Below are 72,089 nucleotides of genomic sequence, written 5' to 3'. Positions count from 1 at the left end.
TTTTTGGCAAGTGGTCTTGTGAAAATCCCCAAACTCCTGTCAAAAATTGAAAATATGAAAATTATTTTCTAATGCATCAATTCTTCTCCCAAGAAAACAGAAATATTAAAAAAAAAAGCTGAAACTGAGCCTGCCTCAATATTTTCCATGATTTTACTGAACTGATAGAAAGTAGAGATTTTATTACACTGTAAGACCATGGCAGATGGAGAAAGTGTAATTTAGGGAGATTAAATGAGCTGGATGTTATATGCCTCTGGTGTTTAAGGCATTGAAAAATATCAAAATAATTGGAAAATGATGCATTGTAGATGCCAGGCTATTTTTCAGCTGAACAGCTAATAATCACTCCTCACAATGTTCCAGATGTGTGTTTCCTCTAATAATGGGGAACTAAAAATAACACGTCTAATTCTTCCTCTAAATGATGATGGGCAGGCCCACTGCCACCAGGCATTCTGCAGGAGGGAGGGTGCAGCCTAGCTCCCAAAGTAAAACAAATGCACAGGTTCTTCACATTATTCACATGCAATCTTAATTACCTCCAAACTCCCTTCAAACTTTTCTAAGTCAGGCTCACGATTGAGCTCCTGGGCAATTGTCTTCCAGCTTTTGCAGACCCGCTACGTGGACTACAACTGGACATGCAGCTAGGATGAATATTTATTGGTTCTGTGCTGCTGTTTGATTCAGGGTTTCAGGATTCTTGGGTTAGGCTTTTTCCAGTGCCTTCTTTCTCACCCACTTATGTAGGGCTAATTGTGGAAAGCTGCCATCTACTTAGGTGCTGCATTGGAAATGCCTCTCTTCAAATGATGGACTTTAGGGGTTTTTTTTTGCACATGTGGAAATTATCCCTGCCTTGCTCCAGCCTAAGCCCTGCATGAATGATACAGTGAAAATGGCAGATTGGTCTTTTCCAAAACTTCCTATCTCCAGCAGACTCTTTCTCATCCAGGGCAGTGAGGGGATTTCTATTTTGGATTTCTCATCCCATGGTGAGGCATAGGATAGGAGTCGGCTTGGATCCTAGTTGCAGTTCTATGAACTCACTGGGCCAGTGGCCAGGTTCTAACAATTAGGATTTCCACCTATAAAATGAAACACTAATATTCTGACCTACCTTCCTTCCTTCCTTCCCTCTTTCCTTCCTTCCTTCTTTCCTTCCTTCCTTCCCTCCTCTTCATCCTCCTCCTCCTCCTCTTCCTCTTCTTCCTCCTCCTCTCCTCCTCTCATCCTCTTTCTTCTTCTTCTCTCTCCCCTTTTTTCCCTTTTTATTTTTATAGATGGGGTCTTGAGGTCAGGCTAGCCTCAAATAAGCTATGTAGTCCAGGCTGACCTCAAACTCATGATCCTACTGCCTCAGCCTTCCAAATGTTAGGATTACAGGTGTAACTTTCCAAGTTATTGAAAAGAGAAAACAAGAGACTGTGGAAAAACATTTCACAAGCTAAGAAGCTCCTATAGGTTTAAGCCAACATTTGCCCCCAGTTGATTGTGAAGTCGTACCAAGAAGACAGAAGCCAAACCCAGCATCATATTTGACTCCCCAGAAACACAGGGTAAGTATTTCATAATTGTGACTTTGTCCATAGCTACATATTTCTCTAATCTGCTGCCCATTCCATGGTGACTAACAAGAATGCATTCCATGTGACATGGGACTGTAACACAAATTTTCCTTTCTCTCCTATGGCCCCTCTCCAATTTACTTGGTGGGATAAATTTACCATGCATCTACATGATTAGCTTTTCTTACCATGGTAAGAAAAGTACAGTGAAGAATTAACTTTATCCAAAGGGAGGTCTATTCTTTGCCCTAGCTCCTCAGAGATATTGGCTAAAGTCTTAGAATCTCTGAATAAGTGGAGAGTCCTTATGTTTCAAATGGCCTCTTGGACCACACCAATAATTTATGCTGTTGAGATGACTTAAGGCAAGGCCTGACTGAGCCAGAAAGGCCAGCCTTGTGCTTAAAGATTTAAGGTATTGAGCTAAGTGATATCAGCCCAAGATCCACATAGGGAAGGTAGCTAGAAAGTGGGTTGAATCACATGACCCTGGTCCATTCAGTTATTCTTACAAAATGAAGCCCTATGACAAGCAATTGATACTGAGGCTCAAGTGAGCTTCCTGGCTAGCCATAGCCTGTGTGTGTTGTCACACATCATACCTGTGAGAGGGTAACACTACCCAGGGCTCCAGGGTGGAGACAACTGGCACTTCATGTTAGTACACTTCTGTAGCTCTTTTCATTAGCAGCTTCTAATTTGTATCATCTAGAAAGAATAAAATTGTACTCACAGGATTAGCACCTTTCCAGGTTGTGTGTATTGTCCAGGGAAATGTCAAAACTAATGGTGTTTTGTAGAAGACCCCACATCTGCAGTTGGTGTTAGGAATGTCTTCTGAGGATAATTCTCTCAATTGTGGTTGAGGTATTCCTGCCTCTTTGCACCTATTCATAGCCAGTTTGGTCAATGATCACAGTCTCACTGTCCAAGATATGAGTGAGAGCTATTTTCTTGATTTAACTGAAAGTCAACCTCATCCCATAGCTTGGGTTTACCTCTGGCCGAAACTTTATATTGGGGACATTTCTTGATTCTTCTTTTCTCTTTTCCACATTTGTTGAATACAGCAGGGACTTAAGGGTAGATAAGAAACAAGGAGAGGTCTACTTTATACTGTGAATTTGTAAAAGAACTTCATGTTCTCTGATCCCAGCACATGTCGATGTCACAGCTGTGATCTCTTCTAAAGATCTCTGACAGGCTGAGCTCAGCTCCTTCAGTTTCCATGACCAAGTTGAACACATCCTGTTCTAGCACCACCACCTCCAATTTCACAACTATAGAAACCTCTATCTCATTCTGCTTCTGCTGTGGCTACATTCACGCGAACCTCTCTCTCAAACCCATGTCTTTCCTCAAAGTCCAGAAGTAACCCATTTCTCAAAGAGAGTAGTCTATAACTGGGACTCATGACTGATGTCCACATCAATTTTTGAGAGTACATCATGCTGTTTAAACTCATAGATGACCAATACCGTCAACAGTAACTTGCCAGTGATGTGACGTGAATACCTTTTCCTTCCAAGTGCATAGATCTCTTGAGTAATATTAAGCAATATAAAATCGTATGTCATGTTTTTAATAGCTACTTCTTTTCTTCTGGATTTTATCATTTCCTTATTATTTAACTTTTCACTTCCAGCATTTGCCTTCTTCATGTCTCAGGATTTCCCCACCCCTCCAAAGATTTGTAAAGCTTGTCTAGACATCGCCCATGATGAGTGTTGGGTCTTTGGTACTGGAATTCAAGATGTAATTTACAGTAGTGATGTTGAAAGTACAGTTCTGTAAGGAAGATGCCACTTAAATGGATGTGGGTACAGAGAGAACCAGCACCAGCCAGGGTGTGACTCCACAACTTGTGCTAAGAAGAAGCACCTTTGTGTTTCCATTAGCCAAATACCAGTGTCTTTCAGCACATTCTTAGGCTGTCAGTCTTGCTCAATGGATGCCTGTGTGCAACTGTGAGGGGTAGGCTCAGTGCCATCATACATATTTTCCACTGGAACCCTAACCAACAGAAGAGTGAAGTGAAAAAGGTTGTGTGATGGGAGGTGTGTGCCTACCAATGCCAACCATGCTTTCCCCCACATCCACCTGGAGTGGTACACCCGTGGAAAATGCCTACCATGTACAGGGACATACATGAATTCCAGGACAAGCAGGACATTCAGAGATAGAACTGGAAAGGAAAAGAAACCCTCTCCTCAGAGAGGAAGCAGGAAGGATATGCATTATACAGGTAGTATAAAAGACACCTGTGCCTTTTGTTAGTGGATCAGATTTCATCAAAAAAGCAATAGATTGTTTAACTCCAAACTTGCAATAAAATATCAAAGACACAAGCTCACATTTTCACATGATTTCAGAACAAAGAAATAAGAGGAACAGTGTTAGGACAACTGGGATGTCAGGCATCCTAAGGGAATAAAGTAAGAATAAAAAGAATGACCCAAACATTGTATGCACATATGAACAAAATAAAAATTAAAAAAAAGAAAAAAAAAGAAGTCAGCTTCACAAAACACCTACATTTCAAAAACACTTACTGCTTTGGAAAATACATTTTCCCAGTGAATAAAAAGATTGTCTCTAATCTCAGCCTCTGTAGTATGAAAATAGAAAATACTCAATCTAAAATAAAGTGAAAACATTTCATGTAAACAAAGGTCCCAGGCCAACAATTAAAGCCAGAGATATTTAAGTCTTTCCTAAAAGACAAAGAATGTCTTATTGTGTCTATGGATAGCATCTCAGCATCTCTGAGGGAGACGACAATTTCCCTGGTGGGTGTTAAAGCTCTCAGCTCATTATTCCCCATCTAGGTGGTAACAACATCCCACTGGTCTCCAGCTGGAGAGAGTTAATATTAAATTCTTCTCTGCCCTTTCCCATATATTTTTTTTTCTAAACAACAAACAATATCCCTACAACCCATAAATTATAAAAATTTAGGAGGAAAGCTTCAGTATGTTCTAATAACCTCCATACAAAAACATTTTAAATGCAATATTTACACTTTGCAAATAAACTTCTAAATAAAAAGTGCTTTTCGTTTCTGAGTCACATTCAAACTTTCTGTGTTCCTTCTATTTTTGAGTCCAATTACACAAAACATCTTATATACACACTGAGAACTGGGAAGAAATCCAGTGCCCAAAAACTCTGCTCTTCTTACTTTCCATTAGAAAAAGAACTGGACGAGGCCATTGGAGAAAGATTTTGTCTCGTGGTTGTGGAAGGATTTGTGAAAATGGACAAACTTTGGCCTCACATTCTGCCAGCTCTGAAGTGTGGGAGCCCCTACTTCACAGAGTCAGCTTTACAGACTCCACATCTGAGTCCATTTACACAGGTGGCCTGTGGCTTTGGAAAAAGAACAAGGCTGCTTAGGGAGTTACTAAGAAATAAAAACTGAAAAATTCAAAGCCCAGGTTACCAAGATCTCTCTTTTGACCCTGACACTTGCCAAATGACGACTGTGATGTTGGCACATTTAGAAAGTATGTATGTGGCTAGCTGGGGGGCCTGTGAGTCTTGGCCAGCTCACCCACTAGTCTTTCCAACTGAACTGTCTGCAGATGCCTTCAGAGAGCAAAGCAGAGGCCCTGTTTCTTTTGTGTTTTTCTCCTAATTGTTCATGGCATCAGTCCCTTTCCCTCTCAGGTAACATAAACCCATATACATTCCTGCCCCAATATGCATGCTTGCAACACATGAAGACACAAGCATACACACATGAACACACATGAACACACACCCTTGCATAAATTCACGCACAGACATGTAAATATAACATACACACACAAACAGTACCATACACACACATAAACATCCACATATAAACACAGGCAAATGCATACATATATATGTGTGTACATATATACACACACAAATATATGTGATCACATGTACACATAAGCACATACTGAAATGCATCCACATATGTAAGCACACGTAGCACATATATACTCATACAAACACCTACATACATGTGCACATACATCCAAGCCATTAACAAAGATAACTCAAAACAAGAACAAAAATAACCATCTGTGTTAGTTCCTTTTTTGAAAAATACCTGAGAGAAACAGTTCAAGACAGGAAAGATTGATTTTGGCTGAGTTTCAGACCATGGTCACTTGGCTCCACTGAGTCTGGGCCTGTGGTGAAGCAAAACATCATGGAAGAAGGGTGCAGAGGAGTAGAGCTGCTCACTACATGACAGACTGGAAGCACAGAGAGAGTCAGACAAGAAGGAACTAGGGACCCTTCAAAGACACACCATCAGTGACCTACTTCCTCCAGCTAGGCCCCTCCTCTTAATTCTCTAGCCAGTAAGAACTCATCAGGATTTAACCCATAGCTGATTCATCCTGATGACCAGTGTGGTTTGCCCCTTTCAGTGATTGAGTCCACCACCTTGGGACCAAGCCTTTGCTGCTTGATGAGCCTTTTTGGGGACACTTCACACACAACCTGCTTTATACACAAGCCACCAAGATTTCAAACAACCTCTTGAGAGGCCAATGTATAGCAGGGTTGGAATCCCTGCAGAAAGCCCCCAAGAAAGTAATGTGCAAATCCATAAGAGTGAAGCTAATGAGGCAGTGGAGATCCCAAGAAGATGGAGATGCCAAGAATGTGGAATGTCAGTCAAGGAAAGCAGCCCACAGCCCAAGAGCAGAGACACCATATGGGCTGTAAATAGTAAGGGTACAGGAATGGGGCTCCCCAAGCCCTTTGGAGCTCATATCATACCATCTCAAGGTCCAGATGCCAGACGTAGGGTTTTAATGTTTGTCCTCTTGGAATGTGGTATTGCTTTAGTCAAATCCTTCCTTGCTATTCTCCTACACCTCCCTTTGGAATGGGAATATGTACCCTGTCCACAATTGTATGTTGGGGTATGTAACTTCTTTTTTGATTTTACAGGGCTCACAGTAAGGGTTTGCTTTGAGTCTCAGAGGAGACTTTGAACTTGGACTTTTGAAAAACTACTACATCCATTGATACTTTGGGGACTATGGGAGATGGACTAAATGCATTTCATATTGTGAAATGGACATGAGCTTTGGGGTGATAGGAACAGAATGTTACAGCTCAAATCTAAGAAGTCCCACAAAGGCTCATGTGTTAAGGGACTGTTTGCTAGCTGACAGGCTTTTTGGAAGTGATTGACTCCTCCAAAGTGTATTAATCTCTAGTTGCATTCATAACAAAATGGTTAGGGCCTATTTGGGAGAAGTAGCTTGTTGTAGGTGTACACTGGAAAGTGCCCAGGTGTGAGCAGCTCTGTCCCACCATGTCCTCTTCATCATGTCTTGCCTCACCTCAGGCCTAGAAGTACTGGAACCAGTTGATCTTGGACTGAAACCTTTGAAAGCATGAGCCAAAACAAATTCTTTCTCCCTGAGTCGTCTCTCTTAGGTACTTTGTCACAGTGCTGAAGCAACCTAACACAACATCAAGTAGACGTGGGATGTTCATTTGAGACCTGGTTTGGCCACTGAACTAGGATGTGAGAAGTGTTTGACCTCCTCCTGTTGTTAGCACACTGGGACATCTATTTGCAAGCAACTTTCCCTGGATGCTAGACATAAACAAGCTTCTTGAAAGTGAAATTTCCAAGTGATTTTAAGACCTTTTGAGCTCATAATTATCTTTTCAGATTTGCTTCCAATAATCCAATTCTTTGGATATTACTAAATCATGGAGATGTCAAGGAGCTGGATAACTAGGAGTGCAAAACCAGCCTATCAGCCTCAGAATCCAACACTCCAGTTTGATCCTGTTTGCTAAAACATGGGGAAAGAGAGTGTGCATGTAACCCAGCAGAGAACCCTAGAGAAATGCATGAAACCTGGCCTGGGAAACAGCACACACAGTACAATGAGACATTCTTTTCCATCCAAATGTTTGAATGTGACCACTGGCCTCTTCTAATATGTCCTAAGCTTGGGGAGAGCAAAGTGGTTCTGTCCCAATTGCGATGTGCTTGTGGATGGCTAAAATTGCTAAGAATTAGGTGTGCCTGAAATAATCAAATTGAAGAACATTTCAGTGTTTCTTTTCATGTTTAAGTAGATAACACCCCGTGGTGAGAAGATAAATTGATGCTGGAAAATGAACTTGTTTTCTTTCTGAAGTTATTCCAGGAGAAGAACATTCACCAGGAATGAAGAAAGAGATTAGAGTGTGCCCATGACACCATCAGCCATCCAAAACATGGACCTGACTTTCAAGCCAGGGCTCCTCCTCTTGTTCTCTCTAAGGCCCCTTCACCTTTAGTGTAAACACTTCAGAGTTAGAAAACCGTGCCTTTAAAACCTACGCAGCATGCTTTTACTTTAAAGTGTTCTTTTTTCCAGTATGTCGTTAGTGCTTCAATGGTGATTTGCAAAAAGTACACTGTAGAGTCAGTATTTTAGCAAAATTTCCCACTGTCCTTTAAATGGGCACTCTGTAAATAGAAAATATTTGTTGTCTGAGTCAGGCATGGTTTAATTATGGAGATGGTAGATTAGCTTAGAAGGCACGCTGCTGTGCTTACACAGAATGATGTGGAAAAGTGGAGCTATTGTAGGGAGAAGAAATGGCCCCAATGTTGCATCAAGATAGGATGTGGTAAACCCACGGACTTGGTTGACCCTGATGGGCCCAGCCCGCACTTCAGCTTTGAGTTCTTATTTTTTTTGATTTTTCTCATCTGCAATAAGATGTAACAGACAAAGCTCCCTTCTTGCCATTGGTCTGGACAATGAATTTTCTTTGGACATGACCCCAAAGGCACAGACAACAAAAGCAAGAATAGACAAATGGGACTGCATCAAACTTAAAAGCTTCTACACAGCAAAGGAAACAATCAACCGTATGGGGTTACAGCCTACAGAATGGGAGAAACCATTTGTAAACCACCCTGCACTCGACTCCCCACATCCTTCTCCGGACATTGGTGGTGTTTTCTGGGATAGCACTGCTTTCCAGATCACAATACACAATACACAAAGGGAAGACTTCCAAATCACCTAAGAATATCAAAACACAGGCTCTCAATTGTGGTAGTGGGGCACAGAGTGGCTTTCTCCATCTGCCTAGATTGTCTCCATGATTCCCATCTAGGGACTTACTTTGAATTGTTTGTAAAAATAAAAGCTGGGAGACAGATTTCCCCTTATCTGTATATACATGGTATTTTCTGAGATTTACAAGGTCCCGTTTATCCCTGCCTCCCAAAATTTCACATATCTTCTCTTTTTGCTTTCTTTCGGTTTAAATTATTTAAACTCTGGCTCTTTCACACACCTGCTACTTCTGCATCCCTGTGTTTGGACCTTTGAAACACAGTAGCTGGACCAAGTGACACTACACACTCTCAGATGTTTTTAATAGTGCTCTTTGTTTGTTTATGGGGTTTGAACTCAGGGCTTCTTGCTTGCTAGGCAGGTGCTCTACTGCTTGTGCCACAACTTTCTGCTTCGGCTATTTTGGAAATAGAGTCTCACTTTTTGCCTGGGGAGACATGGACCACAATCTTCCTGTTTCATGTTTCCTGCCATAGCTGAGATGACAGGTATTTACCACCATGCCCAGCTTTTTTCTGTTGAGATGGAGTCTTGCAAACTTTTCTGCCATGACTGGCCTAAACTGCAATCATCACGATCTCAGTCTCCCAACTAGCTAGGATTACAGTATGAGCCAATGTGGGGCTAGTGGCTCTGTCGTGTTAAATTATCCCAACTTCTGTACCTTCCAGCACTTAGTAAACTGAAGAGATCCTTAGGATTCCCCTACCCATTCCACCTTGGGAGATGGAAGAGATTTTGCATATGACAGATTTTGGGTGAAACAGCTTTTCTCAGGCCAATAAGTTTTATTTTTCATCTACTACACATTTACCTATTTAATTTAGGTAAATATCAATACACCCCTATAGAGAGTGGTATTTCAGGACCATTTTTTTAGTTTGGTTTTTTTTGGGGGGAGCACAATACTGTTATGCTTGTGGAAAACAAGGATGATTAAAACCCCTGACTTATAATAAGCACGAAACATTCACAGCACAAGAAACATTGATTAAATCTTGCTAAGCTGATGGGATCAGTGGCAAATCTGAGAAAATTTCAGAATCATGGCACAGGAACGTCGGCTTCTTGCTGCTTTTTTCACTTTTCGATGAGTGAGCTTTAGCACCAAGAAAAACAGGACTGCCTCAGAGAGACGAACTCTGGAAGACAGCTCTGCCATCCCCAGAGGCTCTCTTTGCAGAACCCTGTCTTCAGGGAAGTGGTATGGTTTCAGCTCTGGGGTAACCATCTCCCATGGTTAGCTTGATTCCTGCTTTACACCAAGCAACCTTGTCATGAGGATGCTGTGTTTTGTTCCCTTCTTTAATTAGGTTTCTCATTACTAGGACAATAGCCGTTGCCTCCCCACCCACAGGGCAAACCCTCACCCCAGTCTTGCAAACACTGTGATGTCTCCCTTTTCAGAGGGAACAGTTGGCCTGGCCAACTGTGTGTGACACATCCTGTAATTGAGTTTGAATGCTTCTGTTTCAGACATGAATTCCCAGGGCAAAAAAGTTAAGCAGGAAAATGGAGAAAATATCGGTAGTAGCTTTAAGAAGGAGCAGCCTTAATTTGAATAATTACATTTGACTTAGCAAGCTCTTATTTGTACAACCAGGGGCTGCCTCCTCCAGTAAACACCATAGAGAGCCTGGGAACTGTGTCCTGTTTAACAAAGGAACTTTGGTGACACAAGATAGCCATGTTTTTAAAGAATCATTTTACAGTAAACAACTTGGGTTCCCTGGCTCATTCTCCAGTTCAATTGAAAAAAAAAAAAGAAAAGGAAAAAGAGATCAAGTTTCAGCAGGCTCATTTGCCTATCACAATTATAGTAATACAGGACATCATGGATCCCAACTTGCATCTCTGGTATCTTGTTCTCTCTCAGCTCACACTAGAGTCCAATGCCGTCCGGAAGAACCTTTGTCTGCTAGTGTGATGAGCACATAGAGGAAATTGCCTGTGATGCTCTGATCCACAGACATTTGTAACAAGAGGACGGCTGTGCTCTATTTCGGGTGATTGAGTCATCAGCCACTAAAATCATGGTTCTGCCCTCCCAGATGGTTCCAGCAGGCTTTTCAAGGCTGTCCTTAAAATTCTATTTCTTGCAGAACAGCTCAACAGAGGCTATCATGGGCCATTCTAGACCAATGGCTGTTTCAGCAGTTAGTCAGTCTTCATAAATAAAAACCATATTAAGATCTCCTACTGGAATTCTCATTTTGTCTTAAGATCATTCCTTTGGTTAATTTGGTAACATTTCATTTTGTTAAAGTGATGCAAGAATTGTGTAAATTTTTTTTTCTCTTTCAACTTTGATTTATAAGGCCTGTGATTTTTTTTCCTAACAACTGCTTTTTCTCTTCTTTGAAAGAGCCATTTCCTTTTATGATGTGTTTTAAGAGTAAACATCGCTTTTCTCCCTTGGTGAGCACCCTGTGAATGATTTGTCTCTTCCTAAAGCACAATTGTCAATATTTTCTGGTCACCCAATAGATGTGTTTCTATACTGCTGGAGTGAAACATCATCTTTATTTATTTTTACTTTTGTTCAGGAAAATGGTAAGCCTCATCAGCAAGTGTTCCCTAGAAAGTCTTTTTGTGTTCACCAGTACTATTTTTAGATTTTAGAATGTGTACTAAAATGTGGTGTTTGAAGAATGCTTGCATACATATCACTCAAAGTAGTTTAAGAGATTTTTACCTTCAAAATGTTCCTTCATTAGCTCCCCTGAAGTGATAGTTACCAGAGAAGAAAGCAAAAGGAAACATGGCTTTCAATTTTCCCCAAATTCTACAAGCATCAAATAAAAACCATTTATTAAATGATACTGTTGTATTGTCCACATGTATCTTAAATAAACCTTTTTATCCAACTCTGATTCAAGAGCCTTCAAGATATCAATAAGGAAAACTGGGAGAGCTAGAGTTGATAAGTGAATTTAGGTTCTGCCTCTAAACACTGCAGTGAGGAGAAGAGGAGAAAACACACCCAGCATGGATGGCCAGGAAAGGACAGGACATGGCAAATTCCAGGAAATAACACTTATGTGGCAATGAAACAAATGTTGAAGAACATGCTTTTTTTTCTTTTTTGCTTCTTAGTCATATTTCCAAAAGAATTGCAGAGGCCAAAGAAACTACCTACAGGGCACAGGCAGAGGGGAACTGGATAAGTTGAATGAGATGCCAAGGTTTACAGTTCAAGGTGGTTCTCTCAGTACCTTGCAGCCTTCCCACCCTTTGCACATGTGTATCAAAGCAAACAAAGTGGCAGTATTCACTTATCTTTATATATATATATATATATATATATACTTTCAAGTCAAGGACAAGTGATGTCCTCTGTGCTTTACAAAAGAAGAAGAATAGAAAAAGCAGTCACCAGATCCTTTCTGTTTTCAAGTGGTTCTTCATGTACAGAGAAGTAGCATCATCCATGAGTCTCAGACTTAATGTATCAACATTGAGCTGGTTCCAGAAAGTGGGTAAAATTGCTGTGTTATAGGGTTTCCAGTATTTTCTTGTGGTTGTCCTAGAGGCACTTCTTGGCTTAGAAACCATCTATTTATCTCTTCAAGCCTCTCACATCTGCTTAGAAAGGAATCCCTTCAGACCTCCACTATTTAAGCTGTGTTAAGTTACCCCCTATTTTGACCAAGCTTACTACCCCAACTCTTTCAAAAACAGAAGGCATAAAGGTGATTACAAGCATAAGAAAGGCACTCACATCTGGTTTGGCAGTCTTTCCACGTAGTCTCTGAAGTCCTGTGAGTCTCCCAACCCTGTATCTCTGCAGATCCAATTGAGGTTGTCATCACTGTCAAGCAGAATGGTGTATGGGCCATCATCCTCTGGGAGGATGGTGGTGTAAGAAGTAAACTTGACTTTCTACCTCTTTGGGCCTGAAGGATTTATGGGTTCCTTTTTCATCTCCTTGTCATAGATGTAGTCAGAAGATCTGAGAAGCTGGCTATGGAAGTCTTCTAGGAACTGCCATTCGGCAGGAAGTTCTTCTAGAACTGCAGCCCCCTGTCTATCATGGTGGTGCACTCCTCCGAGGAGAGAGCAATGTCCCTGGATTCTCCAAAAGTTCCACCTCATCCTCAAGCGAGATCCAGTCATGGAAATGGGGGGTGTTGCCCTGCTCACAGCTGGCAAATGCCACACAGTTAACTAAGGAGACCAGAATGCACATACTGATCTCCAGGTGCAATAATCCCCTTGAGATCATTGTAAGGTCATCAGGGTTAATGAGTTCCAGTAACTTCCCTTGAAGTGGGGAAGCTTTTGAAGGCCTCTGAGTAGCTTCTTGTCCCTTTCTTCCATAGGAGACATGGGAGTGATGCTCTTCTTGGTCCTGTCCTCTTGGCCAGCAGGTGCACCATGTTGGAGTCATTCCTGCACTGCTCATTCCTGGTTTCCTGCATGCTGGATGGAATTTCTGAGGTGGTATTTATATTTCTGATTTATGACTTACTGGTCATCAGTACTGGGTCCAAATTTGACCTTCACTTTTGTTTTCTCTTAGTCTTCTGACCATGTTCATTAGACATCATTTGTAACATCATTAGGGGCCTTTGGTCTTCACCCTTTGCAGCCATGACAGGTCATTAGGACTGAAAGTTTGGCTGGACAGACAACACTATTCCATCCAATGATTAAACACTTACTGAAAACCCCTTAGGATCATAAATATCTAAAGGTGTCACTCTGAGCTACCGCTGAACAAAATCCAAGAACTGACTATTATGTCCTAACAAAAATGAAACCAAAGCATGATGTCTTAATCAGGTTTCATCATATTTATAAACATGTACACAAATGTGGTTTCTATATGTCTTCAAGATACAAACTGAGAAAAATAAACCTCTATGTTTTAAAATCTGGAACACAGTCTGTCCTCCAAAAAAATGGCATCAACAATGTGCTTGTGGCCCCCATGGTATGTAGAACAAATGAAACCTTTAATGAATGCAGCCATGTGTATATTAACTGATTGAATGTCATATAACAGAATTTGACTTTGATGTTTCTGAAATGAGTTTGAAAGATCACATGATGCAGCCGAATCAGTTTCAGGTGCAACTAATCAGGCTACCGCTCAAGATAATGTCACGTCAAGCATCCTTTATTAGGAAGACAGACTCAGCTTGAAGTATCACAGAAAAGCTGCATGATAGGGAACTGAGATGTTTGAAAGACACAGTGACCTTGGCATAAGTGAAGTCAATTTGCTACAAATTTAAAGCTGGAACAGAGGTTTAGATTTTCCACAATTAACATAAACCAGTAGAAATTGTGTGCCTATTAGCCACACTTGTTTGTAGAGCTGAAATAGAATTTTCTATTTACTAAGTATTGCTTGTTTTAGAAAAGTGAACCCCTGTGATCCTTTGGCCCCAGTCTCTTATCAGAGTATACCTAGCACATGTAAGCCTGCTGGAAAGCAAATGGCACATGGGCTTGTAGTCAATGTGTAAAAGCTTTAGTAGAGGAAAATGTAGCTAAGCCTCTCATGCTTTCTCCAGACACAGGGCAGCTGAGTCAGAAGCAGGAAGGAGCTCCAAGAGGTGACAGCCCTGCCTGAGTGCTCTAGTGACCTCCTTTGCACCATAACTAAGAGTGGAGCTGACCTCACAGACTAGGTACACAGGGCCTCTGGGAATCTCACCTGCTGTGGGTCTTGGAGAACATCCTGGGCAGCTGCTGTGGAGACGATGGCCCTTTTGTCTGCTCTGTGAGGTTGTAGGGCAAGATAAGCCAGTCACCAACTGCACACCCAGATCCACAATGGTGACCTAATCATTCAGGACAATCACTGTCTTCTCAGCCAGGATGGAGCCAGAGAAAGGTGAGGAAACTGAGAAGAGAATGAGGAAGGTCAGGACTCTGTCTGACAGAATCATTTTGAACTCCTGGTCTGATAGGGCCATCAACATTCTCTTCCAATACCCCTATAATTTAGTGTAGTATGGGAACTGTTTGTGCATCAGGCCATTGTTCAAACATCCTACACTTGCTATGCAATCCAAACCCTACAACATTAAATAATCAGATTTTAGTTAGAAAATAACAAGTATACAAAATTTCACTAATTTGCATTAATGATTTACCAAAAGTTGAGTATTGTATTTGGCAAGATTTCTCAACCTGAGCAAAATTAATATTTGGGGTTGATAGAGTTTTGTTATGCTTTGGTGGGAAGTAACCTTCACCTCTACCCACTGGATCCAGTATCAACACCTTCCCCCAAAGGTGACAACTAAAAATGTCTCCAGGTATTGCCAAGCCCTGGAACTAGTAATGGCTAAATCAGGAAAATAAGATTGATTTCAGTTGGTTTTCCTTGGGGTGTTGAGGATTAAACCCAGGGCTTCACACATCTATCACTTGAGCTACATCCCAGCCCTCAGTTAATGTTTTCACATAGAATCCACTTGTCAAAAGAACAGGAAATTTATCTCAATAATATCTCTAATTGCAAAAGACTTTCTGTGCTTACTTCATTAACAATTAGTTTCTGAATATGGGAAATCAAGATTGATTATTCCTGCATATTGTTTTATATTATTTTCTCACACACAAGTACACACATACATAGGATTGCTTCACACACTCTTATATATGGACCTGTACAAATAATGGGTCTGAACTTTGGAATAGTGTCATAGCTTCATGGTAGTTAAACCTAAATCCCCACTAGCAAGGGTCCTTCTGGTTGATGATGACTGAATCATGAGGTCCATGATATCCAGCCAGAGTCCAACATGTAGGTCAGCTGACCTAAGTCCAGTGACTCAGGATAAACTGGATGGGGATGAGCACCCAGATGTGCTGAAACTTCTTCCTCGTCATCGCTCTCCTTCTTTGGCCAGGAGTACAAACAAACCAAAGCAATGGAAATGTCCTCATTGGTGAGAATTTTCACATGGTCCAGTTTTCAGATTCTATGTGACTGTTTAGAGTGAAATGAAATGGGCTGGCTCCTGTAGCAGTCAGACATGACCGTCCACGGATTCACTTCTCAGTCTGTTCATTCACCTTGTGCCGGATGGTTTTTGTGGTGTGCTTGAATGTTGTTTCTACCCTATACCCAGAAAGCAAAGTTTTCAACCTGTGTTCACTCAAATGGAAAATCCAAGGATGAGATAGGCAGTTATAGGATTGGAAGTGGGAATCAGTGGTTCCCAAACGTTGTCACACATTACAGTGCACTGAGGAAGTTTTGAACATTCCTGTGACCAGTGGGAAACCATAGCAATTAAGCTAGAATGCCAGTGGCTGGAGCCAGGAATTGGTGTGTTTAAAGAGTCCCACTTGTGATTGGGATTGGACTTGTCCCCCTAAAAGGCTCAGGTGTTGAAGACTTGCTCCCTCCCACTGAGAGGTGATTGGATCATGAGGACAGTAAAATCACCAATGGGGTATTAAGATGTGGGGCCTGGTTAGAGGAAGTAGGTCTCTAGCAGGAGTGTCCTTAAAAGGTGTTTTGGGACCATAGTATCTATTTCTTTTCTGCTTAGGCTGCCATCAGGATTATTAGCTCTATCCTACAATGCCCTTCCGCCATGATGCTCTGTCTCACCACTGGTTCAGAAACAACAAAGCCGGCTGGTCATGGTCCAAAACCTCTGATTGTGAGCAAACTAAATCTCTTCTCCTTGAAAATTGTTTCTCTCAAGTATTTTTCACAAAGAAAAATAAAGAAACTAGCACAGAAAATTCACCCCACAGAAGTGGGGTTATTGCTTTGATGATGTGGTTCAGAAGACTTTGGAACAGGATCACAAGAAGAATTTGAAAATGTTGGAGATGAGGGTTGTAGAATCTCTAGAATGATCTAAGCATAGCTTAATGGACAAAAAAATAAAATAGAATACTTGCTATCTTGACCTCTACCAAAAATTGTGCCAAGCATTAAAACTGCACTATTTGAGCCCAGATCTTTTTTTTTCTTTTTTTTTTTAAATTTTATTATTCATATGTGCATACAAGGCTTGGGTCATTTCTCCCCCCTGCCCCCACCCCCCTCCCTTACCACCCACTCCGCCCCCTCCCTCTCCCCCCTCCCCCTCAATACCCGGCAGAAACTATTTTGCCCTTATTTCTAATTTTGTTGTAGAGAGAGTATAAGCAATAATAGAAAGGAACAAGGGTTTTTGCTGGTTGAGATAAGGATAGCTATACAGGGCATTGACTCACATTAATTTCCTGTGCGTGGGTGTTACCTTCTAGGTTAATTCTTTTTGATCTAACCTTTTCTCTAGGTCCTGGTCCCCTTTTCCTATTGGCCTCAGTTGCTTTTAAGGTATCTGCTTTAGTTTCTCTGCATTAAGGGAAACAAATGCTCTCTAGTTTTTTAGGTGTCTTACCTATCCTCACCCCTCCCTTGTGTGCTCTCGCTTTTATCATGTGCTCAAAGTCCAATCCCATTGTTGTGTTTGGAGCCCAGAACTTTTACCTTGAATTCTTTGTCTAGAGAATAGGCTTATAACAGAAGTCACATTTTTGGGTGACTTGTATGTCACCTTTTGGGTTATTATAAGAATTAAGTCAATTGATTAGCAAATGTTGTTTGGAGTGGTGTCTGGTAAGTCAGCAGCTCTCAGGAAAACATCAGCTACTCTTGTCATTTTTTACCTGCTCCAGATTGCCCCAGCACTCCCAGCCTGGATGATGTCTGCTTACGTCTGATCAAAAGCCAGGACCGTTCCTTTCCACCTTTTTAAATCTGATCAGATGCCAGGCAGGGAGATGAGGAGAGTGGTCATTACCCTCAACTCTGTCTTCCCCAATGATGTCATCCACTTAAGTGGCTGTTAAGCTTTATAAGACAGACATACTTTCCTCTCTAATTCACTTTCTGTTTACCCAACAGGATGGACACTTTAATCCCTCATTACAGCTTTTATTTTGCCTCAAAAATCAGGTATTCTGCTCCAGGCAGATATCAGTTCACTCATTAGGCCCCCATGCTGGGAATTCATTACCTCAAAAATGCTTAATTTCTTGAGCTGATAACTGTTTCTAAAGTCAAGGCAAACAACAATAACAGAAAAATATCACTTATTTCTGATGGTATTTGAGAAAGTTTCCTTCTTTTCTTCTGCGTGTATTTTTTCCCCTCTGGGTATTTATAGTCTGTCTCTTTATAGACTCTGCAGTGGAACTAGTAAAAGCTATTATAAAACAAGCTTTCTGTTGCTGTGACTGGCTTTGTGAAAATGCTACCAGCCAAGTTTCTGAATGCACACTGCTTTAATAGGGGCCACCATGTTTCTTGGTCAGATATTTGGATAAAGACAACATATTCCTAAAGCAGCAGTCTGGAGTCAGCCCTGAGCCAGGCAGTCTTCTTGAATGGCACCCTCCATCGTCTGGTGCTGCACTGGCAACTCCAGCTATGTAGAGCCCAAGTACCACCTCCCAATTTGTCAACAGAAATCCAGCCTTTCATTTGAAATCTTCTTGGAAAAAGTGTAAACAGTTGTGTTTTATTTTCAGAAAAAAACCATTTTAGACCAGGCTAAATATATTTAAGCCCAGTGGTGTTATCATTAGTTTATGCTCACCCCCACAAACATATAATTTATTATTTTCTAAAATAACCAACATTTTATTCAGAAAAATTAGTCATCTTCATTTGCCATATGCTACTTTCTTTCCAGGGATGGGTTTAAGAGGGAAAGGAGAGGGTGATGAGGGTAAGTAAGTATGATTGAAATACATCTTATATGTGTGTGTGCGCAATGTGTATGAAAAGATAAATAGAGTCCCACTTAAAACTGATTTTGAAAAAGGTAGAGGTGGGGGAGGATTAAGAAAGAGTAATAAAACATATACATAGACATGTTTGTAATAGTTAACTACACTACGGAACTTGGGGAAAGAGGGAAAGGAAAAGGGAATGATGGAGCCTCAGTAATATTGTAAAACATAACATCTGTGAAGGCAAAGGTGTAAGGTTGTGTATTGAAAACTGTTGAAAAATGGGTGGTGGGAGGTAAAGGGGTAAGGGAGAGCAATGTAAGGGATTGAATGGACCAAAGTAAAGTTACCCACAGGGGGAAATATTGTCTCCTTTGAATATCAGCTTAAATATTAATAGTGAAAGACAGGACTGTAAAATAGGTACAGTGAGGGGGGTACTTGTGGGAGGTCGGATGGTGAATGAAGGAAATTCAGGTGAGGGAATATGGTGGATGGACTTCATATACTTATTTGAAATAGAACAAAGAAACCTCTTGCAATTGCTTTAACTGAGGTGGAGAGGAGGCCGAGGGACAGAGACAGTGGGGTGATCTAACCAATGTACAGTATAAGTCTATCTGGAATTGTCACAATGGAGAACCCCTGTAAAATGAATATGTCCTAATTTGAAAAATAATTAAAAAAGAAAAAATAAAGGAAGAAACAATGATTTTTTTAAAAAAGAAAGAGTAATAGAGGGGGTGAATTTGATCAAAGTACATCATTGCTAGGTGTATATGACCATCATAATGAAGCCCCCTTCATATAGTTAGTTTACACTAATAAAAGTAAAATTCAAAAAATGAAAAAATGAGGATATGAGATGATTTGGTCCTCTATTAGTGGATGTTTCTGGAAAAGGGTTTCTTGCTGTGAAAAGAGACCATACCATGGTTCTTCTTATCCCTCTGGATGTGTCACATCACATAGGATTTCCTGGAACTTCTGCATCCCAAGGAACATGTTGACATGGGGAGGACACAGAGACAGGAAGAAGAAAATAATCTAAGGAGCTGATGACCTCATGGAATCACAGAGTTAACCAGCCCTGGAAGAGTCAATCAACTAGGGTTGAAGCAATGCAAATTTTCTATTTGATTAAGGATATTGAGTCAGGGTTTTCTGTTACTTGCAGCCCAAAGCATAAATAGATGGTTTGAGAGTCCAACTCAGACAGTGTTATTCACAGGCATTCATTCAGGACTTTCAAAGCCAAAATTGTACCCTGCCCAAATGAGTTACTCTTTATCTATAATTAATCACCATCATTTTGATAATATTGTTACCTGAACTAGCCATGCTTATTGACATGCTTATTGTTCATTTTTCTCTTCCAATAGATGCTTCTTTCCATAAGGACAGGAATCTCCCCAGTCCTGTCATTACTGTGGATCCCACAAGTAGCACAGTGCTGGATAGAGAACATTTGATCACTGTGAATTGATGTATTCAGTCCATCACCACAATTTCCTGTAATGCCATAATGTTCAGTTCTACAAGAATCATTATTAGTAAGGAAAGGAGAGGAAGGTATTTTGTCTTCATTTTTGAGAAGAATGAAGAAACTTTCTACAATGAAGGGAAGGCTATAGGGGATAAGGGATAAACCTAGACTTAACAAGGTTGCCCATAAAGTTGACGAATGTTGGATCCAAAGGACCAAGTGTGCCTTTTGGATGTGGAATTCAGACCCAGCTGTGTCACCTCAAACATTAAATGTGTGACAGGAGGGAGAAAAATGAGAAGAAAAGAGACACAAACTTGGAAAACTACCAGACAGAGCCTGCCATTGGGTTAAAGCATGCTTGCAGGGCTGTCTGATGCCCAAAAGGGACAAGGAGAATCAAACACTAGGCTTTCTAATGTTGTCAGAGTACAAGGCAATGTGAACTCGTACAGAAAAAAATGGATGGTTCATGCCTTTTTACTTTGTGAGCACATGTGACCTGGTCTGCAAAGCATTATCTTGAGAAAGTCATGCCAGCTACATTACCTTAGGGTGAGTGTGACTTTGGAGAAAAGTCTCTTCTACCCAAGGGTTCCATAATAAGCATGCATTGTTTTCTTTTCTGTTTAGAGGAGAATAAGGAATTTCACCTGCCCAACCACCCCCTCCACGTTTTCCCCAGTATTATCCTTTCCATCTTGTATGGCAGATGCTTGACCATGCATTGTAACCAATTCTCATCACCCTTGTCTTGATTTGAGATTGGGAATCTATGAAGGAAGAAAAGCTACTAAATAAGATGATATGTATTTCATACATGTACAAGACATGTAAAACTCTATGAAAATGTATCTATGCAAACTGCATTACAAAACAACCTTTAACGATCAATTTTCATCAAGATAAAATTTTTAATATTCATTACAGAGTTTTGCAAAATGATTGCTTAGAGTTTGATATTTCAGAAGCATGTACATACCAAAATGGTGGCCTTATTTTAAATTTAAGAAACCCCTAGAACTGGTGGAGTAGCTCAAGTGGTAGAGTGCCTGCCTAGCAAGCATGAGACTCTGAGTTCAAACCACAGTACCAACAAAAACAAATTCAAGAAATCACTCGAAATAAAAGCAGAGGTAATGATGCCTATATGGTGTCCTTGCTACATATTGGGTATGGTTATTAGAATTTAGTATGTACTACACCAGGCACTCAGAATCCATGGGTTCTGCATCTAGTGGTTCAACGAACTAACCATAGATTGAAAATATTTGAAAAAAATGGCGACTGCACTGAAGAAGTACAGAATTTTTCTTGCCTTAATTTCCTAAACAATATAGCATTATGGCTAGTTACATAGCATTTACAGCGTACTAGGTATTATGAGTGATCAAGAGATGATTTAAAGTGAACCAGAAGATGTATATGATTATATGCAATAATTATGCCATTTTTGTGGGAGATTTGAGTATCAACACAAGGTGTCCTGGTGTCACTCAGGGTGGGTGATGGCCTCAAGGAGGTCTCTAAGAGCCTCCATATTGTTTTCCATGATGGTTATACTAATTTACACTCCTGTCAGCAGTTTGGGGAGGATACGGGGAAAGGGTGTAAGAGGGTGAATATGGTGCAAATGCTGTGTACACATGTTATATAAATGGAAAATGAGACCTGTTGAAACCATTCCAGAATCAGGGGAGAGGGGACAAAGGAGAATGATGGAGGGGGTAAATTCAAGAATGATATATTTGAAATATTGTAAGAACTTTTGTAAATGCCATAATGTACCCCTAGCACAAAAATTGTGTGTGTGTGTGTGTGTGTGTGTGTGTGTATATATATATATATATATATATATACAGGAGATCTCCAAGAAGAGGGGACCCTTAGGTTCTTTGATCACAGAAAAATAATTTCATGGTAAGACACAGGGTAAGAGAGAAACATATTTATTCAGTAATAAAACATAGGAAAGGCACAGGTGTTCAGGAAGGAAGAAAATTGGTTTAGTAGAGGTGAACATGCTGGAAAGAGAAGAGAAGGGGTCCTGTGACACATTCCTTAGGATGAGTGGTCCCCTTTGTTTTAGGGACCTGGTACATCCCAATCATTCTTGTTGCTGCAGTGTTTTGACATTAGCAGTTCCTCCCAGTTATGGTACGTAACTTCAAGCCCATGTAACACAACCTTCTGCTTCTTGTGAATTTTAGTGTCCACTCTTATGACCAAAGGATGGAAGAGTACCAGAAAGTTTCCTTACAGGTGTGCATGCCTGATCCCTAGGGAACAGCAATAATCTGAAGCATGGAAGACGATGGATGGGGGGGGTCATTTTTTCTACACACATTATTCCTGAGTGGAGAGCATGAAGCTTAAAGAGAAGACCGTAGTGTTCATGCACTTCTAATCAGGTTGCACATTAATACGTTTCTTTCTGAATTCCTGTGTGTTGTTTCCCCTTAGTCTCTCCCACCTCTCTAGAGCTAATCCCCGCTGATACTGAGAAGACTGTATGTCTATTGAATCTTCACAATAATTTTACAAGGAAATACTTTTCCTCAACATTGAGACAAATGAGGTTCGACCAGACCAAGTGGCCAAGGACCCACTGTTCGTAAGGGACAAAACTAGGATTTGAACTCATGTCACCTGGATGCAAAGTCAAGGTTCTTTTAGTTTGTTTTTTTAACTGAAAAAGAAATATTTATGGGGTACGACATGATGTTTTGAGATATGTGTACATTATGGAATGACTAAGAGAAACAAATTATGTATTTTTTTGTGTGGCAATATGACTTATTTATACCCTCTTAAGAATTTTTCAAGAATGCAACACATTGACATTAACTGTAGTCACCATGACATACAAAAAAAAATCCCTTAAATACAATCTTCGCATCTAAATTAAACTTTGTATTCTTTGGCAAGCATCTTCCTAGGCATTTTCTCCTAGCATCTAGTTCTCCATTCTACTCTGCTTCTGTCACTTCTCTCTCTCGCTGTCTTTTCAATTTCACATATAAATAAAATCGGATGATATTTGTTTTTCTGTGTCTCACTTATTTCACTTAACATTATGTCTGCCGGGTTCACTGATATCGTCACAAATTCCTTCTTGCATTCTGTTGTGCCAGAATTTATTCAGAAACTGATGGGCACTCAGGTTGATTCCACGTTTGGGTGATGTGAATAATGTGACAATGAACATGGGCGATGATATCAGGGTCCCTCTTGATCTGATTTATTTTCCTTTGAGGTGGAGTAACAGGATCATATGGAATAGCATTTTAAAATTTTTTTGTGGGACATCCATGCTGTTTCTGTAACACTTGTACTAATTCTCAGTCCCACCAATAATGGTGCAAGGGGTTCCTTTGCTCCACACCCTTACCAACGTGTGTCTTTCATCTTTTTGTTAACAGCCCTTCTAACAGGTGTGAGGAAATATCGTTATGGATTTAATTTGCATTTCCTTAATGATCAGTAATGCTGAGCATCTTTTTGTATACCGCTTGGTCAGCTGAATGTCTCCTTTTGGAAAAGCAAATGTGTATTCTGGTCCTTTGTTTATTTGATAATACGGCTATTTGTTTTCTTGCTATTTTCAGTTCTTTATACATTAGAACAGTTATATATAGTTTAGGAATGTAGCACCCGGTGGAGAGAACTGAGAACACAAATTAAATAAAGATACATTCTTACTTTAAGAAGATCCAGCTTAGCAGAGGAGACGGATCTAAACAAATTAAACCATCCTAACAAATACATCAGGGCTCCATATGGGCCTATACATTTTTAAATAAGAAAAAAGCACATTTTCGTTCTCCAGGGTATGAAAAGGAACACAGACTTCTCTTTTTGTTAGATCACTTACTTTAGAAAACTTGTAATTGTGAGTTTTCTCTGCCCCTTTGAGAGGTATGTGAGTCTACTCAAAAGTTAAATAAACTTTTTGCCAGTTTTACAACTTAGCAATGTTTTACCAAAGACTCGGGAGCTATCTCTTCAATGTAAACATCAAGGAAGTAAGGATCCCCACCTTCCAGTTTCAGTGGGACTTCTGCAGGCACCTGGCTCCTGTCATTAAGACAGGAAGAAGACAATTTTGCTTTTAGATAAAGGAGGAGGAGGCTAAGCCAATTACCAACTGAATTTAGGATGAACTGTGTGTGACAAAGGGGCCACCAAGTTTTCACATCATTATTCTGAGAAAAATGTATGCAATAGGTTGTAACTACTTAGCTATGAAAAGGGGAAGATTTCTTTCAATCTCTGCAGTAGTCTTAACAGACTGCTTATGAGACACATCAGTGGATTTTAAAGGACATTTAATAATAAAAGTATTTTTTTCTCTTCTATTATTGTGGAAGATTTTCTTTTAGCTATAGTTACTCAGTAGTTTCTATGAAGTCCGAGAGATAAACACACTCACTGTCAACTGTCAACTGAAAACTCCAAAAGAGGCTGTGTTCACTTTAACTTGAGAAGCACAGAACATCTTCTCCCACCAAAGGGAGAAAAATACAATCTTCTCTCATCCAACCTCCAAAAAGAGCACAGAGCACTTTTAGATTCTGTTTAATGGCTATCTCTATGCAAAAATGAGGAAATGTTGATCCCCTCCCCCAAGGAAAAGCCCTCACTAAATACTTTCAATGTAACTTTAGTCTATCATTCTTGATAATGGTCTTCCAAAAACCTGTTTCTTATCAAAATTTCAGAACGTCCTAGGCCCCAGGACTCACAACATTTTACATGTGCTTATTTACATCTTCATTTGGGATTCTGGTAATAGAAAGATTTTTAGAGTGTCAACCCTCAGATCAAACACTAGGATAAGATCCAAGTGTTTCATATCCATCAAATGGTGAGTAGAAAGGATGGACTGGTGTCTGCCTGGAAGGGCCCAGCATGTGATGTCACCCACCTTCCTGCTCCAGCTCCCCCTACAGCTCAGCCTGCTGGGGAGAAGCCTGCTAAGCAGGTCTATGGGCACAGGTGCTGGAGTCACAAGCTCAGGTGTGGAGGAGGGTTTGCACATAAGCTAGTCATATCAAAGAAAAACATTTTGGCAGAATAAGCAGATTTTCAAGGTGGAAAATAAGAGGGAGGGCTTTAAAGTTTTTCAAACTTAGTTTTTCAAGTGGCAACTACTTTAGATAGCCCCATAAGAATAAAAAAAAATACTTGCAAGAATAAGAAAACTCTGTTTTATAAACTCCATGTATAAAGCTCCAAACACTGAGAGTTTATCTCCATAATTTCAGGGAAAAGATAAGAAGTGAATACAAATAGGTGACCACCTATTCCAAAACTAGAGAGTACACAAGAGGGACTTTGAAAAGCCTAAGCTGACAAGACTTGGCAGGTGCAAAATACAGTCTCTGTTGCCAAGAGAAGACTGGACAACTGAGCCCACACTGTCTGTAAATATTTCTCAAGAGACCCAGGCATTCAGAATCTATCCAACTCCAAGTGTTTTATGAAATGCTTAGCACATAAGTAATGCCTTTAGCATTATAAAAGGAGTTGCCATTGTGGAATTTTGACTTCTGATTACTTTTGTTAGTGCTGGATGAAATCCGTGTCTGTGCCAGACCTTTTCAGAACTGCCTAAAAGAATTCTATCTCCAAGTTCTGAGCCAATCAGTAGAAATAACTTTTAATTAAGTAATGTGGTTATACCAAATATACAATGTATCTATAATGGAGCTACAAACCCCTGTTCTCCACCACTAATATAAAATTTAAAACCTGCTTTTTCAGAAATGCACTTGGATCCACAAGACACCTAAACACAGGATAAAAGTCTACCACCCCTGCCTTCATTTTGTATCTGTTTCCATATTTTGGGTCAGACTCCTGCTCAACTCTGCATGTGGACATGTTAGTCACTAAAGGAGGGTGTGCCTAAAAGCCTGTGACACTTACCTATCTCATCTTCCTTCAAGGATAAAGACACAAAGAGAAAAGTAACAGGTATCTTAATGTCAGCTTTTATAACGTTTTATTCCAGCCTCTGAAAAGGTACCAGAAATTTTTCAATTATTGTCCTAAACCTGCAGTCATTTTGGATTCCAGGAACAGCAGAGCCTACAGAAAGACCCCACCAGTGTGAAATTATCCTCAAGGAAGATCAATCCTCTCATGGGAACTCAAGCAATAAGGATTTCTTACAAAACCGGAGACTGATCAAACAGACTACAGTGTGATAAAGACCAGTTAACTGTACAAACTCTTACCTCTGTCCCAATTCTTCCTCCATTTAAACCTAGAGCTCACGTCAACATGCTGAAGATGGGCTTAAATGCTTATATCTCATCTTCTCTGAATGGCCGTTTTGATTAAGAACCTTCCCAGGTTTGGGGCAAAATCTATCACTTTCCAATATTGATCACTAATAGGAAGATGATAATCATGATGCTGTTGGAAGAAAGTGAATCTTGGGACCCTATTTGCCCTGAGAGCTGCAATCCTATGGCCTCAGTCATAATGCTTGCCTTAGCAGTGTCATTCCAATGGCAGGAGCAGAAAACTGACGTGGGCTAGTTTTGTTTTATTTTCAGTGTATAAAGTTATCTAGTTCAAACGTGTGTCCCATTCACATTGTTTCCAGATGTTATTACACTTCCCAGCTCTCCGCAGACCCGAGGTATGGAGGCGATGTGACAGTGACAATGAAGCTCACCTCGTGGAGACTGCTCCCAGGACACTCCAGGAATCCGGGCTCTGCCAGGAGATCTGCTGGACTGGTTAATGACCTCTTCTTCAGGCAGGTGGTAGGGAGCTGGGCAGGCATGACTTACCTCTGCCATTCTGGCTTATAAATTCACGTCCAAGGTCCTTAGCAGGTTCTGAGGGCTTTCAAACCCTAATCTGCATACTATTTTGGGTTTTTTGACCACCAGTGATCCATGTGCCATGCTTAGAAAACACAGACTTAGGGGATTGTTTCTGGAAAACTCTGTGTGCCCATTTAAAATGGCTTGACTCTGATGAACTCCTTAAGGGATGACCGTGAATATTATCTGAAGGTGGTGTTGAAGGTTTGCGTATAGTAGCTACCATGACTAAACAGACACTCAATAAAGACAGCATATATTATTTATATACTAGCACATAGTCTAGGAATGAACTATCTGCCCTAAAAATCAGCAGGTAACCCTCCATATGTAGCAGGCTTATTTTAAGCCTCATAGACTGCAGAAACCTGCTTTGCCTTTGATACATTGAATTGGTATCAAAGAGAGCTGGATGCTCTCTCACAGTGTGATACAATGCAAAATTACAATACTCAGTTTAAATGTATTGATGGCCATTTCTGCCTGTCCCCAGGTAAGATCAAAGTAGACTGAAAACCCCACTTACATACAGAAGCCCCTGCTCTATTAAATGCCACAGAGGCAGGTGGTCTGTTTAGCACTCAAGGGTTCAGCCTAGCCTGCAGAATACATACAGGTAGAGCTTTCTTGGAAACTGGATTTAGGTCTTTTGTTTGGATTTCTGAGCATGAGGACTCTGCGTGCTAATCTGCTTACCCAGCACGGTCCCATTCACAACCTTTGCAGGGGACCAGAACTAGGATGTGGCCATGTGTTTGCTGTCTGGTGCTCAGGTCACATCTACCTGGTCTCTTTATGTGTCTCATATGTCACAATAACGATCACATTTGAGTAAAAGGAAATAATCCAATATTAGTAGAGTTTGACACTTTTGATGCAATTCTATATTCATTAATTTGGAGGTTCCTAGAGTTCAGGCAGTTTTTGTAACATCTGTAATTTTTTTGTCCTCGTAGGCATATTCCAGCCATAATGCTACTGAGTAAAAATTCAATGGTAAGTTACCGCTCCTCCTGTAATGAATTTCATGCTAAATTCCTTATTGAGTGTTCTATTTTGTATGTACACTTCATATTTATGTATATGTTTCAAACTGTGCACATTAAAGTATGAATATTCTCGGTTTACCTTTGTACCTTTCTATGACATGAATTATCACATTTGTCCCTCAGAAAGCTCTCTGAAGAGGATGGGTGATTCTCTGTGAACTACTATGACAGCTAAGCATGAAACAGACAAGTACCTATTTATCATTTGGTGCTACCTGAGACCACTAATTTGCAGGCCATTCAGGTGAGCAAATTCTCCCCATGAAGTTCGCATCTGAATGGCCTATGCAGAGGAAGGCCTTTCCTAGCCAGTCAGCATGCGCTATCCTCCTGCCAACAGTGATTGGTTCAGAAATAGTCAGGTGACCCAGTTTCGCCAAATGAATTGTGAGGCGACAAGGCTTTCCTCCCCATCCATTCTCTGCACTTGCTTAGAGAGACCTGCTGCTACTCTACTGCTGCCTGTGCTGCATTTTAGTAAACCCGCAGGTAGTTTCCTGAGAAGGAGGCAGGAGCCCACAGAGAAGCCCTGTTTTGAAGGGAAAACTGTGGATGTGTACTTGATCAGACCATATCTCAAGGTTAGTCTTAATATAGACACCTGAGTTATGTAATCCAAACACTTTGTGTTTATTGTTTAATCAGGCATGAATTAACTATTCCATGACTCTCGTTTGTAAGTATTATGACAGATACAGGACGCATGTTCACCATGGAGCACCTCTATGAGAATCATTACTTTTTTAAGCATGGGAAAATCCTAGGCATTCTGAAAAAGCACAGCTATAGGGCAACTGACTGAGGACTATTTATGGCTTGAGTCTCACTTTAAACACTAATTCACTGCTTATCAATAAAAGCTTGGGACCTTATAGCAATGCCTAAAATATCCGGACAGAGGCCCAAGGATTCATCTTTTATCACTAAATATAACACTCATCTACTTATCATGGGCTCATGTCCCAATAAACCTATAATAAGTTGAAAATAATATCAGTCAAAATGCATTTGATATACCTAACCTACTGAATATCAGAGCTTAGCAACACTGCACAGTGAAGAGTAGTGGTCTTTTGCCTCCGTGACTGTGTGACTGAATTGGCATGGCTTTCATGACTGCCCAGCCTCAAGAAAGAGTATGCATCATTGCACATCTCTCTAGCTCAGGGAAAGATCACAGTCACAATTCAAGGTGCAATTTCTACTGAGTGCATTTCTCTTTCATACCATCATAAAATCAAAAAATCAAAAGATGAGCCACAGCAAGGCAAGAACCTTTTATAAAACAGTATCTTCTATATGATCAAAGTTCCAGGGTGACCCTGCCAGGGAAACCAGGCATCTCTTTAAATTCATTGATCATGGAACCATTTAAAAATCCTTAATATATACAGTACACAAAAGAATGAAATGAAAACTATTGTAGTGGTGTCAAGTTTTGGCATTGTTTCCCAAAATACAACTTGTTCAATAAAACTCCAGGAGAGAGTATTTTTCCCTCTGTGTTGGAGTCCAGTATCCTGACCCCATCATGTGACCCTAGTTGGTTGACATTTTTAAGGCCCCACTTATTGGTCACTGTGGTAGACATTCCTTCACCTCCCCAATTCCCTTGCCCAAAGTTGTTAGTGCAAGAATGGAGAATTACCCCAAGAGGGCCAATCAAATTTGCTCCCAGAGCACTTGTCATGGGGCAGTGGGAGAGGGGCTCCCTGTTCACACTTATTTATGGATTGTGGGTTTGCCTACCTCTTGCCCCTGTGCCCATGGCTGCTGCCACACAGAAGAGGAAGAAACAGCTGTGGTGGAAAAAGCTCAAAGTCAAAGAGAGACAGCACAGAGATGAGGGAATGAGATAATGTGGAGGTGAAGAGAGTTTTGACATTGTTTATGCATCTGGATCCAATCTCCCCTGGCAAAAGGCAAATTTTGGTTGAATTTCTCTTACAGCATAAATGTCCTTTTCATATTTTCCTCTTTCATTCACATTTTTAACTTTGGTCATCTTGTTCTAATGGCATTGGTGATAATGCCTTTCCTGATATCTGTTAAGAACTTTCTCATAGTTTAGGTACCAGACACAGGATTGGGGATGTAGCTCAGTGGTTTGGTGTTTGCCTAGCATGCCTGAGGCCCTGGGTTCAATCCCCAGTACCACAACAAAAAATAAAATAAAATAAAACAATTCAGGTATCACACAGAGTGGACAATATCTCCATAACCAGTGGCTTATTATTTCATTTGCTTACCCCACTTCCTTTCCTCTGGACATATTTAGTCTATGACATTTAAGCTATGGTCTTCTGTGTTTCATCTCCTCAATTCAAATTCATCTTTTCTCTCCTACTCACCAAAATTTAACTACCATTGAGTTTGTTATTTTATTGCTAGCATTTGCCATCACAATGTAAATTTCTTCTCTTCTGCCTATATTTCACTTTCTTCATTTATTTCATTGTCTTTATAATTTCACCTTTGATCTTATCTTCTGCAGCCCAACTTATTTAGATTTAATATTGTGCTCATCACTATTAGGAGATTACACAGCCAGGTGCTTAATTCCTTTGTCCCATGTTCTTCTCTGAAGATTCAGCCCACTATCCTTGCTTCAGTGTACTGGTCTTCCCAACTCATGGCCTAACATTCACCTTACAGCTTGTGTTTCAAGAAAGTTGATATCTGCCTTATTTCCCCATGTGCATCTGGCATTTTGTAAATAGCCAAGATTTTGTCATTATGAAAATACCTTATTTCTTGATGTCCTAATCAGAAGCCCTCAGCCCTTTACTATTTCCTAAATCCCCTTTGACTTCCCAAATCACCAAAGGAATTTTTTGGAGCCTCTACTGATCTGACATAGCACCTTGTCCCATTTTACCTGTGTACTTAATAAACTAAGCATTTCAGAGGCAGAACAATAGTGAGTTCTTCATTCTTATATCTTTCACATTCAACACAGTATTTGCCACAAAGTGACTGACCAATGACTGAAGAAAGGAATAAAAGAATGAATGAGAAAATCTTTTTTCCTTTTTGCTCAAGAAGGGATGATGTGAGCCAATCAGAGCCCTCAGCAGTTCCCAGCCCAAGAAGTTGCAGGGTGAGTTGTATACCTGGACCACACCTATCCCTCAGGAGATTTTTAATCTGAATTAGATGGGGAGGATTCTTTTCCTTCTTGATCATGGAGTTTCCTGGTGGAAACTCTGTGGAGAAGTTTGTGTGGAGGTGTAAAACTCATAAAGTGAGCATCCAGTCTGCTTCATCTATGGTCCCATCTTCCCAAGGTCCAACTCCTTCCCCCTCCTGTCATCTTTCTGGAGTTGAGTTCAGTGGTTCTCGCCTAAGGACGATTTTGCTTGCAGATATCAGCAATGTCTAGAGACAGCTTTTGCGGTCACAACTCAGGGAGTGCTACTGGCTTACAGTGGGCAGAATCCAAGGATACTGACAAACATTCTGCAGTGCCCAAGGCAATTCCCACACACACTCAAGGGCTCACCAGCCCTCCCACACCAGGTTAAGAAACCCCAGATTCACTCACTCACCTCTTATAATAAGGATCATAAGCAGAACACTTTACCAGACTTCTGCAGGCTGTGTTCCCCTAGGTTAAAGCCCCACCTGGGCGGTACATCTATCAGGTTCAGTCTGAATGTCACCTCTGCAAAACATTCACCCGCAAAGGGGAATGTTTTATGTTCAGAGACCTGAATTTCATTTGCGAGTTGTCTTCATTGTCTTCACTGATATGGATGGCTAAGAAAAACACTTCTTGGTTTTGCTCTCTTTTTGTCAGTGTTACAGCCATACCTTTGAAGTTAAATCAAGCACCAACAAAGTCCTCCACTCCCCTGTCCCCCGCTTTATGAAACAACTCTGGAAGTGTTGCATGGTTTATTCAGGCTGCAGATGTGTACCTATTAATTTAACTTGAAAGCATTTCTTTTTCCTGGAGAATAGATATCTACTTTTCTGCAGTCTGTTTCCTCTGTGATATTTACCAGGTCACTCATTTCTTAGAGAACCTGAGCACAGCATATGAGCAGCCTCCTACCAAGTCAAGCTCAACCTCATGGGAGGCCATCTCTGCAGGAAAGCCACCTGTAACTGCCTGCCACTTGTTTTCATTTGGTTTTTGTCTTCTTGGGGAGGTGTTGTTCCATTTTCTGCATATCCCCTCTTCAGTAAAACAGTTATGTAATACTTCTCTAAGTGAATTTCAGCTTAGTTCTGCTTCCAGGCAGAAGTGTTGACTTCTGATGCTTCCCCAGATGTCAAAGCTCCTTGTAGACTCTGACAGATCTGAGGACCCACCACTCCATCCTCAGCACTGATTGTGAGACTGGTGCACACTCATGATTCCTGCGACTACCCTAAACATGCCACCTAATTAAAAGAAATCTCTGAGACTTACTAAGTGGCTCCTTTTACATAATACATTGTACGTCAAATATGTGATAATCAACAGATTCTGCAATACCATGGGTCAGGCCCATTCCCTTGTTTAACACCTAAATGATCTTGGGTATACTTACCCAAGTGCTCTGAACCTTGGTCTCATGCTGTAGAATAAAGATAATATCAGGGGTTTTTACTCAAATTCAGCCACAATTATTAAGAGAGTTTGGAATATCCTATCAGCAATATGAAATAGAAGGGAATAAAGTATTTTAATTTAATTGTCAGATAATAATATGAGTGCAGAATTACAGAATAATCAGGGTCAGAGGGTGATGCTGTGGGTAAGGTAGCAGGGATGGGATTTTGATAGTCACAAAATCTATTAAACTATTAAAATGCAGAAGGGAGCAAATAAAAGAACCTACTTACAGGCAGCAAGTAAACAGTGCAAAGGAACTCAACCACTTCAGGAACTGGAATGAGTGGAAATGTGCCTGTGTGGGTCTTGGGCTGATGTCCTGGGAGGTGAGGGGAATGCCCAGCCTCTGTGCACCCTTGAGCTAGGCTTAGAAAGGCAAGGCCTCGCCTCAGTTCAGTGTGAACTGGGACTCAAGGATTCTTCAATCAGAAAATTTCAGCTTCCTGCACACATCTCTAAATGCACCGTGCTCTCTGCTCTGTAGAGGCAAGCCTTACACCTGCAAGACCTGATGGAGAGTTGAGCCTTCTGAGATAGAGGAAAACCAAGCTCCACAAAGCAGGTGCCCTCAAAGGTCAGACTGGCTTAATCTGCCACAACGGAGAAGTATTAACCAAAAGAATTCAGGACATTCTTGCCTCTGAATGCCCAAATGTCACTTTGTATCAGAACAATGGTCACAAAAAGGAGTTGACAACCTCAATAGCTGTGAGTAATTGTGACTCACAAAGTTCAGTACAAGGAGCCCAGCAAACGCTGAGTGCAGTTAAGTCGCAGTGCTGAGGGAGCAGCTGGCTGGACAGCGCTCTCAGCTCTGTCCTCTCCACACCTGGAAGCTCTCTGGCACTCAGTGCTTTAACCTTGCAGACACAACCAGGGAGCAAAGAGAATTACTCCCAGGAGAAGCAATCATCAGCACAGTAACAACAGTATCTAATATTTCTTTCATGATTTGTATTTTACAGATACCAATTATGTGAATGCATTACTCTCTGTGTGCTCTATTTTTCTCAAAAAGCCCATGTGAACATGACTGACTGATAGATAACCATACTGTATGATATTTACATAGTGACAGGACTTGGCAAGTGACCCGAGATTATCTTTTCCATTAAGAGGAAGAAACTGAGATGCTCAGAGTTGAATTGAAGGCAGATAGTCATGGTCAGCAGCCTTGGCTCCATGGGTCACAGCAACAGTTATGATCAAGGACAGTGAACACCAGACGTTGGTCTCATCCCAGACCCCACCAGAGGTCCTGGAAAATAATTGCCCAATCACCTAATCTTACTGTCACCCAGTTCCTTATCTATAAACTGAGGATAGCAACATCACCACCCTCAGAGTTACTGCGTGTTTAATGAACTACATGAACTCTTTAGGATGACATCCAATAACCATGATGTACATACACCTATGCTGTTACCTACCTGCTATTTTTTTTGAGGCACTGTGTGGCATGTTTTAAGAGACTAGGAATGAGGGAGTAGAAATGTTTGCTATTATTGCTTGATTTCCTGATAATCTCTGTTTCTCTGAGTAATAGCACTCTGGTTTTTATCTGGTGAGGCTCTGCTTCCCAGTTCTCAGCCCATGCTACTTGGTAGTGCTGGATCAGGAGATGGTAGAGAAATGTTGCAAGCACATTTCAGCCCTGCTGACCAAAACAATTCTTTTGGAGTTGAGTATGGACTGAATGGCTCCCATCAAAGCCAATTCTAGGACTTTTGGTGACACTCTTGGGAAAGAGGAATTCCTTAAACCTGCTTTGCTGAACCTGGTACTGCCCTGGTTCAAGCATTGGAGACATTTCTGGTTCTGATCCTAACCAAGAAGATGACAATTAGAGGCTGTTTTTGTGATTCTAGATCTAGTCTGCATCTTTAAGTGACATGCATGAGCCAATATTCCATCACTTCCCTAATCCCACAAGAATTGCATTTCTGTCCCATAAAACTGAAGGGATCCCAGTTATTACTCACAGTAACTTTTGCAGGAACCTAGGAGAAAGGAAGGGAAAGCTCTCAGTTATGCACATGGCAGAGATTAAAACTGAAAGCCAAGCACAGCATAGAAATGAAGGTTGTCTTTTCTCTTACAGGGCACAAAATAAAAATATCTCCAAAAGAAACAAGACAAGGAGCACAGTGTTGAAAAGGGTATGAGATCTGAGACTCATTTGCAGGCCCAGACAATGTGAAGTGTGGTTCTCCTGGGAGTGGGTCTTCTGTTGAATGGAGACCTTAGTGTGAGGCTGGGATGGGGAGGATGGAGGACAGTGGGAAGCCTCAGGCAATATCAGTGGATGAGGACAGAAGTCAGGAAGCTGGCAGTTTCAAATTCTTATGTTAAAGGATTTCAACTTTGAATGCTAGCTCTTAGTTGAGGAAGCTGAGACTAAAATGAAAAGTGAAACTATCTAATTAATATTGAATCACAATCTACCTGACAGGAACAAAAGTGAATAAAGAAATGCTATCTGAAGTCCAGCTAACAGGGACTACTTCATATTTCCAATTAAACAAGGAAAAATAGATGTATAAGTTATTGATATAAAGAAAGCCAAAGTTAGACATCAGCCTCTAAACTGCCTGAGAATTTATACCTGGAGGCTTGGCTCCTGCTGACAAAGGGGAAAGGAATTCATGCTCTGTAGTTCATAGGGAGGTTTTCCAACCATGGCTGTAAAGACAGCCTTGAAAATGCTTGAATTTTCTGTGCACTCCTTCCCAACAGACTTAGGTCACTCAGTTGCTCTCTTTGGAACTTTATTCTAAACCTTAGTGGTCAGGTGTCTTTATGAGACAGGACAAAGGACCGATGATGCTGTGAATGATGCTGCGGACTTAATTCTTCATTTTCTATGCTTTTCATATGTCCACAGGGGGACTCAGGTCCATTGGAGACAGTTTTACTTCTCCACCATTCCCAGCCTTTTCTGTTGAGATGGGGGTCTCACAAACTATTTTTTTTTTTTTTTTTGCCCAAGCTAGCCTGGAACCTTGATCCTCCTGATTTCAGCTTCCAGAGAATTTAGGATTATAGGTGTGAGCCACCAGAACCTGACTTATTTATTTTTTAAACTGTACCTTAATTTTTTAAACTACCTAAATAGCTCTTGACTGGCCAGTTCACAGGCAAAATTTATTTACAGAACTCTTTCAGTGATGTCTCAGTGCAGCATTTTATTCTTTAATTGGTAAATTAACATTTGAATCTCAGGGGAGAGGAGAGGCACTCCTGGAATGACAGACACCTATAAAACTAATGGGTTCACCTGGTAATTGTCAATCAGCTTCATCAGAACTCTGAAAACTAACCGGACACAATAATCTCAACACTATTTATTTAAGAAAAACTACTAAATCTCAGAAACACCAGTGAACTTTGTAGCCTTTTAACTTGCCTGTCTCCATGCTTTTTCCCCAACTCTGGGGCAGCTTTGAAAGCTAGCAGCCTTAAAGCCACAGTGGGTGCGTGATGACCATCAGTGGACGACCAACCAGAGGTGCAGACTGTGTTTGAGGACATTGCAAAATCCCAATCTCTGGAGAATTGCCTTATTACAAGAGCTAACTCCCTGGAAAATCTCTATGCTAAGGTTACTTTATTTGGTTTGGTCAGAACTTACCTTACTTAGCCACATTTGTCAAAAAATAAACAAGAAAAATTGTGAAATATTAAAGCTGCCTGAGTCTGTCAATCTGTTGGAGCTAATAAGACAATGATAAGAAGCCTAGAAGGGAAACTTGGGATGATGCTCATTGGAGCTTTGAAAAACCACTACATATTCCTGGAAAAAGAGAAAGCCACCCACACCCACACATGCAGGGCTCTGAGAAGACCCAACAGTCCCTAACCTCTCCCCTCCACCTGGCCTTGTTCAAGAACCGAAGACCAAGGCAGAGCTGTGGACTGCCTGCGAGACAGACAGCAAGTGATAACACATTTTCATGTGCCCATTGGCCATTTATATACCTTCTTTGGAGAAACAAATGTTCAAATCCTTCATTCATTTTAAAATTAGGTTTTTTATTGTGAGTTGTATAACTCCTTTATGTATTTTGGATTGAGTCTCTTATTTGATATACAACTTGGTGAATTCTACCAAATAGTTAAAGAAAAACTAATACCAACCCTACATGAATTCCACCAAGGAGAGGATGGAAGAGGAAGAGGAGAACAAGGGGAGCAGGTAGAAGGGAAACACTTCCAAACTTCTTCTATGGGACCATCAATATCATAATACCACAGAAAGACATTATAAAAAATAAAATTAAACCCAATATTCCTTGGGGGTATATAAAAAGTCTGCAACCATACATTAGCAATCAGACTGGAGATGTGGCTTCAGCAGTAGAGTGCTGGCTTTGCAAGCACGAAGCCCTGAGTTCAGGCAACAGTTGCACCAAAAAAAAAAAGAAGAAGAGGAGGAGGAGGAGGAGGAGGAGGAGGAGGAGGAGGAGGAGGAAGAAGAAGAAGAAGAAGAAGAAGAAGAAGAAGAAGAAGAAGAAGAAGAAGAAGAAGAAGAAGAAGAAGATTAGCAATCAACATCCGATAACATAAAAATTCCTGTTTCAATGATGGTTTTTTTAACAGGGGTGCCAAATGGGGTTATCCTAGGAATGCAGGGTTGGTTTGATATTCCTAAATCATTCTTTTTGATACAGAATGTAACAACATAAAGTATATAAACCACATAGTCATGTCAATAAATGCAGAAAATTATTTTGAAATTGGAATTTTTTTTCAACAAATGACCAAACATAAAACCATTCAATAGGCTAAGAATTAAAGGTAACTTTTCCTAAACCTGACAACAGACAGACCATTAGCATCATCCTTGATGGTGCAAGGTGAAACCTTTTCTCCCTAATAACAGGGTGAAGACAAGATGCTAATTGTCAGGATGTATATTACTTTTATTTAGCTTCTTCAACACTCACCTGAGGGTTTGGTCCAGAAAAATTAGACTAGAAAATAAAAGTCATCTAGATTAAACATGAATAATTAATTCTACCTCTCTTAGCACCTGAGATGACTCTGAATATAGAAAACCCCAGCATCCACAAAGTAATGATAAAGACTAGTAAATCATTAAATCAGTTGTGTTTCTGTACAATTGTGTTGGGCAATGGATTGAGAGACTATCCATTTTGCTTCAAGAGACTACATCAAGAAAATGAAAAGACCACAAAAAATAGGAAAAAAAACCTTGCAAATCATGTATTTTATAAGGAGCAGGAATGCTGGATATGTAAAGAATCTCTACACCTCCTGACAGAAAGGGAAATAGCCCTGATAAAAGTGGGCACATAATTTGAATAGGCACTTTTTTCCCAAAGAAGGTATACCAGTGGTCTATAAACATAGAAAAGATGTTTGTCATTTGTCATTAGAGAAATAAGAGTCAAATCCACAGTGAGATGGTATTTCATACTCACTTGGATGGTCAAAGTAAAAAAAGACAGAACTTGTCATGCTGTAACAAATTGAAATTAAAACTCCTATACATGGTTAGTGGGCTTTAAAAGGTGCAGGTTGCCAACAGTTATGATCATTGTATTCTTAGGTATCTACCCGGAAGAACTGAAAGCATATCTATACTACAAATTGCATACCAATACAATTATAATAATAACCAATAAAAATAAACACCCAACAATGGATGAATAGATAAAATGTGGCGGGACTATGCAATAGAACAGTATTCACATAAAAAGAAGAAGGAAGTGTTTATATATGCTACACCATGAGTGAACTTGAAAGTCCTGTTAAGTAAAAGAAGCCAGTCATGGAAGGTCACATATACATGGTTTTCTTTACACGACTATCCAGACTTTAAGAAACTCTATAAAGAAGAGAAAGTAAATTAGTGGTTTGAGAGAAAGAAGGGACAGGGCAGTGGATGAGAGAGACAAGGGACAGTGGGGAAGGAAAACTAACTGACATAGCATTTCCTTTAGGAAGGTAATAGAAAGTTTGATAATGGTGTTGGTTCTGCAACATTAGAAGTGTACAAAAATGCGCTTATCTGCATACATTGAAAGAATGAATTTTGTGGTGTGTGAATTAGACCTCAATTAAGCTGTTTTTAAAAATCTAGTCTTACCTTTGCTTTTTGAGATGAAAATGGAATTCTGTATTCTAAAGTAGGTAAAGAATGTTCTCTCAACACTGGTCTTGCATCCTTGTGATGAAGTCACTGGCTGTGACTCATAGGACTGCATTTTATCCAGAACATGGACATTGCAAAAGGATCCTGGGTTTGTACCCAGTTATCTAACCACAGTGAACCTCTGCAGTTCACAGAGTTTAATGAGAGAACTTTAGGATAATGTTCAGTCCTTCATTAAAGTTTAGGAATGTTTTTATTTGATTGGACTGGAAGAGAGAGAGAAAGAAGGAAGAACAGTATTTGACATCTGCTTTACTACAAATTTTGCATGACTATAATCACACTTGCCAGGACCTCACTAAAAATACATACTTACACTTTTCTGTGTCTCCAATTCCCATTCCCCCAAACTGAGTCTAAAACTGTACTGACTTCTCAGAGTTACTGTAAATAGTAAATGGAAATGTGTGTGTGCTCACATATGCATGAATGCATAAATAAAAAGTGCTACTATAGGTATTAGTATTACCTAATGATTTAGTACATCATTTAATGTAATCATTTAATCATTTAATGTAAATTGTAATCACTTAATGATTACAATTTGGTAATTGTAGTGGTAATATAGACTGACAGCACAGAGGAAAATAAGTCATGGCCTTATTTCAGAAAATGAAAATCTCAGGGTAGGAGCAAACCTCTCCCACACACCTTCATAAGACATGCTAGAATTCTCAGCAGTATTTGTACATCGTGATTACAACACAGAGCAGAAAACCCTTGGGCTGGGAGGAAAAGCTTTTTTAGAGAAGGGAATTCCAATTGGCCCTGGAGGATGGCTTGGATTTCTCACCTTAGAGGGTCTGATAAGGGAAAAGATCATACACAATAATGGGATTGGACTTTGAGCACATGATAGAAGAGAGAGCACACAAGGGAGGGGAAAGGATAGGTAAGACACACAAAAAACTAGCTAGCATTTGTTGCCCTTAACGCAGAGAAACTAAAGCAGATACCTTAAAAGCAACTGAGGCCAATAGGAAAAGGGGACCAGGAACTAGAGAAAAGGTGAGATCAAAAAGAATTAACCTAGAAGGTAACACCCACGCACAGGAAATCAATGTGAGTCAACTCCCTGTATAACTATCCTTATCTCAACCAGCAAAAACCCTTGTTCCTTCCTATTATTGCTTATACTCTTTCTTCACCAAAATTAGAAATAAGGGCAAAATAGTTTCTGCTGGGTATCGAGGGGGTGGGGGGGAGAGGGAGGGGGCGGAGTGGGTGGTAAGGGAGGGGGTGGGGGAGGGGGAAGAAATGACCCAAGCCTTGTATGCACATATGAATAATAAAATAAAATAAAAGAAATATTTAATCATAAAAAAAAAAGAAAACGGCATGAGGATAAAGACAGCTAGAATAATGGCGGCTCTGCAGACCCATGTGGTCTAGAGAGGAGAGATGAAAACTCAGATAAAAGTCTGGCTTTTTGCTCTACCCAGGAAGAAGCCATGGGAAGCTGAACATTCTGTCTTTAATTTGAATTTAAGGAGAAAAAGTGGTTCTTACCTGGTGTGGAAGGGCACAACACTCTTGCCAATACTTCAGAGTTATCTGAGTGCCCACTATAGGTCAGAGATGGTTGATACGCTGGACATAACATGCTGGGCAGAGGCTCTGCTCTTATGATAGGCAAAGTCTAGATGAGGAGGTAGATCTACAAAGAAACTGTGAGACCTCAATCTGACTTCCAGAGTGTGTGCATTCACACTGGGCTGCACAGTCACAGGAAGCCTGCGCTGGGTTTAACGCTCTGAGGTTGCCTTCTTGAAATCCTTATTCATGCTATCTTTAGACCGAGACTTTTAAAAGTGAAATTTGGTAAGTCAATGAGGCATGTGCACAACAGAGGACATACATTCAACTTGCTTCAAATGCAGAAGAAAACAAATAGCATTCCATGAAGACAACTAACCAAGGAACTCCTGTTGCTCCTGACTTAGCCAAGTGCATGTACTGAAAATGATGATATGGAAGAACAGGAAAGACAGGGTAGCCCACAGTTCCTCTTCTTCTCATCAGCAAGACAAAGAGACAGAGCATGGTTATAATGTGTGTACAGGAAGAACTACAATAGCAGGAGTTGAATTAGTTTTACTCAGTGCTTCCATTCCATTAAGAACAAAATTCAACAGGCCAGGTGCACTGGTGCAGACCTATTGTCCCAAATACTCAGGAGGCAGAGATAGGGTATCAATTCGAGACTAGATCAGGCAAAAGCACGAGACCTTATCTGAAAAACTAAACTAAAAGTAAATGGACCAGGAGTACAAAAAAATGCATATGTATGCATGATTATGAAATATAAATTGCTTAATTTAAGATATTCCACCTACAAGTTAAATTCTGCCGTATCTGTCCTTGAATGTGCCTTTGCACAGAATGAATATAAATAATAACATTCAAACTCATCATTTAAATTGTAGATTTTATTTAACGACATTAAAGAGCAAATTTAAACATCATGTCAAGCAAAGAGAAAAGCTGTGGAAGGGAGGAAAACACTGGATAATTTACAGACTTTAATGACACATTTTCCTGCTGCTTGAACATGACCTGAATTTCCATTTTGCCCTCACAGAGTTTGGAGCTCTGACAAGAGATTAACAATGCTTGCACATGTGTTTGTGGGTAGACAATAGTTCTACCCAAAATAGGTGAACTGTCTCCCTCTTCTGTGTTTTTAGAGCACATAAATTATATTGTCCATATGGATCCTGCCCATCTCCAGAGGTGTGCACAGATCAACACGGTTGATCTAATGCCCACAGGAAGACGGATCCAGAAACAGGCATCAGACCCAGTCTGTTCAATCCTACAGCTTTTGTTGGTATGATCTCATTCCAAAGGAGTGGTATAAGTCATGAAGATGCATGTGGGGGCACAGAGAAAGAATACATCTTGAGAAAAGACATTGCAGGGGAAAGCAGCATATGGTAGTGTCATAAGGAAACCCCTTATTTTGCATAATTTAATTTACACAAATGAAAAACTAGAGATGGGGAGAAACCACACACTGACAGTCATTGGGATCCAATTTTGCCTTTCAGTTCCATGATTCAGAGCATTTCCTTTTGGGGAGGGAGCTTCAACCAGCTTCACTGGGTTTTTGCCACCCACAACTACCTACTTTAGGACTTGCCAGGACCTACTGCCCACCAACCCGTGCTGGTCCATCCACAGAACCTTCATGGGGTCTTTTCCTCAGTTGCTAAGGAATAACTTTCCAGAGCAGGACAACCCTCCAGAAATGTACTACTTGCTGTATTATCCTTGCCATACACACAACCCCTTAAGGAAACATGGGTTTGAGAGTTCTTTTATCCCTGTTCCACATTAACCCAGCAAATGCCGCTGTTGTATGGAAGCTGCTGATTTTCTCCACAAGTGACATCAGTCTAATTTAGTGACCAGCTCCCAGCACATTTCTAGGCAAGCAAAGGTAGTTTTATCTTTCCTCTGACACCACATTTGTTCATCAGGCTTCTGCCTTACTGGACCCCTGCAGACCAAGTTTGGAAGCAAGTTTGGAAGATGCTTCCCAGGGGCCAGGAAGGCTTTAAAATGTTGATGTTCCTTCATGAGCCCTTTAGTACCTCATTAGTGCCTGGTCCAGTTCGTACTGGAAGGCTGAGAACTTAATTACTGCCGAGACAAGTTGGCCATCAGTAGCTTTCAGAGCAGCAACTGCGTTTTATTTATCTCTCTCCAAGAGAGAGAAAATCCCGCCCCATGCTGATGAAGCTTGATTGGCTTCAGATGTTCTGGAAACTGATTCTCTGGCAAACTGTGCAGTTGCTAATCCTATAAAGACTTAACCTCATCCTACAGTCAGAAATATAGACTCTCCAAGGATAATCACACCCTAGAAATTACAGTTTTCTTCCTTCCCACCAAGGCGTTCAAAGAAACTTAGCAGAAAAAAATAAAACATGCTTGATAGGTGATGCGGTTGCAAACACAAATTCTGATAAAGCTTCTTCCATCTAAGGATCTCTGACAATTCTACTTAAATTTATCTACAGAATGTGAGGAGGGCTTGTGCATTTGCCAACGTTGACTTGAAGGAGCCCACACACCCTCAAAGCTTGGGATTGGGGTGTAATTATTATTGGTCACTCAATTTACTCAGGCTCCAGGATTTGAAGTAGTCTAGTAATCCTCAGCTCTGAAAATAGTTACTCCCTGTCTCTCAGGTTTGTCTCCACATCTAGTCAGTCTGTAATTTCCAACTTTGGTCTGCTAGGAAGTAAAACCATCTTTAAGCAGTTATAAGTGTTATATCACATATAAGATGACTATCTTCCAGAGCCATTTAATTATAGGGCTAGACTTTCAGTCTTTTCAGTAAATTCCCATAAACAGAAGACAACCAGCAATAATGCTGCAGGGAAACAGTGTCTGAATTTGGGATTGGACTCTCTGGAAAGATTTCTTCCTGAGATGAGGGTGAGAAGTGTGTACCACTTGGTTTCCTGCCGGGATCTCTAGAAGGGGGACAAGGGGTCAAGGAACAATTGGGAGAAGCACTTTTCTTGGACTTGGGGCATCATAAACACCCCTCCATTGCTGCCTCCTTTCTATTATGACGATGTTACAGTAACAAGTAGTGACCATAGTCAGGGAGGTCAAGGGATTCCCCAATATTTTCAGTTCTTGTTCAGATGGATTGATAGGATTTGGATCTGATCTTTCTAATTTTTGAATATGTAAGAGATTCAGATTTGATTAATCCAAACCTGCCCTCTGAGTTTATAATTTGTGAAGGTTTTTAAGTCATTCATACTTTTTTCTGTAGGAAAAGGTATCTTTCAAAACCCAAGGTCATTCCAGGTCAGAATTTCTGAGAACTGATAATGCTGTTTAAATATCCCTTTATAAATGTCATGTTTTAAGGAAAATTGTTGGTGGCTTTATGGGGCAGTGACCTTCAGAAGCTATGTTATAAGTATTTGACTTAAATGAGTCGATTTTCCTATCTTTATGTTTTGTGGTGCAGGGATGGAACCCGGTTCCTCACACGTGATAGTGTGTACTCTCCCCCAGAGCCATGCCCTCAGCCCCAGTTAGCTGATTTTATTGATCAATATGATCCTATGTACCAAGGCAACACGCTAGACTTTTAAAGAAACAGAAATGAAGAAATATCCATCACTACTTTTGAGAAGTTCACTTCTTGGAACATAAGACAATGCAATGATTTTTCCCAAATGGACTTTCAAGGGAACAGAATTTCAGTTTGTAAAATAGCAAATTAATATTAGTCTAAGGTTTTCTGTTTTACAGACTTCTTTGAAACCATATTAATCATTTTAATCCACCCATAATATTTTCAGTGTCCTAGAAAAACTGACAGCATAATTCTTACCTGCTTTTGACACAAGGAGAAAGTTACTGTTCATGTTCAATATCCTTTGTATGTCAATAGAAGACTCAGTCCTTCCTTCACACTTGTTTTTGAACAAACACTCCCATATTCTTTTTAATAAATATATAGAAAATAAGTTACTGCATTGTATATATACACATGCATTTAAAAGCAAATGTAAGGAAAATCAAAAATAAAGATGAATCGAATTTGGCTCAGGAAGCATGACCAAAATTATAGCATCTTTGCACTGATGTCAGTCTGATTTGTAATATCAAAAACTTTATTACTAAACCACATGCTCTCTCCTAAATTGAAAAAGAAAGTCACAAAACCCTCCAAATAGCAATTTCTAGTCTAACAAATCAAAACTTTCTAAGGACCACACTGGTGATCTACCTTGCCACTCTGTCCTTGAGCTACCCCAAGGCTCTCTTTGGTCCTGGTCAGGAAAACGTGACAGTGCCACTGGACTTGCACTGAACATCATGGAGATTTAACAAAGCACACCAACTGCTCCTGCCTCCTCCACACCGTTAATCATTGGAAACGCGGTTACTTGTACGCCAGTCAACACACATAGCATGTTTCAACGAAGATGTGGTCTCTACACTCATGGAGGTCAGATTATAAACAAGGATAAAAACTAAAAACAGTTAAACAGTTGAATGTATAAATCAATTATGTATCATTGTAAGTATTATAAATGTCTTAAATCTCACCATTCAAATTTTAATTAACACTTAATTACATGCCAAGTTCTGGGCTGACCAGCTTACATGCTCTGTCTCTTGATCATTCTTGTTGCTGTAGGAAGCAAGTTGACATCCACTCATAACACAGCACTGAGCACAGTGTCAGGCATTAGGTAAGCACCTTAACAAATAATCACTGTTCTTATCATTATCATATTAGTCTTTATAATATCCCTATTAGGAGGTTGATACTTTAATATCCATGTTTTTATATTTTTAATTTAATTTTTATTAACATAACTTAATTGTACAAAGGGGTTTCCTTGTGATAGTTACAACATGCATGGAAGCACTTTTGATCAAATTTATCCCATCCATATTGTTCTCTTAGCTCCCTTCCTCCCCCTCCCCCTTTTTAACAGTTTTTGGTGGGTTTTATTGTTCTATTCATTATACACATATACATGTGTTCTATTTCATGTTATATCTATGTGTGTGTAACATTATATTATATATTATACATAATGTGCTTCTATAATATTTACCCCATCATCCTCTCCTTTCCTCTTTAATATCCAGATTAAGAACAAAAGATTGAAGTCTAAAATAATGATACGATGGTCACTTTTATGAGTTAACCCGGCCAAACAATAAATAGTCTTGAGGTATTCAACCAAAATCTAGGTAGTTCTGGGGAAATATTTTGGTATGATTAACCTCTGTAACTAGCTAAATTTAAGTCAAAAAATTACCACCAATAGTATGAGTGAGCCTGATTCAGTCATCTGACTGAATCTTCAAAAGACTTAAAAGTCAAAATGAGGTTTTCTTGAAAAAACCAGAAATTCCACCTGTGTGTTGTAGTATTGACTCTCTTGCCCAAGTGAACAGACCCATTCTGAAGCCAGCCCAGTCAGAGTTGGCCTGGCCTTGCCAATTGCACAGCCAATTCCTTGCAGTGTGTCTCTTAATACACACAGATTATACAGACGGTATTTTTCATTACCTGGCTGATAAATTTGAAACAATAGCTACTTGGCACAGCTAAGATTTGAAAGACTCAATTTAAAGTCCATGATAGTCATTGCATCAATGCTCCACTAGTCTTATCATCAAATAAATGAAGTTAAAATTTCAACTAACTAAAAAGTAATTTTCGATGGTAAAAAAGAAAAATTACAAAGTTCTTGATTAAAGCAGAAACAACTACTGACTAAATGTGTTTGTCAGTGGGATATTCTGTTGTAGTAGAAATGTCCCCAGAGTCTGAAACCTCATGAACTCTGACTGCCAGGCTCCTGGCTTATTATCGTGTGGATTCTTCTGAAAACAGAAAGTCTCCAGAATAACCCAGTGCAGAGGTCTAGTGCTCTTCTCCTGCCAGCTGGCATTCCCAAGCCAACATCTGAAGGTTCATCTTGGGATAACTGCAGGTTGTTTTCCATCCTTTGTCCTCAAGCACTTGAACTTCCAATTTCTAAAACCCCAAGACAGCTGTAAGCTTCTGCCAGAGAAAAACAAGAGTGTTTGATACAACTTAAATTCCAGGGGCAGGCACTGGGTATCTCTGAAGGTATCTCTAGCTTATTACTTAAACTCTATTTTTGTGGACTCTGATAACACACTATCATGACAGCATATGCTTTCAAAACTCAGCTACCTGTTGTTCCCTCAAGAAAATCATTTCAAATAAGATAGGACTTGGATGAAAATTCAATAAAAATTTGGCTTGGTTCAAAGCACAGTTCTTCTGCCAAGGGAGTAACAGCCAATTTGTGCAATGCAGAAATTGCTTGGAGATACTTCGATTGTCACTCTTGCTATAAACAACGGTCATCCATCAACAGCTCAGAGCAGCTGGGTAGCAACTGGCCCTGACCCCAGGAGGAGTCATTATAAGGAAGGCAGTTGGTCAATGGAGAGAAATTTTTATTTGACAAGTTTTTTGAAAATAATATTTTCATCTCTTACACAAAAAAGTAAAACATTTGAGTCTTTGATGCCTTTGTGAAAAATTGAAGCTGATAAAATAGCAATGCAGGCAAGTATACCTCCTGTAAAGAGCTGGGGAAAATAAACCAAAAAAGATCCTGGAGAACTTAAGGTCAGTGAGAATAGAGATCAACTTGAGTGCCCAGCACCCAGATGTTGGTCAAAAGATGATCATTGAATGTGAAGTCATCAAATAGGACTGTCCTTGTCCACCAGTTAAGAATTTACCCTTTCCTAATATCAATTCCTGTGGTGAGAGAAGGATACTACTGACTGGTTCATAGTGTAACAGGTGACCCTTGAGTAATGAGGCAGCAGTAATGGATTTAAGGTATTGAGTCTGTCTTAGCTGTCTTCAGAACGAGCAGGTTCATAAATTCAGAGCAGTTGGTGGTCATTTTCTGCCATGTGGACTGGGAAATCAGAGGCTTTTCTGTTGGCAGAGCACTAATGAGTCAGATCTACAGAGACACAGAAACCAGAGCTCCAAAGCTGGTTTCAGCTCATAGCTAAGAGAGGGGTGGTTCATTTCCTGCACCTGACTTCTGCAAAACACTCCTACATTGTAACAACACAAATCAGTTCCCTTTTCATCTTGGGTGTCCTGGGAAGGGTTTCTAGCCTAAAGTCTACATTTCTCACATATTCCTGAAGAACTTAAGACATTCCCCTTGTACACGTTTTTCATGTATCATCCAGAGATAAAACCAGTTCCTACACTCTCAGTAATATAACCTTGACCTTGTTGGAGGTAGTGAACTGAGAGTCACAGATGTGGGCTCAACTCTCAGTCATGCTGCAAACCTCATGGGTGATGCTGGGTCAGTGAGAGCCTCACTGGTTTTCATTTCATCGTTTGTAAATTTGGGAATAGTGGCAGCCTGTTGGAGTCCCCAGGGATGGATAGTGACTTAATAATGATAAGTGAGCAGGCAAGGAGAGGAAAGTAGGAGGAGGGAGGACGATGGCAATGGCGATGGTGATGGTGATGGTGATGGTGATGGTGATGGTGATGGAGAAGGAAAACAGGAGGAGGTAATCATGATGTGCACAAGTAGAAAACAAAGAAAATTTGGAAATGCTAAAAGAACTGGTTAATAGCCCTGATGTGTGATGGATATAAGCACAGCAGCTAGGTAGACATAGAAGGAAAAAGGAACAGAAGAATGTTCATAAAAACTACCATAGGCACCATATTTCAGATTCTTTGATTGGTAAGAACACCAGTGATATAGGAGTTAGGTAGGAAGTTATAAACCTGATGGCTGAAAATGATGACTCAGATCACATCCTGGCCAGCTGACTTAAAACAATAACTCAACAGGGTCTTGTTGACCTGAAGTCTCTATGGTCCACAAAACATGAAAAGTCCCAGTCTGACCATCCAAAGTCAAGAACTCCCCCAACTGACATGTGGACAGAAGTGATGACACAAAATCCAGTCTCCAGAAGTGATGATGCAAAATCCAGTCTCCAGAAGTTAATGACACATCAGCCCAGTTTTCCACGGCTAATCACCCCAACCCTGCATACCCCAGTAAAAGCGTGAGGTCTTGGGACACCCAGTGCAGCTCTATCTTGAGCTTGCCCATCTTCCTGTCTGGAAGATGCACTTTTGCTTTGCCTTCACTTTGTATTAATGAATGCACCTGCTCCTGCTTCAGTCCCCTCTGCATCTGTCTTTGAATTCTTTCTCCTATGAGAACAAGAACTTTCTGGTCTTCAGACCTCGCAACTTAAATCTGGAAACAGTGGTATGGGGAGCTTCAAGACACCCAGAGTCACAGTGGGAGTTCGGGTCTAATGCCAAGATCAGATTGGAGCTTGGTGGAGTCTGGGTTCAAAAAGAAGCTGCTCCCACAGTCCTAGAGTTCATTGATCAAGCCAGAAATCATTTTGCTGGTGCTGATCAAAGGTGAACAGAAAGCACATGCACCATGTTTCCTTTCTAGTCCTACTGAAGGAATGCAAAAGAAAAGGGACACCATGTTCTCTTCTTTTATTATTGTCGTACTGACATTTGCAAAAGTTTTTATAATATATTGCCGTTGAATTTACCCTCTCCATCATTCCCCTTTATCCCTTTTCTCCTTCATTCCTGGAATAGTTTCAACTTGTCTTATTTTTCCATTTTATATATGAGTACATAATATTTTATCTTCGTACTATATGAAGATCAGGCTCTGTCTTCACAGAGCTGAAGAGGAGAAGCAGCTCAGGAGGAAGGTACCCGTTGTCTCATCTGTTGGGAAAATTGGTTTCCTTTCTGTTTCAGGGCTGTTTGAGTTAGTTCGGGTTGCCATGACAAAGGGCCATGCACCAAGGGCTACAAAAGCAGAGATTTATTTTTCCAAGGCTGAGGTTAGGGTGCCACACTGTCAGGTCTGGTGGGGACCTTTCTGGTTTGCAGATGATAACCTTATCATGATGTCTTCAAATGTTAGAGAGAAGGCTCAGGTATCTTTCCTTTCTTCCATTCCGTGACCAAGACTCTCAGAAGGGCCCACTATCCTGGACCCACCTGCACTAATTCCCTCCCAAAGGCCTCATCTCCAAAGGCTGCCATGTTAACAGTAAAGGTTCCAATTGTGGCCTTTAAGGAGACAGAGTTCAGCCCTTGGCTTAGGTCAAAGGCGGACAGATGAGTTTTTCTCAGACAGCTTCGGAGGACAGAGAGCTTCTAAGCAGGCTGAGTACTGACACCCACATCTGAACCCTAGAATCTATAAATAGTGCCTCGATAGAAAAAAAGGGGGAGGTGGACTTTGCAAGTGGGATGAAGTTAAGGATTGTGTGATTGGTTGATTATCACAGATGGTTCTTCAAGCTGTAAATAAAATCACCTGAGTCCTTAAGAGGAAGGCAGAGGAGGACCTGACACGGACTTCAGAAGAGGACAGGACACTGTGGCCAGAGCTGTATATGGAGGGATGTGGTTTTGGGTGATGCCTCCAGAGCTGGAGGAGTCAGGAGGACTCTACTCTGAGGCTCTGGAGGAAGCACGGGTCTTCCCACACCCTAGTTTAAGCCCCAACAAACTGGTTCTGGCTGTCTGGCCATGACAACTCTGAAAAGACACATTTACCTTACTGGAATCACCTAATTTGTAGTAATTAGCTGAAACAAAAGCCAGAAATGGTTATACTTTAGCTACAGAATCCAAGGCACAAAACAGCAAAACCTGGAGCTGAGAGTCAGTGGCTAAGAAAGATGGGAAAGGAGACCCAGAAGAAATAGGAACAGCAGAGAGAGAGAGAGAGGAAAGGAAGCAGCACCCCGATTTCAGCAAGGGTGGGCTGTGAGCACTGTTTGTACCTTTTTTGTGTGTGGGGGGGTCTCTCTTATTCCTGTATCCAAGGCCAACACTAGGTAATCAGTGCTGAAGTATTCATCTCTAATTTCATCTTGTTTCCCGAATCTATTAACACTTCAGTCGATTTCTGCCTAATTATGTCTGCAACCTTCTTTGTTGACTGACTGAAGGAATCTTCTCATCCAGTTTAGGCCAAATTAAAATTTAATACATTGCCAAGCTGTGACAGAGCTAACATGCACACATCAGTTATTTAATTAACACCTACCCCTGATTCGGCAGCACCATGAGAGGACTTTTTACATAAAGGCATGAATGACCTCTGCTGTGTGGTTCCTGGGCACCAGCTTTGGGAAGAATTTGGCTGAACCCTTGAGGGAGCCTCAATGCCTTGCACAGGTCTGGCCTCTGGACACTTGTAAAGGAGACAGAAAACAGAGGAGGAGAAAGGAACAGAGATCAAGAAGAAAGGATGGCAAAAGAAAGACCAAGGACCTCTTCACAATTAGAAATGCAAAAACAGACAGAAAGGCAGACAGACAGGAACACAGAAAGTGTAAGCATAAATGTAGACATGGAATAAGGCAGAGACAGAGAAAAAGCCGGCCAGAGAGAGAGAGAGGCCCAGAGATAACCAGGAAGGGAGAAGGAGAGGGAGGAGGAGGAGGTGAAATGAAGAAGAGAATGGAAGAAAAGCCAGGCTGATTTTAAAAAGGAGACAAGGAGTCCCAAAGAGAGGCAGAGATCTAACTGGACAGAAATGAAAGATGGAAAGGCAGATAAAGATACAGCTAGAAAGACTCTCTAAAGCAAATAAAGAACAAGAATCAGGTTGATCCCAGAGCAGCTCCCTGGTGGCCTGCCTGGACCACTCATGACTGTGACCAGTGTGCTCTGGCAGAGGCCATGCACCAGTCCCCAGACTGCATTGCCCTGCCTCCCTGGTGTAGCATCAGCCCCTGTGTTTAACCAAGTATCTTGTATGTAGCATGCACTTGGGAGCTAGGAAGGGTGTTAGGAACGACAGAGGAAAGAAAGGCAGAATAGGAAAAAGGAACAAAAGAGATATCTCACACCCATCACATTTTGCAAGGAGCCTGAGGTTCAGAAGTGTTCTTCTCATTATCCCCAGAACAGAGCTGGGAAGTGTCACAGAGAGTCTTACACAAGGGGCACACCTTCAGACATTTGTGTTTCCCTGATACTTCTGCCTGCCAAGCCAAGTTGTGTGGTGTGAGCGCTCAGAACCCAGGATCGAGGGTCAGCCTCCTCCTGCTCCTCAAACTACTTCTACTGGGTGCTCTATTTCCTCATCTGCAAAATGAAATATAAATTCCTCTAATTTGTATTGTTGAATGGTTGATTACAGTAAGGCATTTATATGTACAATGGAGTATTATTCAGCTGTAAAGAATGAAATTACCACATTTTCAGGAAAATGGGTAGAAATGGATATACACCAAGCTCACAAAGAAATATCACATGTTTTTGGTTATATGAAGAATCTAGACCTAAATACAATAATATGACATGATTGTAAAAGGTGGGGAGGGGGGAACCAGCAGGTGGAAAGAGGAGGAAAGGAGAGGGTGATGGTGTGTGAAAGTTACGCAAATACAGTATATACGTGCATGAAAATAGCACAGGAAATCTACAAAAAAAACTGTTAAAAAAGAAGGGGAGGAGAGACAGTGGTTTTGAAAGAGTAACACAGTTGGGGTAAATTTGATCAAACTGTATTATATGCAAGTAATTAATATAATGAAACCCCTGTGCACAATTAATTCTAGGTAATAAATATTTAAAAATAAAATAAAACATGCAAAAACACATGTGGTAAACAGTTAGTGCTCCATAAAGAGCACCCACTGGTTTCACTACTCCCCAGCTCACTGTTCTTCCTGGCAAACTCATACCCATCCTTCAAGATCCCATTCCAATATTACCTTTATTTTAAACCCATGCCAGATGGAGTGTTTTCTCACTGGGGGAATTAGTTCTGTCTTCAAATGTGTAACCATATTGCTTAAGAAATGGTGTTAGCTTATGGTCAGCTTTTCCACCAGCTTCTTGAGGGGAAGGATGACCTTGGTTAGGTTTTGTGTGTTTGGAAGCATTTCTACCATTAATATGTGGGGGGAGAGGGTGGTTGACAAAGAGTAACATAGATGGGTGGGATTGATTCCATGAGAATGTAAGATTTATATTCTAGGATGTTAAGGCATGTTTCTGTCTATGGTATGGACATTGTTGCAGTCAGTCTGGTCAAGGTCTCTCTCTCTCTCTCTCTCTCTCTCTCTCTCTCTCTCTCTCTCTCTCTCACTGAGACTCCTGCTAGTTGCAATGAAGTTAGACTCACATTACACTTGAGGAAGTCCTCCATGATCTGATACACTCTGTCTGACTCCTCACTGTCCACTCTGTGTCATTCTGGTTCATTTTCTGTGTTTTTTCATATGCATGAGTTTACTCCTGCCTCGGGACCTTTGCACGTGCTAGATCCCCTCAATGCTCTGCCCTCTAAATATTCATTTTAGCAACTCTGACATACAGTCTATATTTGGGTCTCTGCTCTTGCTGAACACACTGTCCAGCTGCCTGTGACTCTCTATTTCAAAGGCCTATTCCATTTCATTTTTTCTCAATGTGCTCATCACTTCCTGAAGGCTCATGGACTATTTGTTCTTTAGAGTGTCAAGATGGCACAGAGCTGAGATGGACCTCAGGACACTGCCAGGCACAGAAACTGAGGCAAAACAAGATCGATAGCTAGCAGAGATTGGCAGACCAATGACAGAAGATAAAATCTACCTCTGACGTCTCAAAGCTCCAAGCTACTGACTGGTCAAGGGAGAGTCACAGTGATTTGAACCTAACAGGTTCTTATGAAGATGGTCCTTAGGAAATGGATCCTTGTTTCAAAACAAAACACCACCAATGAAACAAACCACAAATGCCAGCCCCTTCCCCAGTAGTTTTGTGAACTCTTGGCCTCCCTCTGGGGATGGAAAGGGACTAATTTCCTATTTGTGGGCACTGGGTGGCCACCAGCACTTTCTCCCTCCATGGCAGGGAATTCCACTCCTGATTTCCACCCACAGAAGGCCACCCAGACCCATCTCCATAGGCTGGCTTAGTCCTTATAGAAACGAGTTTGGAGGTCAGCTTTGTCTCAAGTTAGGCCCACTGGTTCTGTACATCACCTTTGAAGTTTTCATACAGATCTCCTGTACATCCACCAGGCACCACTCTGGAGGGGAGGATGAATGACACTGGTCCCTGAGCTGCCAATGGAGAGGCAGAGATCAAAGCCGACCCCCAATCACCTGGCTGGTCCAGTGTCCTGCTGAAGCCTGGGATGACAAGTCCAGATGAGGAAGGCACTGGAGGGCACCTGTTGATTAGAATAAAGTCAGACTCACACAACATTGGTGGGTTGGTAACAGACTCTCTGGAGTCCTCTGGAGATGAGGCAGAGAGCATGGCATTGGGTCATGGATGGAGCCAACCAACTGCAGAGTGTCCATGAGCAGAGCCAGGTCTGGACAGAGCAGAGTCCCCAGCTTCCAGCTGTCCTATAGGTTGCTCAGATGAAGGTCAATGTCTCTTTCCTCCCAGCTCTCACCTTAGCTTGATCTGAGACACACTGAGTGTTCCCAGCAAGGCCTGCCCTTTACTCTCCACTTGCCTAAGATGAGACCAGCTCCACTTCAGGTAGGTCTCCACCTTTTCACCCTGTTCTCTCCCTCTCATCAACCCTTCAGTCTCTAGGATTATCTGACTTGTTTCCATACCATCACCTGTCTCCTGCTATGCATTACAAGCTCAGTGCCTCTTAAGCCATAATGGCCTGGCCTGCCTCCTTGAGTGCTGTGTCCAGAGTGTTCAGCGCTGCTCTTGGAGTGAGTGGCAGAGGTGGAAAAGGATGCATTCGGGTGACCCACACCAGGGTGCTTTCCAGGTCTGTGGGAGGGGCAACTGATCAGAGCAAAACAGAATCCTCCAAGCATTGACTGGCACAGGTGGTGTAGGATACCCTGCCTTCCCAGCATCTACTTGCCTCCTACTGATAGTTGAATTTGGTCAGGTAGCAGGTGTAAGCCTATATGTGACAAAGATGGCCCCCAAGGTAGAAGGCAGAAAGACGGATACTGGAGACTGGGGTAGTGACGGAGTGTGTGGGCGGGGGAGTGTTGGTCAAAGATACAAAGTTTCAGACAGACAGGAAGAATAAGTTCTGAGGTTTACTGTACAGCAGGGTGACTACAATCAGTAACAATGTGTGTTTCAAAATAACATACATCTTTGAAATGACTCACAAAAATAAAGAGATAAGTAAATGAGGAGAGAGGTGGCTAGGTTAATTAGCTTGAGTTAATCATTCTGTATTACGCATACAGCAAAAATCACATTTTATTCCATAAATTATAATAATAACAAAGGAAAGGAAAGGTGGCCCCTTGCACAGCTGCAGAAACCAATCATAATTGGTATAAGCCAACCACAAGGACGTCAGTGTTCTTGGGCAGTCATTTTCTCAGTGTTAGGCTCAGCTATGGCCAATGAGAAATAGGGAGAAGTCAGGTGCATTCCTAAGAGAACATAATATTAGTAATAATAATAGGTAAATATACACTGACCCTCAGGTACTAGTCACGGTTTAAATCGCTCACTTATATAACTTGGTTAAAACAGGAGCTGAAGAAGAGAAGCCCCTTACTCTAGGCTCTTTACCTTCTTTCCTAAGTTGGAACATTGATGTAGCAGCTGGGATCCAGAAACCATCTGGACACCATGAAACAACAAATATGAGAAAAAAGGCCAATAGAATCTCTGAGATTCTGGTCCTGATATCAGACAGCTGCTGAACCAAAACAGAAATTTCCTCTTTCTAGACCTCTTATTGAGTGAGACAATTAAACCCCTCTTTGTTTTAGCTATTGTAATTCACTTATCCTTTTACAGACAAAAGCACTTGTAACTGAGGTCAGCTGACTAAAGACAAGACTGAAAAATAACCTGAGCCATCCTCCTGAAGATGTAGTGAATGTCAGGATGGGGGTGGAGGAAGAGACTAACAGGATTTTAGGACTCTGAAAACATAGGACAGGCTAGGGAGGAAATGGGGAGATATTTGATCCATCATTCATTCTGTTACCATCTTGTCAGACTCCCTCTGTTGGAAATTAAAATGGACTTTCATATATTTTAATTAAGTGCCTATATTTTTCTCCCCCAAATCCAGATCCACATTTGGTAGCAGCAAAAACACAACAGCAGGCTGTGATTGTTTTATGGATTACTCTGAATCTCCCTAATGTTCAGAGCTGCATGGCATCTTATCTTATATCTGGGTTCTCATGCTTTTTGTCCCCCCTGAAGTCCTCCACATGGACCTCATTGTAAAGAAGCAGACCTGGGAATGCAATCTTGTTAGCTTCAGCCTTAGAAATTATAACATTCTTCAACCTCAGTGGGTTTCTCAGCTTGATTGCAATTCCTGAAATGCTTCCTTTGTACTTTATCTCAGCTGCTATCATTCTTGCTGCAGAATATCCATGAAGGGCTGTGCTAATTGCTTTTCCCTCCTTTTCTGTAACACTGAAAGGCAACAGTTTCCATACCACTAAAGGCGCACTCCTAATTTTTAACAGCGGGTGTCACAGGACCTGCCAGTGGATGTGACCAGGGACACATTTTGCACAGCCTTCTCACCTTCAAAGGAAATGCTGCTGTGTCTGCTTTTCTATGTCACAAAATCGAATGACTGTGGTGGCTGAAGATCAAATACATTTGTAATAGAGCAAGGATGTCTGCTTCAAGTCACTGTGCAGGAGGTGTTCTGGTCAGAGCTGGAGTTGTCACACCAAGGAAAAGAACAAAACATCCTTCAACTCATCTCATCGTCCTCCCCTTAAAAACAAAGTGCACATTTCCCAGGGTTGCTCCTGTGTAGGTGCCTTGGTGGGGCATGTGTCAGGAACACTGAGGATGGGGGATTCAGTCACTCATGCTAGAGGAACAAAGACACAGGTGGGCACTGGCCCTTGAGCCTGGAGGAGGCACACGTCACTTGGCCACCATTACCCAAGCACAACCGTCAATGGACACAAATGCACTACAGCCACTGGGTGCTGTGTTACTTAATATCTTCTTTGGCTCTGCTTAGGCCTAGACTCACAAGCTAACAGAGCCAGTTGTAAGCCATAAATTCTGTGGACTCTGAAATCTGATGTGCTGGCTTCATCTGATTTTTTTCAAGTACATTCTAGTTAAAGGAACATACATATCTACAAAACCCACATCTACCTGTGGGGTCACACACAAGACCACATGTGCACACTCCTCACCTACACTATTTTCTTAAAAACCCACTGATAACCAGAATATATAGGGAATTTAAAAAACTAAATTCTCCCAAAACTAATGAACCAATAAAGAAATGGGCACATGAACTAAACAGAACTTTCTCAAAAGAAGAAATTCAAATGGCCAAAAAACACATGAAAAAATGCTCACCATCTCTAGCAATAAAGGAAATGCAAATTAAAACCACACTAAGATTCCACCTTACCCCTGTTAGAATAGCCATCATCAGCAACACCACCAACAACAGGTGTTGGCGAGGATGCGGGGGAAAAACGAACCCTCTTACACTGCTGGTGGGAATGTAAACTAGTACAACCACTCTGGAAAAAAATTTGGAGGCTACTTAAAAAGCTAGACATTGATCTACCATTTGATCCAGCAAAACCACTCTTGGGGATATACCCAAAAGACTGTGACACAGGTTACTCCAGAGGCACCTGCACACCCATGTTTATTGCAGCACTATTCACAATAGCCAAGTTATGGAAACAGCCAAGATGCCCCACCACTGACGAATGGATCAAGAAAATGTGGTATCTATACAGAATGGAATTTTATGCAGCCATGAAGAAGAACGAAATGTTATCATTCACAGGTAAATGGATGGAATTGGAGAACAACATTCTGAGTGAGGTTAGCCTGGCCTAAAAGACCAAAAATAATATGTTCTCCCTCATATGCGGACATTAGATCAAGGGCAAATACAACAAGGGGATTGGACTTTGAGCACATGATAAAAGCGAGAGCACACAAGGGAGGGGTGAGGATAGGTAAGACACCTAAAAAATTAGCTAGCATTTGTTGCCCTCAATGCAGAGAAACTAAAGCCGATACCTTAAAAGCAACTGAGGCCAATAGGAAAAGGGGACCAGGAACTAGAGAAAAGGTTAGCTTAAAAAGAATTAACCTAGAAGGTAACACCCACGCCCAGGAAATCAATGTGAGTCAATGCCCTGTATAGCTATACTTATCTCAACTAGCAAAAACCCTTGTTCCTTTCTATTATTGTTTATATTCTCTCTACAACAAAATTAGAGATAAAGGCAACATAGTTTCTGCTGGGTATGGAGGGGGTGGGGGGAGAGGGAGGGGGCGGAGTGGGTGGTAAGGGAGGGGGTGGGGGCAGGGGGGAGAAATGACCCAAGCGTTGTATGCACATATGAATAATAAAACAATAAAAATTAAAAAAAAAACTTTTAAAGTTACACTTGACAAACACAAATCTCATGAAAATGTCTTATTTTAGTCAGGAAAAGAAAAAGGAGAAAGGGCATATCCAGTTATGCGGGTGGCTCGAAGAGGGTCAGAACTGGAATCCCGGAGGGATGTGAGTGTCTTGCAGAGAAGTTTCCCTGCCTGCACAGTACACACAAAATCACAACAAATGCAAAAAATGCTTTTGCTGTTTTCCAAGTTGTGACATGAAAGGCATTGTTATGTTTCAATACGAAATGTGCCCCAGAAACTCAGGCGTTGGAAGTGTGGTCCACAGTGCAATGTTCAAAGGTGGAGTTGGGGGAAATGATTGGACCCCGAGGGTTCTGACCTCATCGATGGATTAATCCATTAGTGGGTCCATAATTTATTGGCATTGCTGGGAGGTGGTGAAAACCAAGAGGAAGAACCTGGTTGGAGGAAGTAATTTACTGAGGGTGTATCTTGTCCTCTTCTCTCTCTCTCTCTCTCTCTCTCCCTCTCTCCTGACTGCCAAGAAGTGAGTACCTTTCTTCCACCATTATGTCCTGCCCTTTCACAGGTATTAAAGGCAATGAAGCCAGCCAACCATGGACTGAAACCTTGGAAACTGTGAGCCAAAATAAATCTTTCTTTAAGTCGATTGTTACAGGTATCTTGTCACAAGAATGGGTATTGAACTAAGAGTAGTATTCTCATTATTTATTTTTACCTTTACTCATGTGCCACTGAAATACTTAGAGTCTTGGTAAGGAACCTGAGGCCCAGGAAGGTGAACAAGTTTGCAGGTCAAACCACTACAATGGGGCAGAGCCTTACAAAGCTTGTGCTGAGTCCTTTCCAATTCCAGCCAGCATCATTCCTCAATGTGGACAACAGGTAGCAGAGACTTCCACACAGAGGCCACGGGAGCCAGTGTCCATGTCTGCTCTTCATAAACGTAGCTACCCATACAGAGAGCAAACCCCTCCCAGTGACCACATGAATTACCTATTGCTGTTGTACAACTTAACTTAGTGGGTAAAGACAAGACAAATTATTCCCTTAACAGTCTGGAGGTGAGAAAAACAATTTGAGCCACAGGGCTAAAACCAGGTCTCCTCAGGGCTGCTTATCCCGAAGCTCCAGGGAGAATTAGTGTCCTCCTCTTACAGCTTCCAGAGGGCATTGCATTCCTTGGCTTGTGGCCCTCTTCCATCTGCCTCACCACTCCACCCTCTGTGTCCAGTGTTCCAGCTCTTCGTCCACCTTTAGCCTTCTTGCCTCCTGCTTATAAAGAAACCTGTGGAAATCTCTGAGCACCTGTCATCTCAAGCTTCCTAATAGTATCAGAAAAGCCCCTTTGGCTCTATGAGGCCATGAATTTGCATCCCTGTGAATTGAAATGTGGACATCATTTTAGGGCCACTGGTCACCCTATCTGGTAGTGCCTCCTCCCAAATCCTGGATGATAAAGATGTAGGTGGGCAGAAAGAGACTGTGACAGAACTGTTTTCCTAGAGGGCCACTTGGAATCCTATAGAACTGCCCCTTTACCTTAGGCACTGAGGGTCTAAGGACCCCAGGGAGGCTTCCCTTGAGTCAAACCAGACTCCGAGAGCACAGGAAATGCCTAGGAGCAGAAAATAAAACCCAGGCAGATGCTCCAAGGAACCACAGGGTCAGTAAGCACTAGAGATTTGGCTCTTCTGGTCCTAAGGACCCGCTTTCCAGCGAGGACAGGAGGGAGTCAGCCCGTTGCTGTACGTGCTTCTCAGCCACACATCTTCATGGATGGAGGACTTGGCTCAGCTGTTCATCCACACAGGGGTGGTTTCACCCAAGGTGCTCAGCCTCTCCCAGCTCCCAATAGACCCACCTTCAGTACTCTCCAATATCCCCAAAACCAGTCAGGTGACATGAATGAGGAAGCAGCAGCTGTAAGGAACTCACCCGAACCAGAGAATATGCCCTATCTCAGAGAGACACCTGCAGGTACATCACTCATTGTGGGGTCATAAAACTGGGACATTTCTAAGTGTCAGTGATTAGTGTATTTGCTTAAATACCCAACCAAAGAGGATTAGATAGAAGGAGTTCTGAGTAAGAATAAACGATGTTTTGTATCTCTCCTAATGATCTAAGGGGATAACCTTCCTTCAGTGAAGAAGGCACATTGCAAAGAAATGTGCACAGAATGAACCCATTCTGTTACAATTTAAATACACAGATGGATACACACATATTAAAAAAATAAGCGGTGCTGGCAGTCTGTGTCTGTGTTTCTGCATCATTTTGAGTGTGTGTGGGGGGGTGGGGGGGTGAAAACTGACTGTAGAGACAGAAAAAGAGAAAGGCCAGAGGAAAAAAGCCATTGGTTCACTCTCTCCTTCACAGAAGGTGAAACTAAGGCCCAAGATAGACAGTGGTCTCCCTTGCTTACACATTGAGGCAGACATGAGTACAGGTCTCAGGAGCCCCTAGAAGGGTATCCATGGATGCTCTGGCTGGAGAGAAGGAGGAGTCCTCCCTCAGTCCCAGCCTGGGCTCTCAGACCTTCAGAAACTTTCTGTTCAGCACTTCGCTCTCCTCTAAGCCAGGCCCTCTCATCTCCACCAAATGTTCACTCTCACACTCTTGCAAGTGGGCTTTTCTTCAAATAACACCCTCTCAAGCATGATGACTCACCTTGAGCTGGGATCAGGATGAATTGCTTGGACATCCACTGAGGCTAAGTGACTTCGTTCTGGAGCTGGATCCAGGAGAGAAGGATTCTGGGCAGCATCACTTGGTTGATGGGCAGGGCAACCCCGTAGGAAGGAGTTTAAGAAAGATGTTGCTAACAGATCATTCTAGGAACTGAGGTTCTGTAATTGCACTGCCTACCTATGGCCATAGTGGCATTTCCTAATGAGTCATTCATGGACCAGTCTCACCATGTTCACTGCAATTGTGTGTTACCTCTATTGCTATTATTGACTTAACATTTCCCCCCAAATTTTCTCAGCTTTTATTATACTTACACACATTTTCTTTTAAAGGAACTTCTGTTTCTTTACTTAAATTGAATGTATCAGCATCATTTCCCAAAAATAGAACGAAATGTAATGAAAGCAAAATGATTCCATCAAATAGTGGGGGGACCCTGTGCTCTATCTAATGTTATAAGCCTAAGTCTTACTGGTTCTCTGCTTAAAAAGTGGGGAAATTTTTACCGAATAAGATGCACAGATGGCAAAAATGTATGCGAAAATATGTTCAACATCTTTAGCCATTATGGAATCCAATATTAAAGCTACTTCTCTATGCTACTACTCAGCCACTAGAATGATGAATAGTTTTAAAATAGTGATAACATCAAGGGAGCAGAGAAAAAGGATTTCTCACCCATCCACTGATTTGGGGTTGCAAAATGAGATGGTTGCCCTCAAAGACAGAGTTGTGGTTCCTTATAAATCTAACACGTACTTGTTATATAACCAGCAACCTCCCTCCTGGGCATTTATCCCAGGGAAACAAAAGCTTGTGTTCACATGAAGCCCTGTACATGAGTTCTTAGCCCCAAATTGAAAATGACCTGTTTGTCTTCAATTAATGACTGGATACACCAAGTATGGCAACTCCATGCAGTGGAAGGTCACTCAGGGACCCAAAGTGACAAACGACTGACACATGTACACTTGGATGGAGCTCAAAAGGATGGAAAAATCCAGTCTTAAAAGGTTAAATCCCATTTGATTCCATTTGTATAGCACGCTTAAGATGGCACAATTATAGAAATGGGGACAGATGAGTAGTATGAAAGTATAAAAGACAATGCTGAATGAACTTGGGTTAACACAGCAGATAGGCAATTTAATTGTTGTTGTGGTTAAATAATGTCATGTGTGACATACTGCATGGAACTAGACATAGTGCACACAAGTAGGATAATTAATAAGTACATACAAGTAGGATAATTACACATAAGCATTTATAGCACTGGGGGAAATGTGGACCTGTTCTGTGGCTTGTACCTCATCAATGTTCTTTTCCTGATGTGGTACTCTAGTCAGATAGAATGTCACCGTACGGAAGCTGGGTGAAGGGTATATGGTAGCACCCTGAATATTTTGTGCATCCTCCTGTATATCTTTAATTATTTCAAAGTAAAATGTTAAATGAATTTACTTAGCACTTGTAATCAACAAAGAAATGGGGTGGAGATGGGGTGAGATTAGCAAGTGTAGGAAGGTATTAAAGAAAATAGTTTCTTTAATAGGCCTTGCATATGTTAATCAAGCACTAGCAAAGTATTAATGACAGAGCAAGACCCAGCTGAGATTTTTTTCTTGACCCTGTGAGGAAGAGTTAAAGAGTACTGAGCACAGGCCCCTCTCTCAAAGACTGGCTTCTTGTTATCCTCCCCTGTATGAGTGCACTGTCACTCACACCACCAATGCCGTGCATCCTCTACTTTGGGAAAAGTTATGTTTCACAGGAGAATCTCTACACTCAGGCTAAACCTCATGGCTTCTTCCATCAGGCTGCACCCACCCAACCTACTCATCCTGGGCCATCTTGTCAAGCCCCCAGGTCCCAGCCCTGCAGCACCCACCCTATTATTCTTCATAAAGTCTTTAGCTCTTCTTTCATGGCACTTGTGACAACAATAAGTAGTTCCTCAAGTGTGTCCTTGGTTGATATCCTTCCTCCCCCAAGCAGTGCATATTCCATGATGGCAGGAGCTGTGTTCCTAATTTCTTTTCTGCCCCAGAGACTGGTATGTGAGAGGGGATCAGTCAACATTTCTTAAATATTTTAGATCAGTTGCTGCTCAGACTATCTCAGGAGGCAATGAATTTGGGAGCACTGCTGCCCCATTCACTACTATTATGATGGACAATGGCACACCCTTCTCAGGGTACCTTGTACCCTGTGTTAGAAAGCATCCATAATAGACCAATTTGGTTAGAACCAGACACCATGCTGCCATCTGCTGTTATTTGCACCACACTATCTAAGATGCAAAGATGGTCCTGGACAAGGCACGTTTGTGTGGAGCACAGTCAGAACACATTCTTGATACACTGCAGTGTGCTCACTCTACTGGCTAGGCAACCATCAAATGGAGGAAACACTCAAGCTTCAGCAGGTGGCCTGAAATCCATGGCTTGATTATACCGTGTACCTCAGAGCTGCCTACCCAAGATGTGCTCATCAGCTTTTGATTACAGTAACAAAACACCTGACAGAAACAAGTTTGAGTGGTTTCAGTCTACAGTCAGTTGGCCTCATTGGTTTTGGTCCTATTATGGGGACCAAACACATCATGTGACAAAAGAAACCCATTCACCTCATGGCCAGGAACGAAAGAAACAGAGGAAACGAGCATGTTCCACAATCCCCTTTGAGGGTACAGTCCCAGTAACCTACAGACCTTCCAATAGGCTCCACCTTTAAAGACTCCACTACCTCTCAATAATTCCCGCCCTGGGGACCAAGCTTTTAATACATGGACTTGTAGGGGATACTCCAGACTCAAGTTGTATAACACAAAGCAACTTTTCTAGCCAGCCTGAGCCTCAGTGTGCCCTTCCCTGACCCTTTATACAATGGAAATCCTATTGTGACCTTTCGGTGTGGAGGTAAACGTTAGCTTATAAGATGACAAAAGTTCACAGCAAAAGAGAAGAAAGTAGTAAAGTTACCAAGCTCTCAGTTACCCACCTCCAGAGAATATGCCATGGCTCAAAACCAAGCATGACACAAAACTTGCACAGGAAAAGACTCAGCCGGTCTGTGGGCTGAGTGAGCAAGGAGAGATGCATCCTTCTGCTGGGGTCCAGGCAGAGGGGAGCAAACTGAGAAGGCATGAGGTGGAAACTGGCTTGAGAGCTCAGTTTCATTCCTCTCTGGTGGGGTTACGGAAAACCATCCTAAGACAGTGCACTCGGGCACTGGCCATTATAGGTCAGAGATCCCCTCCCAGGGCACACTGGCAAAGACTGGAGACATTTGGGCTGACACAGTTTGAAGAGTAGGGAACTGATATCTTGTGAGTAGAATCCATAGAACTCCTCAGTCATATTGAGGCTGAGGATCTTGGTTAAGACAAGAGTTGTGAATTTCACTGTCATGATTATAACTACAGGAATGTACAATGTACCCCTCCATGCACCAAGAACCAATGTCCATCAGAAAAAAGCTCCAGCAGAGGCCCTCCCTGCTCTTCTCACGAATTCAGAGGAAAGCCATGCTCACTTCTATCAGCTGCATTGAGCCGTCCACACAAAACAAGGGCACTATCTACTGTTGTAATCATTATCTTTTCCTTATTTCCAGCTGAAGAGAAAATTGCATAGATTATTTTATCAGATGGTGCTTTAAACGAGTTTGAGCACTCATATGTGATACAATATGACAAGAACTATTATTGAGAGGAAATGGAGAAAAAAATGAGAGGTTGTTTCTTTTCAGGATTAGAGGAGGGCTGGGGCATAGCTCAAGTGGTAGAGTGTCTGTCTAACAAGCACTAAGCCTGAGTTCAAACCCCAATACTACAAAAACAAAATATTGGAGCTGGACTATGGCTCAAGTGACAGACTGCCTGTGTATCAAGTGTAAGGCCTTGAGTGCAAAAAAGAGGAAAGAAACAAAGAAGGATATCTATCTATCTATCTATCTATCTTTCTTTCTTCTATCTATCTATCATATCTATCTGTCATATCTATCTATCATATCTATCTGTCATATCTATCTATCTATCTACATCTATCTATCATATCTATCTATCTATTTCCTTTTCAGCCTTTCTCTCAAGTTTAGAAACAGTTCCCAGCATCATGCCAGCTAACAGCACCAGCTGAAATGCTACATGTAAGGGTCACCCAATGACTAAGACCAGTGGCTTTGATAACTGACCCTTGCTTATGGATATCTTCACAGCATCTTGTATTGAGGTAAGAGTTTGTAGATAGGGAGGGGATTTTGGAGATCTTCATCTGACTCTCATTTTCATTTAAAATTATTGAGTTCATCAAGAATCATAACCCCTGAGTCTTCCTTCTCAATTGATAATGACCCCCTCTCTACAGGAGCTCAGCCAAACCCAAACAAAGTCAACCAGATGACCCAGCAGTAGCACTATCCTTTTCTCACGCTGAGATATGGATCTCTCAGCTCATCCTGTCAGACCCACCTTTGAATACTGAAAGCCAGAGCCCATCCCATCACTCACGTCCAACACCCTAGTGCAGGTTGTGGCCAATATCTCCTGCCCAGAAGACCACACCAGTTTCCTAACCACTGTCTTGGATTTTGTCTCTTCTCTCCTTCAGCTTCCTCAAAATAGCAGTCGAAGAGAGCCTACAAAAATGTGTAACAGTGGTACTACCTCTGTGTGCATCTTCCAGTGTCTCCCTAGCTCCTACAGAGAAACAGCCAAGAATGCCACATGACTTTTACCTCCACCCCTGACAGGGTCTTTGCACTTGCTGATCCCTCTATCTGGTATCTTGGATATCATAAATCTCATCCAGACATTTATTTCTATGTTTACTCAAATTCCACCTTTCAGGAGAAATTATCTTGAACTACCTAATTCCAAGCCTTCTGGAAACAAGTACATATCCTATCCCTTCCTTGCTTATTTTTTTTCCTTCTTAGCACTTTTCATGCTCTAACATGCTACCTGTATTACTCACCTATTTTATTTTCTGTCTATCCAAAATAATCTAAGTCTGATTAGATTTTGTAGTCAACATTGTTTGGGTCATTGCTAAATTTCCAGTGCTTAGAATTATGCTTGCTATACATAGGAGACTTTCAATAACATTTGTTGAATGAATTATTGAGCAATAAGGCACCTAAAAAATTAGCTAGCATTTGTTGCCCTTAATGCAGAGAAACTAAAGCAGATACCTTAAAAGCAACTGAGGCCAATAGGAGAAGGGGACCAGGAACTAGAGAAAAGGTTAGATCAAAAAGAATTAACCTAGAAGGTAACACACACACACAGGAAATTAATGTGAGTCAACTCCCTGTATAGCTATCCTTATCTCAACCAGCAAAAACCCTTGTTCCTTCCTATTATTGCTTATTCTCTCTCTTCAACAAAATTAGAGATAAGGGCAAAATAGTTTCTGCTGGGTATTGAGGGGGTAGAGGGGAGAGGGATGGGGCTGAGTGGGTGGTAAGGGAGGGGGTGGGGGCGGGGGGAGAAATGACCCAAGCCTTGTATGCACATATGAATAATAAAAGAATTAAAATTAAAAAAAAGATAGTCGTTAAGTATGTTCCCTTTACAGGTGTACTATTGCTGAAAAGCTAAAGGGACTGTACAAAATGTGTTTCTCATTTCTCCAGAGAATAAATATCAGAAACAAGCTCAAAATATTCTACCTTACAAGTTAACACAGAAGTATAAATAAAACAATATGATATTGTGCTACTCGAATTAGCAAGTGTTTTAGAAAATAGATTGATTCTACTTTGACTGAGTCTCACAAGTGTTTCCTGCACCATCAATAAGAAAGTAAATTGGTGCAACTTTTCTGCAAGACTATTTGAAAGCAGATCATTTCATTTGCAGAAATAACCTAAGGAAACTACAAGGTAACAAAATCTTGGCAAAATTCAAAAGAAAAAAATTGGCTAAATAAATTATATCTCAGTCGTTTATGGTGTCTAATAAAATCCTTTGTAGTGTATACAGAGTGCCATCAGAGCTCTGATCAAACTCTATATGTAATGGATGTTCTGAATTGACAGTCGATGACAAATACCAAATAAATAGAGTGATTTAGCAGGGTGCTAACAACTCAGCAATGCAATGTGCATAAGATTCGTCTCCCAGGTAAGTCCTAATACCTACAGGTCTGTTAGGTAAGCATAAGAAAGCAATTCCTGTGGATGGAAGATTCTTCACATCTTTGCACTGTGCTCCATGGAGCAGACAAAAGCTGAAATCCATCTCTATAGGGGAACTGTTGACATGTTTCCATCTTCTGTTCACAATAGAGCAGGAATAAACACAGGTCCTCCTGATGGTTGACAGTGAGGAGAACACATTGTATCATGGAGTCCCTGCACTGCAGTTGTTAAGAGGGTTCACAGAGGGTGGCAGGTGCAACCCTGAACCTGCCCAACTGGATGGAGTCCATGGAGCAAGTTAGGTGGAGGCCCCAAGGGGCATTTTCTCTACTAAGGAAGGAGGTCAGTCTCAGACCAACTTGACAGCTGGGTCAACCTGTTGTTTGCTCTCCCAGAAAGCACAGTTATCTCATGACAGCCTGCCACTCCAGGCTGCCAAGCTCATCCTCCCCAGTGACACTCTAATTTATAGTTTACTGCAAACAAGTTATTCTTGGAAATATTTAAAAGCAAACTTTTCTGCTGTCTAAAAGTACCTTTTAAAGGGCTCCCCAGGACAAAGGTCATTATGCTTTTGGTATGGTCCAGAAACCCTATCACACTCTGCTTAAGTCACCCTCACCAGCATGGTGATAGCAGCCAACAAAGGAGTCTTCTGCCTTGCACACTCTTTTTTTCTTTTTTTCTTTTTTTTTTGGTGATACTGGGGTTTGAACTCAGGGCCTTGCTCTTGAACCATGCCTCCAACCCCTTTTTGCTCATTTATGCCCAAGCCTCCCTGGACCGCGATCTATCTACATATGTTTCCTGTATACATGTAATGACAGGTGTGTACCACCAGGCCCAACTTTTATTGGTTGAGATGGAATCTCCTGAATTTTTTCCCTGGACTGGCCTCAAATCATGAAGCTCCTGACCTCTGTTTCTGGAGTAGCTAGGATCCCAGATGTGAGCCATCTCACATGGCCCACCTTGCACTCTTGCCATCCTGTGTTTCTCTCCCACCACAGTCAAACCTCCCATGTGATTCTTTAAATATACATAATATAAAATATGTCACTGGCCTGGTTAAAATCCTTCAGTGACTTCCCAGTATTATTAGTATGAAGACTTGAACCTTCTCTGTGGTCCTGAGAAGCCCTGCAAAAATAGCCATCAAACATACATATCTAATCTCATGTTGGGCAAAATTTCCCTATAATTCCTGCATAAAAGCCCCACTGGACTTTCCCCAACTTCTAAAATAGAACACACTCTTTCTTGTCTCCAGACTTACACTGGCATAGATCCTGCAGCCCTGAGGGCTTTGGTTTTTAGTCTCTACTTACTCTACTTTGTAGGACTTTGCTTAAAAGCCACATTCACATATTGCAGACTGTTTTTTCAAATTGTTGGTTGCAATCCATTATTGAATCACAATGTCAAACTAGACAGTAATGATAAGTCACAATAGACGTTGGTGACCATCCATTAGAATTTATCCTCAGTAGCCAGGGATGCTTTCTGTGCCAGATAATCTTTCTGATCACTTAATCTTCCAGGTCCCTGATGAAACACCTCTGCCAACAGTTGTGGAGGGGGAACTGACCTTTCTCTTGCACTCATAGGCTCCATAAGTTTCAGTGTAGGTACCTGGAAACTCAGAGAAGCCTTGATTTCATACATACATCAAATGAGTTAAAGACAGGAGAAATTGAAAAGAAAAAAACAAACAAAAACAGATGGGGAATTGACTCTTATCTGCCATCCATTCTTGCATCAAGGACTCACTTGTGGGTTCTGCCCATTTGGAGACACATTGTCTGGCCAGGCCAAAAATGACCCATGCCTCATGGTGCAATATCTGAGACAGAGCTGCCTCTTTCCTGAGAACGAGAAGGTCTGGCTTTAAGTCTCTGTTCTAATCTCTTTGTCTGCTTAACTTAGAGTAGTCACTTTTGGCCTTGAATTTTTCATGAACAAAATAGAACAGCTGCTTTCTGAGAAATAATGTCCCTTCCTGCTCTCATAGGCTATTAATCTTCATTTCGCTACTCTTTTTCCCTCCTCCTGAAGTCTTCACATGTCAGCACTCTTTTTGTTCCAAATGACAGAAATTTAAAGTAGGGATTTAAGTTAACAAAAGGGGGGGCGGGGCAGGGTGAGACTGAGAGAGAGAGAAAAGAAATGGAATCACAGAATCCTGTAAATAAATCTCAGGAGTCATTCCAGGGACTCGAAACAAATCTACAGAAATCTTTCTATCTCTCTCTCTCTCTCATTTTTCTCTCTTCTTCCCTCCTCCTTTTCCTATCTATTGTATAGATGTTCTCCAAAAGATACTGCTCTCATAGAGGCAAAATGACTTTTTTTTTGGCTGAACTGGGGTTTAAATTCAAGGCCTTGCACTTGCTAGGCAGGCCCTCTACCACCTGAACCCTGCCCCAGCCCTCTTTCCGTGGGTTATTTGTAAGATAGGGCCTCGCTTTTGCCCAGGACAACCTCGACCACAATCCTCCCATTTGTGCCTCCTGTGCAGCTAGGATGACAGGCACTCCTCCATCATGCCCAGCCATTGGTTAAGATCTGAACTTGCAAAGTTTTTGCCCTGGACTAGCCTTGAAATGCAATCCTCCTTATCTCCTCCTGCTGTGTAGCTAGGATTACAGGCTTGAGCTAACATGTCCACCCTGCAAGATAACGTATGAAATCCAGTAGCCTCAGGAAGTTCCTGGGACAGTTCTCGTTGAACCAGCCTTGGTCAGGTGGCTACTCAGGCAGCAAAAAAATATCAAGTATTGATTAGATGAACTAGGCTTCAGCTTATAGTTTGAGATCAAAGAGGGATGGTTCCCTGCTCCCCCTCAAAAATGGTCTAGTGTAGGGGAAAGGAGAATGAGGACTGGAAAAATTTGAAATAAAAAAGAAGTGTGCCACTGTATCAGGTGTACATTTGTATCTCACTGTGGTTTTAATTTGCTCTTACCCAATGATGAATGATGTTGGACATCTTTTCATGTTCACAATGCCATTTGTGTCTATCCTTTCTGCTATCTCAGATGTTTCTTGTCCGGGTTACAGATTATGCCCTTTAACCTGGAACTCACACTGAAGTAACTGAGCAATCAGCCTCAGACTAGGAGGAGAAACCTGATCTGCTTGTCAATAAAATGAGGACACACATTCCAGTGAAAAATGCAAATGTTCAACAACTCCTTAACTGTTGGGGTGAGTTAGTTGTTCTGCCATGAGAGGCTGTGATGGTGACAAGTGGTGGAACAGACTTCTTAATAGAGGCCACTGTCCACACTGGGAGGCCAGTGCTGCACAAAGGGCAGGACTCCAGAAATGAGATGTGAACTCTCTGGTCATCATGTCTGACTGGCTGAATGGTGATTTCTCTTTGGACCTTGGGAAGAGCAAGAAAGATAATGACAGGCAAAAGTCTCCCTCTTCTAAATAAGGGGGGCAAATAATGTTGAATATGGTTGATGTATTTGTATGCATGTATGAATATGGAACATTGAAAAAAGTCTCCTTCCCCATCTGAGTGCTGGAGGTGACACTGGTTAGGTGACACTCAAGGCCACCTCCCTAATGAGACACGGTCTGTCAATGTTCAGCCTTTGGACTACAGCTCTCTGAGGCAAGGATGCTCACCTAACGTAAAGGAGAAACAGGTAGCTGAATGACACTGGCCCAAGTTGGTTGAGACACCACAGAGAGCAGTGTGTAGTGCATACCTGGGTTCCCGTGACTCCACTTCCTCGCCCTCTGACCTTGGCAAATCCTCTGAACTCTGTGCTCAGTGCCCCCATCTATCCTATGGGAACAGCAACACCTGCTTAATGGGCTCCAATGAAGCAGTCTTGAAATAGTACACATGTGCGCGATTACAGTTATGGCCTCAAGAGGGCGCTGTGCTGCATGCACAGTGGTACCAACCCACTGCTATAAGGGAAATGGATCCCTGGACAGATGATCTGCTCTGGCTCCTCCTCCTCCTTCTCCTGTGTCTTTTCCTCTTCTACCCATCTGCCTTCTCCCCTTCTGCTGCCTCTCCTTCCTTTTCCTCCTCTTCCTTCTCCTACTCCTTCTTTTCCTCTTTTTCATCTTTATGTTTCTCCTCCTTTCCCTCTTGTTTCTCTTCCCTCTCTTCTTCTTTTTTTCCTTCTCCTTCTTTTAACAACAGTCAGGAAATATTAAGCTCAACTAAAATTCCTTGAGGAATTAAGATCTTGTTTTATGGCTGTGCTGGGATTTGAGCTTAGGGCCTCATGCTTGCTAGGCAGGCACTCTAGACTTGAGTCACTCCACGAGACCAAATAAATAAAATCTTGAGGGTTAAGTACAAACCTAACTTTTGAACATCGATATGTCATGTGTCCATGACCCAAGATAACAGACTGCAGTCAATGTGTGGTGTAAAATGAAGCAAGCTTGCGCTATTCTGCCCCAGTGCAACACAATCACTGCCACTGTCACTCCGTGACTCAAATGTGTGGACTGAATGCAGGACATTGGGCATACCCATGCCTTCCTTCTCTTGGCAGCATCAAATCCACTCAGAGGATGGAGAAACAGAGATTCAGAGAGGTCCAAGGATTTGACCATGGTCATACAGCCAGAGTATCTAGGCAAGGCTTTGACTCAGTCCTGCGCCTTCTAGTCCTGCGCCTTCTAGAGCTGTGTCCAAGTGGACTCTACTCATTAGCTACTCTTCCACTCTTTCTCTGGCTTATCTATCTCTTCTGCTTCTCTTCTGGAGACAGGCGATAGCCAAACTAAAATTGGATTAGATGTCTCCACTCAGGACTAAACATCCTGGTGAAGGACTAACATTACCTCAGGCAGGTGATCCCAGCATCCTGCACTAGTGTTCCTCTGCCTTAACTCTGTGGAAACAGCCAGCAATGAAATAGGTCTGAGCCCCAGGCAGCTCATTTTGGCAATGCTCCTAATGAAGCATCATTAAGTAAAAGCTGCCGTTTCTGCTACAGATGGGGCTATTTGGGCTTGGGTACCTCTATTACTATGTTCAGAAATCCCATTCAGTTAAATGTTGCAAGCTGGCCCAAAATATCCCAATGGCTCCAAGTATATAACTTTCCATCTTCCTTGGCATTCCTGCTGAGATTTTCCAAGTAGGCATTTACCACATCTGGACCCAGAGTCATGGACTGGACCAGACAGCATGGCAATGACTTGAGCAGCCACAGCTGAGTCTGTGTGTCAGTGATGATGCCCATTCTTGGGGGCTGTGTTTAGGATTCCTTGTGCCTTCATTCCTAGGCAGGTCAGAGGAGAGCAAATGCATAGCAAAGCTGATAACCAACAAGCAGATAACAAGGGTAGGGGCTTGCATACCCAGATGCAACACACCTCCCTACAGACATGAGCCTAGTCTTGCAAAGCTGCCTCTTAAATGGGAGTTCCAAATGGCCTACCAGAAAACCCCAAATAAGGACTTAAAATCACAGAGTGGTTGCAGCTCACAAAATTAGACCATGTTCTGTCCCATTAGGTTTTCTACTATCTATCTGGGCATCTCATTGTGCCGAGAAACAGACTCCATCTGCAAGCTCCTGTCCCTTGGAGACAGACTGGACCTAACAATGAGCACTATGAATGAGCTAATTCATCAGCCAAGGGTAAATATTTCTAGAGGTAGATGGTTCTGGAAAGATCAGGCAAGGAGACCAAGACCAAGATCAGCCTGGGGGTTGACAGCAGCTATTCCAATTTCTTTCCTGTTCTTTTTTCTGCTCTCTGTTAAAAACTACTTTTCTCCACTTAATCTTGAACACCTTTACTTCCATCGAATGTAT

General features: G+C 41.4%; 1 pseudogene; it reads right to left on the bottom strand.

Moving 5' to 3' along the window:
- Nucleotides 1–12,376: 12,376 nt before the first annotated feature.
- On the bottom strand, nucleotides 12,377–26,662 carry LOC109700375 (transmembrane protein 132B-like; annotated as a pseudogene).
- Between the last annotated feature and the right edge of the window lie 45,427 nt (nucleotides 26,663–72,089).

The sequence above is a fragment of the Castor canadensis genome, chromosome 18 (genome assembly GCF_047511655.1).
Source record: "Castor canadensis chromosome 18, mCasCan1.hap1v2, whole genome shotgun sequence".
Taxonomy (NCBI): Eukaryota; Metazoa; Chordata; class Mammalia; order Rodentia; family Castoridae; genus Castor; species Castor canadensis.
The sequence above is the reverse complement of the archived record's forward strand: the minus strand, read 5'-3'. Positions and strand labels throughout refer to the sequence as shown.